The sequence below is a fragment of the Gossypium hirsutum genome, chromosome A02, assembly GCF_007990345.1.
Source record: "Gossypium hirsutum isolate 1008001.06 chromosome A02, Gossypium_hirsutum_v2.1, whole genome shotgun sequence".
Taxonomy (NCBI): domain Eukaryota; kingdom Viridiplantae; phylum Streptophyta; class Magnoliopsida; order Malvales; family Malvaceae; genus Gossypium; species Gossypium hirsutum.
Window position 1 is genome coordinate 100,483,938 of NC_053425.1, and position 72,089 is coordinate 100,556,026.

The 72,089-nt window shown below is 31.9% G+C and overlaps 3 protein-coding genes and 1 non-coding gene across 4 annotated transcripts; 1 reads left to right on the forward strand and 3 right to left on the reverse strand.

The window, feature by feature from the left end:
• The first annotated feature begins 422 nt into the window (after nt 1–422).
• LOC107925051 (RNA-binding protein 39) lies at nt 423–6,325 on the forward strand. Its single transcript, XM_041082332.1, has 13 exons — nt 423–1,216; nt 1,606–1,684; nt 1,815–1,871; nt 2,422–2,477; nt 3,343–3,574; nt 3,923–4,009; nt 4,088–4,165; nt 4,316–4,399; nt 4,626–4,690; nt 4,762–4,957; nt 5,057–5,145; nt 5,884–5,998; nt 6,083–6,325. The coding sequence occupies exons 1-13, from the start codon at nt 645–647 to the stop codon at nt 6,116–6,118; spliced, it is 1,746 nt and encodes a 581-aa protein (XP_040938266.1). The 5' UTR covers nt 423–644; the 3' UTR covers nt 6,119–6,325.
• Nucleotides 6,326–14,537: 8,212 nt separating this feature from the next.
• LOC121210570 (uncharacterized) lies at nt 14,538–15,480 on the reverse strand. The gene has a single exon (XM_041082333.1). The coding sequence runs from the start codon at nt 15,250–15,252 to the stop codon at nt 14,890–14,892; it is 363 nt and encodes a 120-aa protein (XP_040938267.1). The 5' UTR covers nt 15,253–15,480; the 3' UTR covers nt 14,538–14,889.
• A 24,657-nt stretch (nt 15,481–40,137) lies between these two features.
• Nucleotides 40,138–41,087, reverse strand: LOC107938802 (uncharacterized). The gene is made up of 2 exons (XM_041084299.1): nt 40,761–41,087; nt 40,138–40,173 (listed from the first exon to the last, which is right to left on the reverse strand). Exons 1-2 carry the CDS (start codon nt 41,085–41,087, stop codon nt 40,138–40,140), a joined length of 363 nt encoding a protein of 120 aa, XP_040940233.1.
• A 13,496-nt stretch (nt 41,088–54,583) lies between these two features.
• On the reverse strand, nt 54,584–54,690 carry LOC121216766 (small nucleolar RNA R71). The gene has a single exon (XR_005912950.1). It is a non-coding gene; the product is annotated as a small nucleolar RNA R71 (small nucleolar RNA).
• Between the last annotated feature and the right edge of the window lie 17,399 nt (nt 54,691–72,089).

Sequence of the window (72,089 nt, forward strand, 5' to 3'; positions counted from 1 at the left end):
ACTTTATTTTAAGTTTTAAAATATAAATTTGTTGGTGAATAAGACATACCTGGACCCTCCATTTATTCTTCTTTTATTTTTGTACCTGAATAAAAAATTTGGATGATAATAACTTTTTTAGTCAATTGAAAAAGAAAAGTAAAAAAAAAGGGAATATGAACAATTTTTTAACTGAGATTTAGAATTTCAAAATTTTAATTAATTAAATTTATTTAATAAAAAATATATTCTCATCTCAATAAGAAATTAAAGTTGACACTTAAAATTTAATTGGACTACTATGTAATATTACTGTTAAAAAAATGAATAAATTTAATAGAAAAATGATCATTTTGTAATAAAATAATAACATAAATTACTAAAACTTGAACTTTTAAATATGTATAACTAAAATATAATCTGAAATAAATAAAAATGACAAATTAATCTCTTAAAAACCCACGAGTCAATGCCAATTACATCCTAACCCCACGTCCCTCCCAGATTTCGACTTTCGAGGACCAAATTAAACCCTAACTTCCCCAAACCCCCTCAATTGAAAGTTGAAACCTCCAACAAAACCCTAACTCCCCCAAACCCTAGCCCTGCGATTCATAGACTTGAAGAGCAAGAGCTGAAATCTTCCAATTTTTCGAGAATAATTAATGGATTTCGACGAGTACGAGTATTTGGAGAAAACCGTGGAGGAGCAGGAAGATTCGAAGAAGAAGACCAAAGACGGAGGAGGAGTGGGGGATAAGAACGAGAGAAGCTATAGGAAGAGAGATAGCGAGAGAGATGAAGAGGATGATGAAGGCAAGAGTAGTAGCAAGAAATCGAGAAGCGGTCGCGAAGAGGATGACGAGGAGAGGCGAGATCGTGACAAAGATCGGCGTAGAAGCAGCCGTGATAGAGAAAGGGAAAGGGAAAGGCAGAGAGATAGGGATAGAGATTTAGAGAGGAGGAGCAGTAGAGGAAGGGAAAAGGAAAAAGATAGAGAAAGGGATAGGGAAAGAGAAAGGAGAGATAGGGATAAGGAGAAAGAGAAAGAGAAAGAGAGAGAGAAGGAGAGGAGAGAGAGGGAAAAGGAGAGAGAGAGGAGAGAAAAGGAGAAGGAGAAGGAAAGGGAGAGAGAGAGGAGAGAGAGAAGCAGCAGTAGGTCGAGGAGGCACGAGAGTGAGCGCGAGCGAGAGAAGGAGCGGGACAGAGAACGTGACATTGACATCAGAGACAGCAGGTGCCCTTTTATCGTCTCTTTCTCTAAGCAAACTGTGTTTTGAGGCAATTCCGTTGTGTTTTTTGCAATCCAATTGTGTTTCCTTTTTATGATCTAAGTGAGTTCAAGAACATGGTGGGGGTGTTCATTGTTGAGACAACTTCTCCTTGGGAGAGAATTTCATGCTCTATTTTGATGTTTAAGAATTTATCCACCTCAGTGATTGATGTGAAAGAAACATAGTGAGAGGGTTTTTTTTAGTAGTTTGCATCTGTAGAACTATTGTGCCATCTGGATGGGCATGTTTGATATATGTGGATGGTATGCTGTTCTAAATTTGGATAGACCAGTTTGCTAAGAGCAGGATTTTTGTGATATTCTAGATTATCTAATGAATATGTATGTTTCAGGAGATTTAAAGATAAGAAGGAAGCAACAGAGCCTGAAGCTGATCCTGAGAGGGACCAGAGAACCGTTTTTGCTTATCAGGTAGATGAATTCTGTTTTTTGCTTTCATCTTTGAAGGACTATTAGGCATAAATGTTATACCTATGTGTACAAACATGCATTTCCTTTTGCATTTATTGATTACTGTTGAATTTGAATTGGTTGATGGCAGATGCCTCTAAAAGCAACAGAGAGAGATGTCTATGAGTTCTTCTCAAAAGCAGGAAAGGTTAGTCAGGTTTAATTTGGTTTTTTTTTTCTTAATGTGAAGGTTGTATGCAATATTTTCACCATAGCTTTCAAGTATCCCAGGAGTCCATATTAATCAGTTTGGAAAAAGTTAATGTAAATGATTTTGAGAATACAAGTGTAAATTTAGAATTCTAGATTTGTTTCAATTAAATTCCTCATTTAGATTCGTGGTATGTGGCAATCTCATTTTGCATGGTCATCAATTTTGTTTCTTTTGTGCCTTCATAGATTGGTGATAATAACTATAAATTGATGCATATATGCGTAATATTGAGATACATCTACTTCCTCTTGCAGTATATGCTCCTCTGCCTTCAGTTACGAGTAGTATTATGAATTTGTTGTGTCTCAACATACTATACATGTGGGGTGAGTTAAAATCACATGTGTTAAAACAATATTTTCAGGAACCCTTTGATAGGTCTTTTATGATGAATGTTGAAAGTCTGGAATTTCCCGGTATATTTAATTTTTTGCAGCTACTGTTTTCTGTTTGATCTCATATTTATCTACATTATGATTTTCAGGTGAGGGATGTTCGGCTGATCATGGATAGGAACTCAAGACGATCAAAGGGAGTTGGGTATGTGCTTTTATGTTGAGCAAAGTTATACTTTCTTTTGCAGTCTTGTTAAATAAGTATTCGCGTCTATGCTTTCAAGAATCAAGTTTAACTGTATTCTTAAATTCACTAGCAATGCGATAATGATGATGGATGATGGGAATTGCACTCATGTTTAATCAATTCATGCTGCGTTCGCAAGGTAGATGACATATACCTAAATTTTTTTCTTCTCCCAGAATTCTACTGTTTTGAATTTTCTATGCGTTAAGGTAACAGATAAAGATGAGTACCTTCGACCAATTCTTAGCTTGTTAATGGTTCTGATAAGGATTTAATGATACTTCTTCGAACTTAATCTAAATGTGGTTTTTCTTATAGGACTTAAAACTCATTTGCAGGGCTTTTTCTTTTTTTATTCCCCTAATATGTTAATTTTCAATTTTTTTTTTGCTTGTTGAGGTTGAACGTGAGGGGTTGGGATGATTTCTTGGTTCTTATCTTCATCTTTGATTTTGGTAATTTTCAGAGTTAATTCTGACATCTTAGTTCTAGAGTATAACGTTAGAAGGTTGTTCCTTCTGGCTTTTTTTTTTCTTTTTATATTGTGAGGACAGGGCAACAATACAACCTCCTTTTTAAGTCCTGATGTGTTACTTGGTTATCTTGGTGTATGATATCTATTCAGCTTTTCTAATCTTGTTTTGCTGAGCTAACGTATTTTTATCACATGAGACATCAGATTCAACAAAGATACTCAGCATGAGCTTTCTGCACTACAGTTTTCTTTCCCTACATCTATTTGCTTTATTCTTTGTAAGTTTTGATCATATTTTTCCCCTCATAATTTGAGAGAAACTAATTACAGCCACTGATGAAATTGTAGGTACATTGAGTTTTATGATGTGATGTCTGTTCCAATGGCAATAGCGTTGTCTGGTCAACTGCTTCTTGGTCAACCTGTGATGGTTAAACCTTCTGAGGCTGAAAAGAATCTTGTTCAGTCCAATACTTCTGGTGCAGGCACAGGTGGTGTTGCTGGGCCATATGGAGCTGTTGATAGAAAATTGTATGTGGGTAACCTGCACTTCAATATGACAGAAATGCAGCTTAGACAGGTAATAGGACAATTAGCTTACCAGCATAATCAGAAGTTACTGATCTTTTATTTTGTTTATGAAAGACTTGTAATAATTTTCTTTTTATTCTTAAAATTTCTTTGCAATTGCTGACTGTAAGTTAAACTTGTTAAATGAAAATTTGTGGATGAAACACATTCCACAGAAGTTGCTTACGAAGTAGTTTGGAAAGAGTTTCATGACTGTTTGAGATGTATTTTATTCTCTGATCTGCTTCCTAATTGATACTATCCAGTTTTATATTTATCTTTGACTTGGTTATTATTATTTTAAAGGTACATGATTTTCATTCTAAACCCTTTTCTCATCATTATGTTAATGGCTCAGATATTTGAACCTTTTGGCCCAGTTGAGCTTGTACAACTACCACTTGACCTTGAGACTGGGCAGTGCAAAGGTTTTGGATTTGTTCAGGTAGTTAAAAGTTGAATTAAAATGTTTATTTTCATCACAATAATTATACATCTACTCATTTGTTGTTGTTCTTTACAGTTTGCTCAACTTGAACATGCAAAAGCAGCTCAAAGTGCATTGAATGGAAAGCTGGAGATTGCTGGTCGAACCATTAAGGTGGGCTTGTTAATTTCATGAGCTTTATAACAGTATTCTGAAGTACTATAATCGCTGTTCCATTTATGTGTGTTTGTTCCTCTGTAACTATTGCCGGCTTCTAATTGTAGTCTTCGAAATTAACATATTTGTGGTTATATTTGCAAATAGGTTTCATCTGTTACAGATCATGTTGTTACCCAAGATACTGCAGCAAAATCTGCTGACTTCGATGATGATGACGGTGGTGGCTTGGTAAGCTTGAATGCATATTATTGTATTGGTATTTTACAATTTCTAAACGATTTCAATGGCTGTTTTCAACATAAATTTTCAGCCAATTAAAGAATGATATCTAAATAATTCTATGGTTGAAACGATTTCTTCCGAGATTGCCTCATTCTAATAATTCTTAGGAAGTTTAAATTTTGTTTCTTGCTCTTTCTCTTTCTGCTTATTTTTCTCCTGTATTTTCATCCAGGCCTTGAATGCTCAATCAAGGGCATTGCTTATGCGGAAGCTGGACCGCTCTGGTATTGCGACAAGGTTGGTTTTTACTTTTAAATAGTCCTTTCCAATTTAAAATATAATATATCTAATGTAATAGTGATTGTCAGCATTACGGGCTCCCTTGGAGCACCCCTCCTTAATGGGTCAGCTCCGAATCCACAGGCTGTTACTTTACCTGTCAATGGCCAAGCTGCATATCCAACACCAATTCTACCTCCAATCATGTCTACTACAGCACTTGATTCTGTTGGCCAGCCCAGTGAATGTTTGCTGCTGAAGAATATGTTTGATCCTGCAACTGAGGTTTGAATTTTCTTTTGTTTAAACATGCTATTTCCTTGTTATCTTCTTCTTTTTTTATGGCTTGTACAAGGTAGTCATTTCCTGTAAGTTCTATTTCAGACGGAACCAGATTTTGATTTGGATATTAAAGAGGATGTCGAAGAAGAATGCAGCAAATATGGCAGGGTGAAGCATATATATGTAGACAAGTAAGCACTTTAGATAAGCTAATATTTTGCAGTTTTGTTTTGTAGTTGGCTTAATAATTGTGCTCCAGTAAAATCTATGCTTACTTTATTTTACTTGATGACTTCGTTAATGCATAAATCATATGGCTTTGCTTAGTAGAGGGGAAAGAAAATTGAAAAGATGAAAATTTGTAGTAGAAAAACAGAAGGAAAATATATATGTTTCTTTTGCATCAGAATTCCTTTTATTTCTTATATATATAATTACTTATGGGAAGAGATGCTTGGATTTTGGTACTGAAATCTGTATCCTTCATTCATGTGCTCTATAGACTGGAAATATAGGGCTATCAATCGAGGGGATCCTTGCGATTTTTAAATCTATTAATCTATTTGTATTGTTTGATGAAACTATTGAGACATACATGTACAATTTATGGTGAGTCGTGTTCATGGTGCATACCTGGTGGTATTTTCCTTTCCTGGTTAAACGGTTGGAATTCACATACTTCTGGTGGTATTTTCTCCATGCTTGACATCATTTGGTGCGGCCAATGCTTAATAATTTTGATCTGTCAGACTGCCCAATTCATTATCCTGAAGTACTTTTTGCCGAACATTTTCCCTTATTAAGTCAATTAAAAATGTTACTAAATTTGATCAGTAAAGATTTATTTGCTTTGCCTCTTACCGACTGCAGTTTTAGTGTTTTTTTATTCTTCTTTTTCTCCTTGTAATACTTCTTTGTCTTTTGTACAGGAACAGCGCTGGATGCGTCTATCTGCGATTTGACTCCGCAGAAGCAGCAGGTAAAGCTCAACGTGCAATGCACATGAGGTGGTTTGCAGGCCGATCAATATCAGCCTTATTTATGGTAAGTTGTTTACGACACATACATAGGTGGGTAGTTTTGTTATATTTTATCATGAAATAACATTTTTCATAAAAATCGTTGCAGCAACCCCAGGAGTACGAAGCGAGGTTTAAATGCTGAAGCAGATATTGGATTTGTTTGTTATGATATGATGTGTGTTGATGGGTGGTAGGGTGTTACTTTTGAAGACGCTTTTTATTGTGCTGAGTTTAGAATTTTATTATTATAAGCATAGTACACAACGACCTAATTGTAAGATAAATATTATTTGTTAACTCATTTTTTGTTCTGTAATAACGATGGAATTTCGGATGTCTTTATGATTCATTCAGAAAGCTTTATTTTTTTATATTGTGTTTAGGATAAGAATTGAAACGGGAAGGCTGATGGTGGGGAGCTTGGTAATTTGGATAAGGACTTGTGATAGATTTATTGAAAACAGTGGTGACAGTGATAGTGATCAATTCTTATTGTGGCGAGGTTGGTGCTGTTGTGGTGGTGAGGACTAAATCATGTATTTTGATTTAAAAGTTAGTAGTGGAAGCGATGAATAATTATGAGAAGCTCGACACCTCCTATCTTTAATTTTGTAACACCGGGAGTAATTACAATAATTTAATAATTAAATGTATACATTTCTTATTCAGACTAGAGTAAATTTATGTTTCATTTGTATATGCACCTAATAGCATGCAACAAATTCACTATATATATTATTATTAGAATATAAGATATAACGTTTGATTTTAATATTATTCAACAACCCCAAAATCTAACCTATTAGGTTTATGTCAAATTAAAATATGAATGAGGCCAGAATTATAGATTGAACGTTGTTGATGCACTGGAATTTTGAATTATATCTAATCTTAACATACAATTTGTATGTTGAGTAAAACATTCAGTGGTATTTTTATAATTTAAGTAGATAATATTATGGTTAACAATCCTACCTAAATAAACGTGTATATCTACATGTATATATCTACCATATACTAATAATTTGAAGTTATCAAGCTTACCATCCTCGATAATAAACTTGTTCTGTGAATAAAATCAACACTTCTTGTTTCAATATAATTCACAGAGATAATTCATTATACTTGTAATAATAATTTTAAGCTAATATGTAACTCCTCATAATCTAACCTATTTACCAATTTGCTTTCCTCTGACAAAAAAACATACATTATTAGTAAAACATATTTACAAGCATATAACATAGTTTATACCAAAATGACCCAACATTTAAGCCATGTCCTAAGATCACCAATTTGTTGTACAAATAATACATGTATCATCTAACAATTTAGATGTAATACCCTTAGCTCGTTTCTGTAGTTAGATCAGGGTTACGAAATGTTACTGTACAAAACAGAACCTTTAAATTCTATACAGAACAAGTAATTTAACTTAATTATAAATTCCAATATTTCATTCTAATCATAGCAAACATACACATTTGGGCATTAAGTCAAGCTATCGAAGTCCTAAAAACGATTTAAAAGAAATCGGGGATCGATCTGAATAAATCAAAAAAATTTTAGAAAAAAATGAAAATAATTGTGAAAACAAGGGTCACATAACTGTGAGGCTAGGTCGTGTGACATAGCCCAAACCGTGTGACTATCCATACCCTAGTGTGACTACTCTACACGCTCGTGTGCGCAAATCATGTAATTCTCTATGACTGTGTGGCTCAAGGTCACATGGTCGTGTCACCAGGCTGTGTAATTCTCTGTGCCCGTGTGAACTAATCTGCACCCAAAATTTTTAAGACACATGACCATGTGTCTACCCGTGTCCCAGGCTGTGTTCCATAATTAGCCCCTAAAACAAGCCATTTAAAGATCAAACCTTGCCTAACAAGCTACTCCATTTGCACACATACTCAACGACCCTAAACACACTTCAAACATTCATAACATACCAATTCAATCGACTTAGATCTTCTAATCAATATACCATTCAAAGGCATTTCATTTCATACCAAAACAAAATCCATTAAGAGCAGAACTATAATGCCATTACTCAATCACCAAACTTAGATAAAATAGCTACCTAATGTCAACCATTATCAATCCATTTCACCATTTAAAATAAGCATACCAAAATGACCATTTACATATAGCTTTTAATATATAAACAAACCAACTACACCATATATGCATCCAACCATTACAAAAGTAACCAAAGCACACAAAAACATAAATGAAATTAAACCCAATGCATACATTCCCACATCCTCACTCCAATCAACCATATAAACCATATATAAACATACCTCAAGCCATATATTACAAAGTACTTAAATGGACCAAAGGAAATAAACTTGCCAAAGCACTATAAGTCCAAACAAACAAAATATATTCACAAAAGGTATATTCATACCAAGTTGATCATTAGTATATTCAAAAACTTCCATTACAAAAAGTCCTATACATGCCATTTATAACCTTGGTTAAAATAACTAAAAACTACCAAAGTGATTGATGGATAGTGTGATAAGACTCCGATAAGATTCCAATCGATCGAGCTTCCGATGATCTACAAAATAGAGGAAAAACAAAGACGTAAACAACTAGTGCTTAGTAAGCTCGTATAAACTTAAACATAAACTTACCTTTTTAAACTAAATTTATAAAATATGCTTGACATCATTACCATGCTTATAAGCTTAATAAACTCTTATTTACCCACCAAACTCACAAATTAGTAAGTTCATACATAATTCATATAACTTCAACCATATCATGAGTGAATTTCCATATACAAACCATTCATCACATGTTTATTTAGTTCTCTTTCAATCCATTTGCATTCATTAAATTTACCTTTTCATAATATTATGAACAACCATCAATTTATATACATGCCTTTCTATTAACCTTTACTTACTTGTTGAACCATCTAGAATTTCATCAGATACTTAGGAATGCTCTCACACAGTGTGTCTTTTCAAGTAATCGTAACCTTTCCTTTTCAATAGTGCTCACAAAAGTTGTAAAATGGGCCTGCTCATACGAGTTGTAGGTCGGAATGTTAGCTACACGATGCTGCTCACATGAGTTGTGGAGAATCCGCAACAAATGTAAGATCTCAGACATCGGTAGGACATTCAAGACTAGCATTCGAAACCGTATAACCCTAATAACATGTCATTTGTATCCTAAGAATTCTTAAGGTTCTAATGGGATTACTTAATCATCAATTGTTTAAAACATCGTGATATTTCCGAGTCAAATTATATTCAACATATTATAACAAATAATCAAACCAACTATAATTAATATTATTATAATTCATACGAACTTACCTCGATGTCACAATCGTTTTAACAAAGTCGAAAACTAATCCAACACCTTAACTTTACCTCGATTTAAGTCCGATTGTTGTGTGTCTTGATCTAAATAATAATTTCATTCAATTAAGTACTTCAAATAACCTCAATTATTCAATTCAATCTATAAGTCATATTATCATGAAATTACAAAATTACCCCTCCTATTTTAACTTTTTCACAACTTAGTTCTTAAGCTCATAACTTGAAATTTCACCTTTTTTTTTTACCTAAAATATGTTAGTCGAGTATCCAATATACTCATATCAATCCACATTTTTTTTTCTTTTTACAAAATATAGATGAAATTCACCATTTAAATAATTTAATCACTAAACCTTAAATTCTCTAAACACTACTTAACAAAACATGTTAATTTAACAATCAAAATTAATAATCTATCAATTAATATCAAAACACACTCAAACTCAACCATGGCAAGTCCCTCAACCTTTAATATTTTTGCTAATTAATTTCTGAGCTAAGTAGATTAAGCTAAAACGAGCTCAAAAACAAAAATAATTAAAAATGGGGCTCAAACACATACCATGCAAGGAAACAAGTCTAGCTGAAACTTCAAACCCTTCTTTAATGGTATTTTAGGTTGAAACAAGCAAAAATGAAGAAGATGATATCATTTTAGTGATTTATTTTAGGTTTATTTAATTAATTACAATTTTACCACTAACTAATAAACTTATAAAATACCTAAATCATGTCTTTCATTGTCCACTATATTTATAAATGGCACAATTACCATCAAAACCCATTAATTTATTTTTCTAAGACCATTTAACCCATGTAATTAATAGAATTCAATTTTTACACCTTTTTCAATTTAGTCATTTTCACCTATTTAACTTTTTAAACTTTAAAATTTCTTAACGAAACTTTAATACGACTCTAATATAACCATATAGACTTTAAATAAACACTAAAATATTTACTCACTTGTTGGAATCATGGTCTCAAAACTACTATTTTTGATACCATTGAAGACGGCCTGTTACATCATCATCCAAAATAGCACATATATTAGCCCTATATACATACCATTCTCATTTCAATCCATCTATTAAATTCAACCTATCATCAATTCATACCATATTTACTCACCTTACACTTATTTAAGCTACATAACTAATTCATTTCAACCTATCACATAAAACATATACATTCTACCTATCAACTTTAACATTCAGCAATACTTTAACCAATTACTAAATGGTCCCAACTAAGTCACTTCTCATATTTACTAATTCGCCTATATAATTATTCCAAACATGTTAAAACATACCTATACCAACAAAGCACTAATCATTTATGCCACAATTCCATTCCAAACTTATATAATGCTAACATATCATCTACCAACATTAAAATATAAATCAAATTATACCAACTTTCATGTATTTATTTATATTTGTCATACCATTCATATTTTATGATTTAATCCATTATAAATCAATATTATCAAAGTTCTAATTAATCTAAACTAATAGATATTAAAAATAATCAAACATATTATAAAATTAAGATTAGAAACAATTGAAGTATTAAGGGCTAATTTGTAATTTTCTCTTCTCCTCAAAGTGGAGAACTTGGCCGAATTCCCTAGCTTCTTAACCAAGGTGGAAACGGGTAGAGAAGAGAGAATGAAGATGATAACATGTTTTTTTATTTTTTATTATATGTTTTAACATCTTTTGTTTTAAAAATAATATTATAATTTAACATATTTTTATTTTTTTTTCTACTTACTTCCACTAACCGTCCATGTCTTTTAGAATGTGCTAATTTCTACATAAACCCTTGAACATTAATTGATAAAGCCTTTTAATAGCGATATTTTTATGATTTAGTTTTTATATATTAATTAACTATCCAATTGACAAAAATTAAAGGATCAAAATTTAATTAAACTTTATACTAACCTTGTAAATATAAATAATAATATTTATGATCTCGAACATCAAAAATAGAGTTTCAAAACTACTTTTTTCAATACCACTGGCTTTAGAATCATTACACTTGTACCTTAATTAACTATCAATTAAATAAAAATTATTAGACCAAATTTTAATATATTTCTATACTAGCCTCATAAATATTAAATATTAATATTTATAAACTCAATTTACGAAAATGATAGTTCGAAACCATAATTTCTGACACCACCAAAAATCAAAATATTATAAATTTTAACAAAAATAAATTTTGAATCTATTTTTTTTTACTTAATTAAAGATAAAAGCTTAAATGCAAATTTAACTTGCAACATTCTTTTCATTTTTTTCTATCAAAAGTAATATTTAAATAATTAATTTTATCATTTTAAAAAATATTAATTTCATTTTATTTTATGCAAAATACGAGATATGTGTTGTTTAGATATTAAATTGAGAAAATCCTCATTATGTTGTTAAGCTTTAAATTTAGTAGTTATTACTAATTCTTTTTCCTTCTTGATTGAGAAACATGTTCTTTACATAGGAGTCTTGGTCATAAGTACATAAAGGATGGTACATTCCACAATTCGATGTACCATACAATACATGAATTTCATAAGTAATGAAAGATGAATAATGTCATGTACATAAATCACGTAAAGGATACTAATGGTCTTTCACATATATTTAGTCATCCAAGTGCATATATTATAATACTTCCTTCTGATTAATGATTATTTTTTATGATTATGTCTCGCTAAAATTTTGCCAATTAAATGGGATAAAAATTTATTAAAGGAAAAATAATATAATATTAAGTTTCAATGTTAGTCATGTGCTTCTTGAAAATTGAAAGTTGAAATATTGTAATTAAATTATTTCATGAATTATTTAAATATTTGCTTAGTAAGTATATCATTCTTAATTGTTTAATACATTTACTGAAAAAAATTTCTACTCCACTGATGGCTTAAATTATGAGCAGAGATATCGGGAATGTCTCCGAATTCAGTAACCCCTCATGCAATATTGTTGGCTTGCATTATCTATAAAAATCCATATACTTTTCTTATACGTTGAATCATAGTCTTAACCCCACATATTCACGACTTGCTTCATATATTAGTAATATTTTTGCATGATTTGATGAGATAGTAATGATTGTTTGCTTCAGAGACTGCCATGGGATAGTAATATCATGGCATGTGAAAACATAGTTGGTCTAAGACTGAACTTTATGATGACTAGAAAGATAACAGACGTCATTAATTTTGATTTTACTCCATTAGGGAAAGTAAATCCATATAAGATGTTCCATAGAGACAAACCATCTTATGCCTTTATGACTGTTGGTGCAGAATTAAACATGCAAGTAAATTGGCTACAAAGGCTATATCTAGTTTAGTGCAATTTGTGAGATACTTGAGGATCAATCATAACATAGCTTAATGGATAAAGCATAACTTTATAAAATCAAGATAAAATTTCAACCTATTGCAATTCTTGGCATCAAATTCCTTCTTTAAATAGATAGCAATTACTATCAACATTATTTTCATATCCATTTTCAATATAAAATTATACCGCATCTTTGTAATTTAATGGAGTATGCTTCAAACATTTTGATTTAGATACTATTTTATAACCACGAATACAAATAAATTATTATAACATCCGTTAAATATATATGTCACGTGCTTCACCAACTGTAAAAGATATGAAAATAATTGCATCCATAGCAAGAAAAGATGTTACAATAAGCGTGTCAGAGCTACTGATACAAATGCTTTTTGTTTGACTACTCAACCTATATTGCTTCTTCTCATTTCTTTTACAATTTGAGGCACAACCTCATTATCATTGTACATATTAGAAGCAATTATAGATGCAAACATATTATCAGCACCAATTTCTTTTCCTCCTCCTATACAAATCTCCAATAAATCGAAAATTCAGCTTTTAATAAAAGCACATTAACTAATTAACTTCGCAGGTTTTTGAATATAATGCTAACTCTTCCCACAAGGTGAAGGGAACAAAAATAACTCAACATGCAAAAATTGGTGTGGTTTGGTACTACTTCACCTTGTTTCCTACTATTCAATGGAGTATATTTTGTGGCTAGTTGTTTATTTTTTTTTTTTGAAAATTTTTACGGCGAAGAAATTAATTATTATTACCAAAGGTGAATATCTTGATTATGATAAAAAAAAAAGACAATAGTCATTTTTGTTATAGATTTGAGACAAGAAAGAGTAGTCGATTCAATTAATAACCAATCAACTTATATCTTAATTAATTTAATTAAACTAGTTTAACATAAGTCGGTTCAATTAATAAAGTCGATTAAAATGAATTTAGTTGCAAGAATAAAGTTAAAAATAACTTTTTTGGGAGAATTGAGATAAAATTATATATTTTTATAAGCTTCTAATTGATTTTGATGGCTTACTTTTTAATTCTTTTTAATAAATCTTTTATTAGGTGTTGGAGAAGTTATTGTGTAGGTTTTTCATGATGAACTTTTTCTGTACAAACACCATATTTTATATACCACCTCTGTATATTAGAAAACACACTGGTATATAAATCAAACATTTAAAGAGGTTAAATTTTATTATTAGTCCCTATATTTTGTAAAAGTTATAGAGTTAATTCATATATTTTAATTTAGTCATTTTTATTCTTTAAACTTTTCAATTTATAAAATTTCTTTTGTTACTAAATGGTACTTCTTAAATTTATTAAGTTATGCTATACTATTTCCACATATTACACACCACAAGTCCAGTTAATGGATTGTTAATTGTCATTAATCAAAATTGAAATTTCAAAATTTGAAAAAGTATAGGGACTTGAAATGATTCAGTAGGAGAATATGAACTAAATCTACAATTGTACATATAATATAAGATTGGAATTTGAATTTAAGCTAACAGAATTAACAGCTACTATTTGAGTTAGAACTAAAATTTTATAATCAATCAATTTAGAAAAATATATGGACTAAGAATGATTAAATTAAAGTAGATGGGCTAAATCTACAATTTTAGCAAATTATAAAGAATAATAGTACAATTGAACAACACGGAAACGCACGTATAGATAGCATTATGCAGGTCAAGCACATTTTAAGTTCATCATGTATTAAATTCTTCATCTTCGTTTAAATTTTCTAATCATGTATCGGATCAAGGAAAACACTTGCGTTTCATCACTTTTTGATCTCAATATAAAATAAGATTTTTTATTAGAGAAATAAGTACCACATAAAATTATATAATTAACCCAAAGACGAGAACAGCAGCTGAATTTGCATTGCAGATCAAAGGAATGGCAGCAGCCATGGTTAAACTGTGCTCAACCTTCTATCTAGAAAAACACCCTTTACCCTACAAGAAGTTTAAAATAAATAATTCTTCCCTAATCCCACTCTTAAAATTTCTAAATATTGAGCAAATTAAAAGTAAAAAGAAAAGTCAGTTGATCAAAGCTTCATGATCATGATTAATAATGACCAAAACCCAGAAGAAAACAAGTCTTCATTTTCAATTTTCCCTTCCAAAAACAAAATTACTAATCCCTCTTTACAGAAGTTAAGTCTAATTAATAATATTTCTAGAGGAACCGTAGCTAACCTTCATATACTTTGTCTCCTTGTAAATACTCTCTAGGAATCGATACCTCCGTTTCTTCGTTGGTCTCGAAATCTCCTCTTTCCCAAAAATTTCTTCAATCTTTGCTGAAGTTATCTCATTTTGACTTTGTTCCAAGCATCTCTCGTCTTTCATCATCTTCACTTTGATTTTCTGCTTCTTGTTGTTGTTGCCATTGCTGCTGCTGGTGCTACTGCTGTTATCTTCATCGCTGAGTAGCATCAGCTGTTGAGCGGCTGCTGCCATGTCCGAGTCCGACATTAACAACGTCCATTGCAACTCAACTGAAGAGTACTCAGATTCCAACATTGGGCCTCAAACGCAATCAATAGTTTAATGATTTCCTCTCTTCCTTCGATCTTCTTCTTTTTGTTGTTTATCAGATTGGTTTGGTTAATTGTTGAAGGGTATATTTGCATTTATGGGGGATTGGGAAGAGCGCGTTTCAAGGGCGTACGTGTTGTATAAGATTAAAAGATGTGTGAAGTTTTAATTCTGAAGGAAGAGAATGGAGAAGTGCAGTGCTGTTTCTAAGGAGGTGGGTAGAAAGATCATGGCTGCCGGATCTTATAATATAATTATATAATCTTTTGGTCGAACAAAAATATAATATTTAATCTTTTGATTTATCCCATGCTTCTAATTCTATTTTAACACACAACACCAAAAATATGAGCTTTGATTGTTTGACCGCTCTTTTCAACTCTATATCTCATCATTATGGGTGATACTACGCAATGTTGGGGGACCAAAATTTGTCACGATATGAAGAAATCGATTTTTTTTTTAATTTTGAGTTAATTAAATTGAATTATTTAATTTTTTTGAGTTAATTTAAATAAATAATTTGAATTTTGAGTTACACGACTTAAATTTTATAATTTAAATAATTTAAATAATTCAAATAATATGTTAATGTAAATACTTTTTTGGTCATTATCAATTTTGAAAATGAATAAATTGGTCTCTCTTACAACAAAAATTACAAAGAAATCCAAAATATAAAAAAAAGTAACATTTTTAAAAATTTTCTAAAATAATAATTTTGTGGACCTAAATAAATTAATTAACGATTTAAGTTTATCAAACTAAAATATTTTTTTTATTTAGCTTTGAAATTTTTTTTCAAATATATATGGTTTCAAATTTATGTGCTCTAACATGAAATTAGTTATATTGTAACAAGATTTTAATTTGACATGTTTATTTTTTTTAATTTAACTTGGATAATTTAACTCGATTTAAAATTTTTTTTGAATAAACTCGATTTAAATTTTATTTCACTTGACTTGGTTCGAACAAAAATTCAAATCGAGTTAGAATGATAAAATAGGACTCGCCAGCTCAAAATTTTTTCACTCAATTCGATTGATTCAATCAAACATCCATTTCTAATTACATATTCATTTAAGATGGATTTTGAAAAAAAAACAATTATTATATAAAATTTTGGTTTCAAACAATTGAACCTATAGTATAGAAAATAATTAAATATAACAAAATTTTATTGCTTAGATAAATTGGATTTATTATGTTTTTCTTTAGTAATAATTTTTTATACAGTATATAAAGTTATTTTCATTAATTTAAATATAAAATATTTATTTTCATATTATAAAAATAAAGCTAATGATAAATTAAATAAAAAAATTAAAATTCTATTAAGCTCAGCTCGATTAATTATAATTTTTAGTTTTAAATATAAAATTATATTTAATCGAATTCATTTAAGTATTAATCAAATTAAAGTAAAATCGGATTTAATAAAGCTAAACACTGCGATTTAAATCGATTTTGGGTATGTAAGAACAACACCTTAAAAACTTTAATCTTGGTCTTCCCGAAACGAGGAAATTATTTGGAAATGTTAAAAGATGGGTTCCCACAAAAGGAAAATAAAAAAAAATGACCCATGGAAATGTTATTCAAATATTTTGAAAACCCATCAAATAATTGTAGCTTTTTAATTGGGGAGTTTTGAACGATTGATCTTGAACTTGTCAAAGTTGTGTTTATGTTTCCATTATTGCTTTTGGTTTATAGGATTGAGAAAAAAAGAATGTATGTAATAGTCACTCTACGTCCTTTGTATATCTTTTTATTAGTTTTTTTTTGTCATATTGGTATTTTAATTTTGGAAAAAATTAAATTCAAATTAAAATTTTAAAACTCAAGATGAAATTACTGATATGACATAAACGTATTCATTTAATTATTTCTAAAAAGGTAGATGAATTTGTGACTAAAAAAGTGGAAAATATGGTTTAAAAGGTAAATTTAACTCGATATTCACTCAAGACATTTTTTTCTAAGTGAGTATATATTTGAAATTTCGTATTTAAATTTGAATTTTATTTGTTAGATAAATGGTAATAATAAAATACATATATTATGTATAAAATAGGTAGAAAAGTGAAAAAATATATGGAATTTTTAAATATTAAAATATTAAACTCTAAATAGAGATATAATAAATTCAAGAATTTAGAAATTACCATGAATGTTACATTTTTTAAATAATTTACTATTCAATTTACATAATTTTTGAAATTCAAATTCAAAAATTTAAAATCTCAAGTGTCTGTTTGAACAGCAAAGAGTAATTGAATGAAATTATAATTAATAGGGTAGTAAGTAATCACAAAGAATTACAATTTTCAAGACGTATTTAGTTGACACAGTGTAATTATATTGTAATTTCCTATGCCATGTTTGATAATACAAAATGTAATTATATAGTTACATAATATAGATTTTTAAAAATATTAGTTACTATAAAAAATTATTTGCACAATAAAAAAAATTCTAAACAAGTAATAAAAATTAAAATTAAATAATCATATGTATTATTTTAATCCAAAAAAGATAGTTGATAATACAATTACTAATAAAAATGACAAGAAAAAGAAACATCATATTTAATTTTATCTAATTGTTATAGTGTTCCATATTTTTTGGGTTATTCCCTCTTTAATATTTAACATAAGCCCTTTTTCATCAAATGTTGGTCATTAATTGAGTTCATCATTATCTAAATCTAAATTTGTATCATTAAGATTATTAAGATCTCTTTCTTCTATGTACTCCTCTAAGTATGAATAATCCCAAATCCACCTATGAATGAAGCTATACAGTATGCAACATGCTAGTACAATCCAATTTTTTTGTTGTTGTTGTTTTTCTTTTTTCTTTTTTTCTTTTTAATTTATACTAAGGTGATGTTGTTAATATGGGAAAATATTTTTTAGAATAACAAAGGTCCTGTAACGACTAAAAAGTTAGTGGAGTCAGAAACGGTGGTTTTGAAATGTTGTTTTCCTAATGATAGAATTTGTGAATATTATTTATTAACATTTACGAGTGTATTACAATATTACATTGAGGTTTGGTCTAATTATTTTAATTATTTGGAAAGTTAGACAAGGTACAAGTGTCATGGGTTGTGCATGGGAGCCTGCAACCATGACGAACTTGTACGATCCATTGAATTCGAGGGAGGTCATTAGGCCCAATCGGACTGGTCCATTGCTTGGAGAGATTGAAAGCCCATCTCCGGAGCTTGGTAAATATGGAAAGTGATATTCAAAGATATGCTTGGCAAATATGGAAGCTGATCTTCAAAGATATGTGATCCTAGACATTAAATGTAATCTTTAGAAGATACGATTCTGTAATCTTAGATATTTGATATCGAGATAGCTTTTAATCTTAGCCATTGATGTATTTTGATCTGTATCATCGATTTTGGGGAGGCTAAGTTATAAATAGAGGCCTCTTCCCCTCATTGTAATTCATTCAGTTATTAATAGAATTTTGAGAGCATTCACTTAAATTTTTCTCTCAAGTATTCTTGCTTTTCTGTGGCTTTTGTTCATCTTTCAAGTTCATTCTTACTTCGTTCTTCTGCTATTCTTCGTAAGTGCCTAAGAGGAGTTCCGTTGAATCCTCAATTGTTGTGAGTTAGGTTGAGTTAGGCGTTTTTGAGCGAAGAAACTACCTAAGGCTGCACTGGTTGCTTGTGAAAACTCTAAGTCCGTGACAGTTGATATCCGAGCTAGTGTTTATAGGCATCGTTGAAAGATGTCAAAAGAAGTTGCTGAGAATATTGAGGGAATGGAGACTTGTGGGAGGGCTAGGAAAACTAGTCGTTCAAGAGACATACTCTCAGCTTTGGAAGATCGAGTCATCACTCTCGAGGAATCCGTGAGGGATGTCAACGAGAGGATTGATGATGTCAATGATAGACTCATTGATGGGTTACAGTCCATGAAGGAGCAGTTCAAAGAGTATGTGTTAGACTATGTTGAAAAGTTGATTGGTAGAGATGATGCCATTGAGGCTATGATGACGGCCTTGAAAGAGGAGATTACGGAGCTCAACGGTGAACTCACAATCTACAAGGTTGCTTTGGGCAATAGAGGGTTTGCTGCTGTCGTACCCAAGCCCAATGTGGATGTTCCCAAGCCTAAGGAGTTCAAGGGAACAAGGTTCATAAGAGATGTAGATAATTTTCTGTGAGGAGTCGAGCAATGCTTCCTTGCCAAATGCATCATGGACAATGCCATTAAGGTAATTGCTGCTGCTATGTATCTTACTGATGTTGCTTTGTTGTGATGGAGTCGTAGGTCCATCGATATGAGATGTCTTGGGACCGAAATTGGGACTTGGAAGGAGTTCTAATACGAGTTCAAGACACAGTTTTATCCATAGTATACCGAGGATGAAGCCCGAGCAAAGTTGTATCGGCTTTCGCAACAAGGCATTGTGAGGGAGTATGTGCAGGAATTTAGCGAACTCATACTTCAAATCTCAGATATGAGAGAGAAAGAGGTGTTCTTTTCCTTCATGGATGGGTTGAAACCAAGGGCGAAGCAAGAGTTGCAATGCCGAGAAGTCTAAGAGCTTACCAAAGTCATGTTTGTAGCAGAATTGTTGGTCGAATTTGGTGGGAAGAAAGACATGCTTGTGTTTTCTAAGCCCAAATTCAATCCAAAAGGAAATAATGGGGGAGAAAAAGAAAGGCCCACTAGGAAAGGCAACGGTAGGAAGCCTTGGGACAAAAAGAAGAGTGGGCCTATAAGTTGCTTCTATTATGATGGCCCACATATGATCAAAGAATGTCTAAAAAAAGCTGCACTCTCTGTTATAGAAGCAAAAGTGGAGTCAGATGTGGAGGATAACAATCTTGGTTCGATATTAGGGGGTGTCAAAGACAAGACGACTTATGGGCTGATGTTTGTAGACATCATTGTGGCCAATAGAAAATTGGATGCGCTTGTTGACACAGGTGCGTGTCTAAAGTGGCTAATCGTAAACTTGTCCTCAAGATAGAGAATGAGTCAGGTCAAATCAAAATTGTGAACTCAGAAAGTATTCCAATCAAGGGGTTTACGAAGGGAATGGATCTTCAACTTGGCAATTGGACCGATAAAGCATCCATTAAGGTAATACCACTTGATGACTATGATTTTGTGGTTGGACTAAGTTTCTTTGACCGGATTAATGCTTTCATTGTTCCTTCGAGTAATTACATGGTGATTTCGGATTTGCACCATCAATACATGGTGAGAATGATAAGAAAAAGAAGCCTAGAGGGAAAAACACTGTCAGCAATTCAATTTACTAAAGGAGTACGTAGAGATGAAGTCTCTTATTTGGCCACCTTGAAGAACGAGGAGGCTATTAAGTTCGTTGGTGAGATTATGAAAGAAGTGGGAGAGTTATTGCGATCTTTTCGAGATGTGATGTCCGTTTAGTTGCCCAAAAGTTTACCACCAAAGATGGAAGTGGACCACAAGATCGAGTTAGTATCTAACATGGTGCCACCAACAAGGGCCTCATATCTTATGTCTCTACCGGAATTATAAGAGTTGCAGAAATAATTGAAGGAGATTTTAGATACAGGATTTATTTGGCCATCTAAATCTCCATATGGTGTGCCAATGTTGTTTTAAAAGAAACATGATTGGTCGTTGAGAATGTGCATTGATTATCGAGCTCTAAACAAGACCACTGTGAAGAACAGGTACCCTATTCCTCTTATTGCGGATTTGTTTGATCAACTTGGTAGTGCGAGATGGTTTACCAAGTTAGATTTGAGATTGGGGTACCATCAAGTTCGGATAGCCGAGGGGGACGAGCTAAAGACAGCTTGTATGATGCGGTATGGTTCGTATGAGTTCTTTATGATGCCTTTTAGACTCACGAATGCCCCAGTTACATTCTACACCCTAATGAATAACGTACTTTAACCTTTCCTTGATCATTTCGTGGTTGTTTACTTTGATGATATTGTGGTGTATAGTAAGTCTCTCGAGGATCATGTGAGACATTTGAGGGAGGTGTTCAAAACTTTGAGGGAAAATGAGCTGTCGTCAAAAAGGAGAAGTGCTTATTTGCCCAACAAAAAGTACCATTCCTAGGTCGCATTATGGGAGGTGGTAAGATCCGAATGGATGAGAGCAAGATTCGGGCTATTGTTGAGTGGGAGCCTCCAACCAGGGTGACGGGGTTGAAATTCTTCATTGGGTTGGCAAATTACTATTGACGCTTCATCAAAGGCTACTCTAGAATTACCACACCCTTGACGGACATGTTGAAAAATGGAAAGGTATGACATTGGAATCCGTAATATGAGAGGGCCTTTAATCAATTAAAGCAAGTAATGACGAGGGAGCCTGTACTTGCTTTGCTGGATTATTCAAAACCGTATAAGATATACACGGATGTATCGAATTATGCCATTAGGGAAGTACTGCTGCAAGATGGGCATTCAATTGCTTTTGAGAGTCGAAAGCTTAATGAGACGCAAAAGAGATACACGATCCAAGAAAATGAGATGACCGTTGTGGTGCATTGCTTGCACACATGGAGACATTATTTACTAGGTTCAAAGTTCGTGGTCTTTACTGATAATGTTGCCAATAGTTATTTTCTAATCTAGAAAAAGTTGTCTCCTAAATAGGCTTGCTGGCAGGTTTTCCTAGCTGAGTTTGATTTCATGATAGAGTATAAGTCAGGGAGTACAACATTGTGGCTAATGCACTTAGCCGAAAGATGGAATTTACGACAATCAGTTAACTCGATGGTTCCTTATTGGAGCGCATTCGAGAGAGATTGTCCCATGACCCCACAACCAAAAAGCTTGATTGAGCTTGCCAATGAGGGGAAAATGAAGAGATTACTCATGGGTACCGCCTTTATGTGCCTTACTATGGGAATTTGCGTAAGGAAGTCATGAAGGAATGTCATAACTCGAGATGAGCGGGCCATCCAGGAATGCATTGTACCTTGGCCCTTTTGGAGGATCGTTACTATTGGCCTCACATGGGTGAAGGTATAGAGACCTATGTGAAGACTTGTCTAGTATGCCAACAAGATAAGGTTGAGTTAGTTAGCTGGTTTGCTACAACCCTTGCCCATTCCGGAAAGACAATGGGAGAGTGTATTCGTGGATTTTATTGTTGGGTTGCCTAAGTTTGATGGGTTTGCAAGTATTCTTATTGTGGTGGATAGGTTTTCAAAGTATGCGACGTTTATTCCAGCTACCAAGGAGTGCCTTGCTAAGGAGGCAGCCCGTTTATTTCTTAGACACGTGGTGAAATATTGGAGAGTGCTACTATCTATTATCAGTGATCGAGACAGGTGATTTATGAGCCGGTTCTGGATGGAGTTGTTCAAGTCAATGGGCTCAGACTTGAACTTTTCCATAAGCATGCATTCGCAAACAGATGCGCAAACCGAACGAGCAAATGCATTGTTGGAAACATATCTTTGGCACTATGTGAGTGCGACACAAAAGGATTGGCCAAAGTTGTTGGATGTGGCCCAATTTTCATACAACTTTTAGCAAAGTGGGGCCACGAATCAAAGCCCGTTCGAGATAGTGACGGGCCAACAACCACTCACACCCAACGTTATTGTGATCCATTATACAGGACCAAATCTTGCCTCTTATCAATTTACGAATGATTGGGAAGAGAAGAATGACTTGGCTAGAGCTTGTTTACACAAGGCAAGTAAGCGCAACAAGAAGTGGGCCCATCACAATCGAAGAGATGTACAATTTCAGGTGGGTGACTTAGTCCTTGCCAAACTACACTTGACGTTACGATATACAGGTTTGCACAAAGCGCTTGTACGAAGGTATGATGGGCCGTTATATTTGCTGATCTAGGAATGTGCTTGAATAAAATATGATGGAAGAATCATTTCTGGCATGGAATACTCATTATCAAAGCCCCTATCACCAATCTGTCCGCTAGATCTGACTGACTTTTCTTTATTACTGAAACTGAATCCCATTCGATTACAACTGATGTAAATCCTTTTTGTTTCTCCAATAAAACTGCTTGGAGACACGCATGTGCCTTTGCCGTGAATAGAGAAGCAACTACCCTATATACCACCGTTTTAGAGGCGAGAATCTCTCCAGAAGCATTTCTCGCTACCACCCCTGAGACCGACGTAGCCTCTGTCCTTGTCAAAGGTCATATCGAAATTCATTTTAATATCAGACCCATTCGGGGGACACCATTCCATAGGCACGATTTTTTTGGTCAGGTTACTATTCTCACACCCGTCAATTTCCTTGGTATATCTTAAGGCCTATGTAACTATATCACAACCCCTACTTCTCTTTCCCTCAAATAACCTTTTATTTCTATCAGTCCAGATTGCCCACAAGGAGCAGCAGAATAAACGACATTGTGACCCAATACAGCTTTTAAATACCCAAGTAAGCCATTTCCAACGGTTCATATTTAATCCTGTTAATATCCAATCAAGATTTAAACTTACCCAAACCTTTCGTGTAACAAGATATTCTCGCAACAGGTGTTCAAACATTCTTAGCAACCTTTTCACATCTTGGGCACGTAATCTTCGTCACCAGTCTTTTTGTGAATAAATTAGCTAGATTAGGGATGGAATTACAGGAAATTTTTCAAATGTAAATTTTAATTTTGGTTGGGATATTACTGTTCTATAGTTTTTTGTAGAAGTTTTTCATCTTAGTCTGTAAATAATTAAGATCAATATTACCCTCATGTAATCATTTGTAGGCATCGAAAAATCCTCTGAAGTTTCCCCTTTCAAACCATCATATCATTGTGAGCTTCCATAGCCAAGGGGATTTTTAAAATTCTGTTTGCATCATCCCTTGAGAAGGTAGAATTAATAAGGTCAATTTTCAATTCTCGTAATTGTGCATTAATTAAGTCTGAAACCAAGCTAACCTCACTGTTACAAATATTTGTTGACATTTTATTGTTTGCAGTCCCCAAAAGCCAAACATAAACCATAATTGAAAATTTCACCCCAGTTCATACCCTCAAACACAAACCACTCTTCAGTAAGCTCTTAGCAGCCCACACACTCTTCCAAGTAAACGAAGGTAGATTCCTTAACTCAGCATTTAAAAAATTAGTATTCAAAAAATACTTAGCTTTTAGGACTCATGATAATAATGAATTTAGACGATTAATAATGAGCTACCCCTGCTTTGCTAATAACGCAACATTAAACTTGGTCAAGCTATAAAATCCCAATCCCCCATTCACCTTTAATTCACAAAGTCAATCCCAACCCACCAATGAATCCCTTGTCTTTCGTGACCTTTTTGCCATCAAAATCGAGCCATTATACTGTCTAAATCACCATAAAAAGGTTTTGGAAGCAAGAAACATGCCATAGAATAAGTCGGAATGGCTTGCAAAACTGCCTTTATAAAAACCTCATTTCCCCATTGCGGAAGAAATCTCACACTCCAATTCTCAATTCTTAGGCTTATTCGATCTTTTAAAATCTAAAAAGATGTTTTTTTCCCACTACGTTTGGCAACCTAAGATATCACTCCATATTATTCGAATGTTTAACCTCAAGAATATCATAAAAAGCACATCGGATCCCTGTAGAAGTATTTATGCTATAAAAGACAAATTTTTTGTAATTCACACATTGCTCAGAACAACTCTCATATTCCCGTAAAATTGACTTCAAAATTTCCGCACCCCCTTCACTTGCTTCGCCAAACAAAAGACAATTATTAGCAAATAATAAGTGTGAAATCGGAGGACTCCTTCTACTAACTTTAGCACCTTTAATCAAACCTTCCCTAGAAGCTAGTCTTATAAGCGATGAGAGATCCTCACTACAAATCAAAAACAAAAAAGAACTAAGATGATCACATTATCGAAGTCTCTCATCGGTTTAAAATTTGTCTTTACTTTCCCGTTCACGATAACAGAAGAAGAGACAATAAAGACGTATTTCATAATAATCTCTACCCATACATGGAACCCCATTTGTAGTATCATTACCTTAATAAAAGGCCATTCAACTCTATCATAAGCCTTACTCATGTCCAGCTTTAGTGCCAAAAACCTTTTCTTCCCTATTCTCTTTTGTCGAAACATATGCAAGATCTCATAAGCAAGAAGAACATTATTCGAGATAATTCTACATGGTACAAAGGCGCTTTGAGCGCTATCAATGCAATTCTCTAGAATGTGTTTAAATCAATTAACAATCATCTTCATTATTAGTTTATATAAAACATTCCATGACTAATTGGTCTAAAATTACCAAGGTTCATCGGATAGAATACTCTAGGAATTAACACAATATTCATGACATTAATAGAATCGACAGTTATACCTTGGTTCAAGACGCCCAAACAAAAGGTAATAACATCCATTCCAACAATATGCCAGAACAGTTGGAAAAATAGAGCTAGAAAACTATGGTCCTCTAAAGCCTTTGTAGGACCCATATCCTTCAGTGCAATCACAACTTCCTCCTTCGTGAATTTTGTAATTAACTTCGAATTTACCTCATATGAGACGCATCTATCTATTCCCAAAAGGATGTGATCAAAGTTTCCACACCCTTTTGATGCAAAATGGTTTTGAAAATAATTTCGAGCAATACTCTCCTTATCCCCCTCATCACTTGTCTCTATCCCATCTTCGTATTTTAAACTTCAAATAGTATTTCTTCTTTTCCTTTGCGAGGCGCAGTTATAAAAGAAAGCCGTGTTTTTGTCTCCTAATTTTAACCAATTAGCTCGGGCCATTTGCTCCCAATAAATTTCGTCCTTATCAATTTCGAGGTTTAGATGGATTTTTGCATCAATTAATTCTACTAAATTCTCATCAATTCTTTCTCTACCCATTAGAATCTCCAAATTTGCTGAAAATTCCTTCTTACGACTCGCTCTTTTCTGTCTAACCGAGGTTGCTCATATTACCAAAACCTATTGTAACTCATTCAATTTTTGCAAAATGTCGCCTCTAGTAGACCTCCATAAGCTTCTGACCTCTTCCTCGAAAGAATCTTCTTTAACTCACTATGACTCAGAACAGACTTTCTTTCTAAGAAAGTTGTTCATTCTTATGTCTGCTTGAATAAAAAGGGGACAATGATAAAAAAAAGAATACGGTAGTTGTCAAATCTCTGTAGAAGAAAACAAATTAAGCCACTCTATGTTCACTACTCTTCTATCCAACCTTTCACGAATGGTAGTCTCTGGTAGGTTTTCTTTTTCCCAAGTGAACCATGATCCTATATACCCTACATCCAATAGCTGACAATCTACTAAAGCATTCCTAAAAGCTGCCATTCTCCTTTTGTCTCTTGGAAGCCCTCCCACCTTCTCAAAAGAATATAAAATTTATTTAAAATTGCCACATACCATCCACAGTAAACCCTATGCGTGACTCAAATTCCTTAGTAAATTCTACGAAACCTCTCTATTATGCACATATGGTGAACCCTAAAATCCAGTAAACCTCTAAAATTTTTCATTATCACTCTCTTGAATTTCAACATCAATATGAGAGTCAGAATAGCTTTTAAGACTAACTGCAATATCTTCCTTTTATGCAAGACACAATCCACCCTTGAACCAACTGATGCAACATCAATCCCATTAAAAAATCCACATCTCCTTCTTACACCCTCTATTCACGTTTTATCGATCTTAGTCTCCATAAAGAATACCATTTGGGGATTATACAACTTTAACAAATTCCAAAGTTTTCTAACAGCTTGTGGACTCCCCAATCCATAGACATTCCAACTTATTATTTTCATTGCGACTGGTCGACTTGCCCTTTGGCAGCCACCGATAACAAAAGATTTTTTTCAATCCTCTACTGTTTCTAAGAATAAGAGAGCTTATCTCCCCTCCCACCAAAGATCTATCATCCTTCCTTTTAGGCCTGTTTTTACCATCTCCCCCTTCAATCGCACCATCATCGCTATCATGCTCCATATCTGTCTGTTTGTGTATTTTAGAAGATCCTACCTCTATATCCAAAACCCAATTCAAATTCCCCTCCAAATTAACCCCCAGAATGGGGTTTACAAAATTTCTACAACATCTTCTATCCGTAACCTCTCAATTGCATCTCTCCAATTCACGTTCTTCGATTAGACTCCTTCTTTAAATTTTATCACCATCATCACGTAGCCTGTAGCACCCCAAACCCGGCCTAGACGTTATGACCGGATCCGACATGCCACATCGAAGTGTTCAAAACATTTTATATTATTGGTCCAGAAAAACTTACTTAGTGTTTTAAAAGATAATTTCATTATAAGTTAAAGTGAATGGAAGCTGTGCACCAGGTAGGAAACCGGAAAAGAGGTGGTGAGTCCATCGGACTGCTTAAGTACCAAGCTCCCTTTGGATCCAATCCTAGACATGCATACCGCCATTGCCACACCTTAACGTCATGGATATTTCTAGGAAACCGATTTGATTAAGTCATTTTTAGGAAAAGTGATTAATTTTGGAAAATACTTTCATTGCGGAAGCTTTGTTTGTTGTCGTGTTATTTTGAAATCAATTGTTGTTTCTGAAAACGCGCCCTAAGGCTATCCAATTTCAACAGTTAAAATAAGTAATACCTATCTTAGTAATACATATTAAAACCATCAAAAATAATTAAGCGGCCTTATTACATTTAAAAACCCAAAACTTCAAACGTAAATAAAAGGATGTCCAGTTCACCAGAAGAAAATCAAACTTTCAGAACGGGTGGCCACTCCGAATTCCCTCACAGCTCCAAGCCCACTATGGTTGGGGATTTCCTGCGTGGATGAAAATAAAAGGGGTGAGTTTGGGAAAACTCAGTGTGTAAGGAAAACTCATTCAAAGCCCAAGTCAACTCAAGCCTATTGGGCCTAAGCCCATTCAGGTAACAGTGGTACTGGGCCAGAGCCTTTTTCAGATTACAATAAACTGGGCATTAGCCCCTTATTCAGATAACAGTATGGCCCATAGGCCCATTTCAAAATACATGCAACATCAGTAAACATATGCAAGCCCATTTGGGGAGACTACTCAACCCACCAACCACTACACTCCACCCGTACTAGCCATACACTCCATGTGGGGAATAGCTCAACCCACCCAGCCCAACACTCCACAATTGCGGCATTGCTGCTCAATTAACAGTAAATTGAGGCAAAGCCTCCAGTACGTGGACAAGCCACTTTCAGTACTTCCTCTGTCAATATCTCAGTCCCGTGCATCAGATAATAACAACATGGCATGCAGTAAATAACAACAGTCAAACATGCATTTAGGTCAATTTAACCCTAGGGGTATTTTGGTAATTTATCTCCTAGGGGTAAAATTGTAAATTTTCCACTTTTAAAGGTATTTCAGTAATTTATCTATTTTAGGGTTTTTCATGCATATTTCTACTTTTCACGTACTAACAGAATCACGTACCGAGTGTTCTTACCGAATTGGGCCCGTTGGCCCATCATTCCAATTTTGGCCCATTAAGCCCAAAAATATCGAGGGCATAGAAATCATGCACTTTGCAGTCCAAATTTTTGCAGTTTACCAAAAACATTAATCGATTTACCTCACGAGCATTCGCACACTCGCAAATCTACAAAATACCAGTTTTTGGCATTTCGACTTTTGCCGATCCAGATTAAGAAAGAGGGTGTTAGTTACACACCTGTTTGCGACGATATGCTGACGAAATCCACACACGAACCGCCTACAATTGGATTACTAACACGTTAATCTAACTATTCAAATACAAACTACGTATTAACCCCTTACAATATTCGGCCAACCACACCTACAGATCATAGTAAGCGTATAAGAAAACAATAAGCAACTTATTAACAAATTTTTGTCAATGTTTACCACATAATCATAATTTCACTGCAAGCTGTCTTCCTGAGCAACAGTCACTAAATCATTTATAACTGGAGCTACGAAACTCCAAATCAAGTTCCGTTAATTTTCCTTGAAAATAGACTCATATATCTTCTATCCATAAAATTTTCAGAATTTTTGGTTTAGCCAATCAATACCAGATTTTTCTCAAAGTTTCCCATGTTTCACTGTTTGACTAATCTGACCACTCTTCATTACGAATCAAATTTATCATTGTACAGAATTCAAAATATGTTCTCGTTTATTCCATTTGAAACTAGACTCATTAAGCTTTAATTACATAATTTATGCAGCTTTTAACTCATCTCCCACAATTTATGGTGATTTTCCAAAGTCACGTTACTGCTGCTGTCCCAAGCAGATTTATTACCAAATCACTCTTTCACACCTAACTTGCATGCTTGTTATTTAAACATTTATATCACCAATCAATCATCACATATCTATGATTTTACTTAAGTATAATCTCCATTTCATCATTTTAAAGCACAACATGTTAGCTGATTTTTCCCTTTTAACATCTAAGGCACATGCATGCTCATTTGTTTGGCTCAACTTCACCTATCTTCCATTTTTCATCAAAAGAACATGAAACAACAACCATTTCCTTCATTTTAATTCATGACTAAATGCTCACAACACAACTAAAAACCAAAATATGCTTCAAGAGTTAAGGTAGAATCAAGAAGAACTCATGAACATCAAGATAGAAGCAAACTACCATGAACTTACCTTCAATTTTCTTCCCCAAGTGACCGAACATTCAAGAGCTTTCTCCTCTCCTTTCTATTCTCTAACTTTAGGCTATGATGAACAAAGATGGACAAAACTTTGTTCTTTTCACCCCTTTTTTTTTAAATAAAATTTCATATTTCATCCATTTAATTCTTTAATACAAAAGACATGAAATTCCCATCATGGAACATTTACCTAACCCATTATCATGGAACATTTACCTAACCCATTATCATGAAACATTTACCTAACCCATTATCATGGAACATTTACCTAACCTATTATCAATTTGTATCAATTTGTACCATAAATTATGGATATCAAGTGCACATTTTGTCTACAAGAACATGATGGTTGGCCACTTCATGTAAAATGTGAGGTTTGTCATGCAAATCCTCCTATTTTGCACACCTATTTATTTGGCCACTTCAATTTAGCCTATAGCATTTTCAAACATTTTCACATAGGTCCTATTTCATAACTTCACTCACAAATGACAAAATTAAAGCATGAAATTTTGCCAACATTCACAGAATTCCCGAAAATTGGGGCGTTACATTGCCACACACTATTCGTTGCGAGAGCTCTTCTGGATTGAGCTCGTAATGACAAATTCCATCCCATCTTAGCAACTTCAAATCCTAACTCCATCTTAGAATGGCAAAAAGAATCACTATGCCCTAGGCGTTCGCAAAAGGAAAAAGAACAGGGTTAATCGTTCATATTTAAAACTGACATAAGAGTAAATTCCTGATGAAAATAGAACCTTCTTCTTTCTCCTCAAAGGTCGTTTCACATCCAACTAAACCTTTATTCTTAGATAATGTCGTACTCCCTTCCCCAGATTAGAACCATCATACTCTAAAATTTTTCCAATAAAATCCTTAATTTGCCTTGTCAATGCTTCAGAGAAAAACCCTGGGGGTACTTAATGAATTTGTACCCAAAAATTTGCAAAGATTAGTGGCACATTCAACGGGTCCTCTCTATCCTTCAAATGATGCAATATTAACAGATGATTATTAAAAGTCCATGGAGATCCCTTAAGTACCCTCCCCAGATCCATTCTGTGGAAAAATCTAAACAAAAAACTTTTCTCCCCTAGATTCAAGATCTAAACTCCTTTTACTGGATGCCAAAGATTTGCCATTGTACTCCTCATCACTGGAAAGTGAATAACGCTTGCTGTTAAAAAACACCTCGCTAAACACAAATATTCTTCCACCATACCCAAATCAGATTTCTTTTGAATATGCATAATTTCCTCTTTCTCGTCATTCAAAGACAATACAGCCAGATCTCTTTCCATTGAACCAGATCAATCTCTAAGTTGGCCAATTGGCGAAGATAGAACAGAACCTCTGATATAAACAACGCCGTTAGGATCCTTCAATAAAACCATAAAAACTAATAATTAACCTAAAAGAATAATAACTTGCCAGTGGTGGCATACAGAAACGTGCTAAGAAAGCAGACCAAGTGTAAAAAGAATTAGAGGCTCTTAAATTACTATACGAGTTTAAAGGACCCTTGTTGTTTAATTAAGTGGATGGTCATATCATATTTATATGTATGTAATATATATTATGTTAACTATAATATATGTGTTATATTAAACTATTATAAATAAAACAAAATAAAATAAAATAAAGATGAGAAATAGATAGTGGAGAAGTTAATAAAAGAATGAAGAATAAAACAAAACAATTTTCTTCTTTATGGTCTTGCATGTTGAAATGGCGAGGGAAGAAAAGAGACATTCGGCCATTGTTGTTTAAGTTTTGAAGCTCAATTTGGTTGGTATGTTTTGGTCCTTTTTAATTAAATTTATATTTTTGAAATTTTAAAATCATGTAGTAGCTTACCCATATTGAAAATCTGAGAATTAATGATATTTGTGGAAATTGCCATTGTTGAGAAATTCAATTCTTGGTGTTATTTTTGTTGGGTTTTAAATTTGGGAGTTTAATAGACATATTTATTGAATGATTCTTGATTATTTTAAAGTTTAGGTGCTTATTTATGAAAATGGTAGCTTAAGGAGTATTTTTTGAATTAATGGAAAAATATGAATTGTGTTGAACTTTTGGGAAAAATGGTTAGGATGATATTTTGTTGATAGTGGTTGAATTTCATGATTTTTAATTGAGGATTAATTTGTATTAAAAGTTTATGTTAAGAGCAAATAAGGAAAATGTAATTAAAAGTTTAGCGGCTTGTGTATAAATATTTTGGATGGTTGAATTAAGTCAATTAATTAGGCTATTGATTTTTGATCGAGAAGCAAGATGATTAGTTGATAACCGTGGAAAGAAAAAGATAGTCGAGTAACCATCTTCGATCTTAGTAGCTATCATAATCAGGCAAGTTCGTAGTCCTTGACTCGAACTCTTTATTTAATTTAATTAATTTAGTCGTATTTGATATAAAATTATATCCATTAATATAATTGGTTAAATCATTTGGATGGAATACTATGGAATAAGATTCGAATGTATATGAATTAGATCAAAAATATTTTCATTATTATTGTTGTGGTTGGTTAAATTATAGAATATGGTTTTAAGGATTTAATTCTTGGTGGGCACAACTATAGTCGATTATCTGACTAGCGCTAGGCACAATAATTTGTTGACTTGTTTGACTAGTACTAGGCACACAAATGATCTTGTCGAGTTAAACGACGAGCGCTGGGCTCAAAACCTTATGTACGGTCTATCGTTAGGCACCGGATGCCATTTAGTGGATTATACATTTCGGTACGGTATAATGATTCATGAGAGGATATTTGTATATAAATGATGTTATAGATATGTTTCAGTGGGAATTATGGTAACTTTATAAAGATGACTTATATGTTATGAATTGTAAACTTTTGTCTAATAGTTGTAAAGGGGAACCTTTAAGAACATAGGTTACTTACTGTTTGAATTTTTACTTGACTGCTGGTTAGGTATTTACCCTTGTTCTACGACTTAGCATCCACGACAAATCTTGCACTCAATGTTGGTGATGTATTTTATTTTTTTTTGAGTTTTGGCATGTACCTAGGATGTCAATTTTGAAATAATGATCTTTTGTTTTTAGTGAATTCTAATGAATGTAGTCCTATAAGTTATGAATGATGTGTAACTTAGAACATAGTTGTATATAAATGCTTGAAGTTGTTTATGTAAATGCTTTCACTTGGTGATTGTTCTAGTGAATTGCTCACTTTGGTATTATATTAATGATGTGTTTGAGTTAGTATTAGAAGATAGTATATATATTTTTTCATTAGGTTGATATTGAATATGAGTAATTGGTTTGAGTGATGGATTTACTTATTTTACTTATTTGAATGATTGAATTTTGTTCGAGGTACCTATGAATGGCATATTAGTAACATGATGGACGAATGAATTGTTGGTTTGTGTTGGATGTTTAAAATGTGATGTCAATGAGGGCACATTGGTTAAGCATTTAATATGGTTGTTTTTGTCATGTTTTGAGCATGTTTAAATGTGTTTCGAATAGGTTAAATGGTTGATGAATTGGTTGCTTAGTGCCCAAGAAATCACAAATTGATAAACTTGAGTTTTAAGGTACATTTAGGTTCATATAGCCTGGGGCATGGGCTGCCACACGGTCGTTTGTCTTAAAACAGTGAGTTACACGGGCGGATACACGGCCTGGGACACGGCCTTGTGTTTGGACTTCGAATATCCACACGGTTTGGGTTGTGACACACGGCCGTGTGTTCCCCTGTTTCCAAAAATTAAATTTTTTCCCAACCTCTTTCATTTTGTTTCGAATTGACCCCAGAGTGTTTCCAATTTATTTTTAGGGCCTTGTAAACTCTTTTTAAGACCTGTTTGAGTACATTTAGTTACGATTGGTATGCAGTTTGATTTATTATCATTATGTTTGGATTTTTTTTGATAAAAAGCAAATGTTAAATTTTTGAAATGTTATCGTAATACTCCAAGACTCCAATCCGGTGACGGAGAGGGTTTAAGGGTGTTACAGGTTCTCTCAACCATATTTCAAAGTTTTGAATGTCTCAAGTTAAAGAGTTCGCGAGCCGTCCCTAATGCTTGTGTCTAGCTCCATTCTCTCAAATGGTATCATACCCTATGAAATGATGTAAAAAAATCTTTTGTATTTGCATAATTAACATCCACCATATAATATTTGGGTTCACAGTACAAATAGTTTGTAGTTTTAATCATAAAAACTTATATAAACTTAATTTGGATAAAGAATTATGCTAAGTTATAAGCCTATTTATAATATGTAAATTAAGTGAAAAAATAATTTAAAATTTATAATATAAAACCTTTATAAAATTTTTTTATAAAGTGTATAATAACTTTCTTAATACTTAATAATATAATTTTAACCATAATTTTAGAATTTTTTTTTACAAATACGTTATGAAAAAAAAACTATAATATTTTTTTGTTTACGAATAATCATATTATTTTATAATATATAGTGTGAACACATAAATAAATTATTTCCATACCTCTTGACAATATCTTTTTTATAAATAAATATATTATAACACTTTTATGACATGTAAATTATTTTTTATAATAAGCTTTTTGAGTATAACTTAAAAAAAATTAGAATTTAAATAATATTTTTTTGTTATAAATTTAAAAAAATACATATATATTATTTTTATAATATTATTTTTAAGATAATATAATAAAATTTTGGCCATAATCATCTCAAATAGTCATACGAGTTCATGCTTAGAATATAAAAATTTATAATTTAAAATTGTATAAAAAAATAAAATTTAAAATTGAATTTGGGTGTAATTACTTACGTAATTATTCTAATTCTCACCCTCTCCCTAAGAATTGAAAAGTGTAATTAGGGTACTCTAATTAAACCCAATTTAGTGAGACCCACCAATTATAATGGTTACTCAAATAAGTCATATTGTATAATTACAAGTAATTACATCTAAATTCAAAGATAAGTTTAATTGTTGAAAATTTAAGCATTGAAAAATTAAGTAGAGGATTTAAGTTATACAATTTATTTGATATATTTTTAAAATTAAATACAAATATAATTAGTCTATTTTATAAATTTAATTTTTAAAATTTGAAAAGTAAAATATTTAAAGGATAATATTAAAATAAATAAAATAAAAATAATTAAAGAAATCTACATTTAGTGATAAGTAACCCCTTATCTATTTACTTTTTCTACTTTTTTCATTTAAAATTCTTTCATTTATTTCTATTATAGACTATCAAATGTGCTTAAAAAAATTAAATGGTTGAAAATATTAATTTTTAATTAAAAAAAATGTTGAATGATTTATTCTTTTAAATTGATTATCAAACAAACTCTCGGTTGATTTAATTTTTAGAATGAATTATGAAGTAAGGCCTAATTAAACATATAATTACACGATAAATCTTGAGCTTTATACTTAAGATCTAGAACTTCCATTTTTATCAATTATGTTAAAACCTCATTTTCTCGAATTCTATATCAATAAATTAAAATATTTAAATTAATCAATTAAGGTAAACTAATGATTAATTATTATTATTATTATTTTGTACTAGGACTACGACTAGCACAATTGTGACGTGGGGAAAAAACAAAGGTTGAACAAAAAGACAAAAACTGAGGTATAATGACACAAATTTTAAATCATTCCTGCAAGTATTTGGAAATTTAGGGGTAAATTCATACGAGAGGAAGGGGAATAAGTACTGTAGCAGCGTAAATTTTAGACCAAAACATCTCTTTTTGTTGCCATATTTTGAATTCTAACTATCGCAATTCATATCTAAATAATTTTTTTTTATGAAGGAAGGACTTTTTGGGTTATTTTAAAAAATTTAACCATTTACTAAATATGTTTTTATTAAAGATATTTTTTTAGAATAATTTTTTAGTGTTAATTTAATACTTATGAGTATCGAATTTAATGAACTGTTAAATTAATACAAAATTTATATACTTTTTTAAAGGAGGAAAGTACAGTAAAATATAGGTTTCAAGATTTCGACACTCATGAGTCTTAGACTTCATTATATTAAATGAGCTGATTGAGCCAATAAGAAAATAAATTCCTTAGCCAAAGTAAAACTTTACTTGTGTGGGATGAGAAAATTTTTGACGAGTCCATAAAGGGGTATGTTAATAAGTATTAATGTATCTAGTGTATATATTTGTTGTTTTTGTGGATGCTGTACCTAAACCATGCGGTATTTCCTGTTATTCCCAAAACAATGTATGAGCAATATGTGTTATTTAGGATGCAAGTACCAATTATTTGTTTCCACATTGTGGAGTAACATCAGCTTAATTGAGTGAAACAACAATTTGAGTTTAGGTGGCTAGGTAAGTGTTGAATGATAGAGAATGCATTGTGGATTGCGCTTGGGACCAACGAGCTTAGTGAATATATGGGGCAATAGTTTAGGATGGTAATTCCCTACCCTTTTGAGGCATACATGGGTTGAGCGAGTTCTATGTGGAAGAGGAGTATTCGTTAGTTAAGGAATGATGCATTCCATCCAAATATCAATGAGCACATCGAGGATGTGCTCGAGTAGGGCTCAACCTGTCTAGCCGGACTTGAAGTCACCTATGTAGTAGTTCGACCCTCTTGCCTTTTCGATGTACTAGCTTAGGTGGGCCTTTATATCATGTTGGTGAGATATCTGATCATGGTAATACCTCTTTTTCTTCATTTATGACACTGGCGATGGAAATAACACTCACAAATCTAGAGTTTAAGTAGCTCTTTGATTAAATGAGCTCGATCATATCTTATCTACTTCATCCATCACATCAATTTTTCTGATGGGCCAATTGAGTTCACAATTTGATTTTTTCAACTTGAAACTATCAACTTATGGAACTCATTCGCCATATTGATAATCATTGACAAAAACATTGTGTAAAATTAGACAACACAAAAAGAAAAAAAAACTATCGAGTTACTAATTGAATTGTAAAATTGTTGAGTTATGATTTTTGTAAGTTATTTACAAAGCTTACTTATAAATTCGACCTAACAAATTCCACTGTTTCATTTACATATTCCACTTTCATTTACTTTACATTTATATATCTAATTTTAAATACAAGAAAATTCCAAAGCATAATGCTTCAATGGTTGATTCTTCGTCCTTTTCTATCCTATAGACGAAGGTAAACCATATTATTAATGGGAAATCTAACTCGAAATATGAAGGGTCATATTTATAGAATTCTAAAACCAAAAATCGACATCCTTGGGCCAAGGTCACTCTACAATATTGTCAGAAAAAAAAAAGGTTCTTGAAACCCTAACCTTAGTTTATGACACTAAATATAATACCAGAAAACCACCCACTCCTTTCGACAGGACCAAATATTGACCAACTCCTTAGTCCTTTGAGACTTGCTAATCCTCGCGGGTGGTTGAAGGTTCGCACGAGATTAAAAACGTTTTTAAACATCTCCCTCTCTTTCTTTATTTTCAACTTCACGTTGTCTTTCACAACTTTTTTACTATGTAGAAAGCTCTTGAATTGTTTGGTGCTTGCATTCCATATCCTCTATCTCAATGATGATCTCACGCTCACCAATTGTGGTTGGATTTGTGAAAAGTTTATGTTGAGTATGACTCCTATTTTAGTTAAATTTAAGAAATAATATTTCAGTTAAACTTTATTTATTTGTTTCAATTAAATCCTGAATAGTCTAGATTGTTTTCGTATTTTTGGGTTTAGTTTTTAACTCCATCTTTTGTACTCTTCGTTCTTTTGCCATTATAGTAAAATTATTTTTGGATATGATTTTTTTATTTCTTTGGAGGGGTTTTTTCACGTTAAATTTGTGTGTTTAATTTCTCAATTTCTTTTACTATTTTTACTTGTTCTTTACTTAATCGAGTCGATCCCAACAGTTCACTAATAAAACTTTCTGGTAGGCTTCAAACTCCTGGATGAATTTCTCCAATATATTGTTTTAGATTACATAAGGCCTTGGCATTGACAAAGTCTTTCATTTGAAATTTAACCCTAAGCCACTTCCTTAAATTACCCCTAGATCCAATCCTCACCTCATCATAACAGCCGTATGGTGTTTCGATATCTATGCCACTAACCTCTCCCATCATTTTCTTTTTTCTTTTTGGCTTGAGCCATAACTCTTTGATAGGGGGTTATACACCCTTTTCATAGCTTTTCAGGCTCATGACTTTGAACCAACAAAGCTGCTTATCACTGTCAGTGGCTTTGAAGCCCACCAAAATGATTTTAACGAAGGTTTCACCAACTCGCAATAAATTCTCTTTGGTTTTTTGATTAATCGGAACATTGTGAATTTGGAGCCAAAATTTGGTAGTGTTAAAGTCAATATCTTCATCAATACCTCTTTTTCTCGGTCGTTCCTTCAACATCAAGTGGCAGTTAAGAACTAACAAAGGAATAGCACTGAGCACTTCAGCTTTATCTCTGTCATTCTTGAAGACAAACAAACACATGTTCCTTCCCAGAACATGAAACTCAAAGTAGAATTCTTTTGGCCAAGCATTCCTAAGAATATGAATCATTAAACCAACTTTAATCTCTTTATTAGAGATTACCTTGTCCAATGGAGAGATGGTTCTCATTCATTCTCCCACCTGATGATCCGAGTCTAACTCCTGGGTCTAAAGTTCATTATACATGTCATTCATGTCAATGGCTTGACCCTCTCCTTGTTATAAACTTGCGGTGCAAGAAAGGAAAACTGTGGGAAATAAGATAAACTTGAGATATGATTTACTATCCTTTAAAGTTTTAATTTTGCATTTAGAATATAACAAGTCTTGAAACAACAAAAACAAAATAGTAGAAATAACATTATTGAGTTTTGTATATAAGCACATTGTGTTTTTTTCATAAAAAAAAAGCTTTATACATAACTTATTGCACAAGTTACATTTTTCTGTAACATAGCAACTTTCCAAAAAAAAGAAAACTAAGTTTTTTCAATACAAGTAATTAATGAAAAGTTGTTTATTTGAGTAAATTTGTTAAAATACAAATAAAAATAAAAATTATTATAATTATTTCAAAAAAAATATGTGCCCATTTTTTGACCTTATGTATATATAAAAATCCTAATAGGTAAGTCCACTTATCAAGTAGACTAGACACCTAACTCAATTACCCAAGTTATATAGAATTGTTTATTTAAATTCTTTATTTATACTATATATTTATTAGCAATGTAGGATTATTAACGTCGGGCAAAGTCAAAAGGCTGATAAGGGCTTCGCTCCCTAGAAAATGAAAATTTTCACTTTGGCCCTTTAAGTTTTACAAGATTTTAATTTAGTAAAATATAAAATTATACTTTAATCTCTCTTAAAATGATAAAATTTTAATTTAATGTTTTAAAAATTATAAAGGGAATTGCAAATTACTAAGAACTCTTCATTTTTATAGAAAATTCCATGCAAAACACAAACAAGAGGGTATAAAGTGGGAGGAAAGGAAATTGAATGATCCTAAAACTGGACAAAACAACAGAATAAATAAGCCTCACTCTTCATATGACAGCCCAAGTGGCGGGTCATTAAGATTTAAGAGGGATCATTAAGGACCAAATAAATCGAGCCCATATTCGTCTGCTATGACAAACAAGTTTTTCTTTAAAGCGAAGAGAAGCTTGCTTGCTATCGTCTACATTTTCATGATGATGCAATTTAACTAATATATATTTCAATAGCATAGCTTGCGAGTTTTTAAAATTGTAAAGTGCTGATGAACGTTTTGAGTACAAACACCATACTTTATACATCATCTTTTTATTACTAAAAATTACACAGTGCTCTATTAAATTAAGAAATTAATCAAACATTCAAAATTTCACTCACTGCTTATTCATCTTTACTCCGTAAAGGTTATTAAGGTGAATGATAACCTTTCTGTGGCTAAAATCAAACATTTATATACTATGTTATCTGAATCAAAAGGTAAGTTTATATTTGAAAGTTCATATCCCTCCGCTTATACTTATACTCAAATATGTGTTTAAGAAAAACTAAGTGTCCAAATAACATAGAATGATAGAGAGATAATCATGTCTTTTTTTGTTGTTTGCTTATACATTTTATAGCAGACAGACTTTTGTCTACGATGTCTTGCTGGAGCTTGAATTTTAAGTTCATATATCAGGGGTGTTTTATTACAATAACTAAGATCAGAGAGAGAAATTAATCAGTGGAAATAAGCTATATAGCTGAACCTGTAAACACATTAAGCATAAGGCACAAAAAGCTTTGACGTCTCCTCCTGAAAGTAAGCATAAGGCAAAAATTTAAGCTTATGATCAAACATATTCCAGATCAAGGAAAAACTTGTGTTTCATCACTTATGATCTCAAACTTTACTGGTAATAAGATAATTTAATTTGACGTTGGACTAGAGAAATAAGTACCACATAAAATGATAATTAATCCAAAGACAAGAATAACAGGCGAACTTGCTTTGAAGATGAAAGGGATGGCAGCAGCCATGGCCAAATTGTGCTCAACTTTCTATCTGAAAGAAACCTTTTTACCCAGAAACAAGTTAAAACTATAGAGCATTTCCCAATCCCAGTCTTAATAATTCTTAAGGTCCATCAAATTAAATCTATCCAAAATTTTATTAAAAAGTAAGAAGTCAGTTGATCAAAGCTTCATGATAATGATTAATGACCCAAACCCAGAAGAAAACAATGATCAACAAGCTTAGTTCTATCACCAAACGAGCAACGTCCCAAAATAAACCAAGTCTTCATTAGACAAATAGTAACCCATCTTTACAAAAAAATTTCCCATTAGGGTTTATTTCAATAGCATATATAAACTATTCCCATTCCCTTTCCCATAGCTAACCTTCATAGGTTTTGTCTCCTTGTAAATACTCTCAAGGAACCGATATCTCCGCTTCTTAGTTGGTCTTGAAATCTCTTCTTTCCCAAAAATTTCTTCAATCTTTGCTGAAGTTATCTCATTTTGACTTTGTTCCAAGTAACTCTCGTCTTTCATCATCTTCGCTTTGATTTTCTTGTTATTGTTGTTGCCATTGCTGCTGCTGCTGCTGCTGCTGCTGTTATCTTCATCGCTGAGTTGCATCAGTTGTTGAGCGGCTGCTGCCATGTCGGAGTCCGGCATTAACAACGTCCATTGCAACTCAACTGAAGAGTACTCAGATTCCGACATTAGGCCTCAAACGAAATCAATAGTTTAATGATTTCCTCTCTTCCTTGGATCTTCTTCTTCTTGTTGTGGTTGATCAGTTTGGGTCTGTTAAATGTTGAGAAGGGTAGTTTTGCTTTTATGGGGGATAGCGAAGAGCGCGTTTTAAGGGTATACGTATTGTATAAGATTAAAAGATGTATGAAGAAGAAGAAAATGGAAAAGTGCAGTGCTGTTTCTAAGAAGTTGGCTAGAAGTATCATGGCTGGCGCAAATAAAATAATCATTATTTACTTCTTCTAATCCACTGCTTTTAATTCCATTTTAACACACACCACCTAAAAAGACTGTTCGTCTGATTAATTTACTTTTTCTTCTAACATTGACTCTCTTTTCAACTCCATTTCCCATTCCATCCATCTTTTTAAAAATAAAAAACTTTTATATGTTTTTACCAATTTAAATAAAGAATATTATTTGTACATTATATTATAAAAAAAATAATTATTCCAACCTAAGTTATTTTAAAAATAAGTGAACTGTTACGACAACTTAGAATTCAATTTACATATAATATTAATTATTATAAAATATATTTTAATTGTCAAAAAAAATATTACTATATCTTTTGGAACAAATATATTTATATTGTGTTTGTTTCATTAATAAGAATATTTAAAAAATGATTTCAGAAAAAAATTGTATATTTTACACATCCAAACATTAAAAATTATTTAAAAAAAAAAATTTTTCGATTTTCAATTTTGGAATTAAGTTAGATTATTGATGTGAGCCATCAAATATTGTTGATTGTTGAAGATTGATAAAAGGTTTTGGATGGGGGGATTTTGAACCATTGATGTTGAACATGTCAAAAGTTGTGGTATGGATGATTCAAATGGGTGTAAATTAAGGTGCCGCTTATGTTGCTATTATTGCTTTGGTTTACAGGATGGTAGGTAGTGACTTTGAAAGTGACAAATATGGTTTATAAATGCCCGTTCAAGGAAATATTCACTCCCTATTCTTTTTTTCTAAAGGTTGCTTAGGATACCCTCTTCTTTATCAAGTATTTGCTATTTCCTTCTTCTTTTCCTTTTTTTTTTCTTAAAAAAATATAAAAATTGCATTTTGCTACAAATAAAGTATTAACTGCAACTTGTTTAACTACTATAATAATAAATTTAGTTTAGTTTTTATTTTCTTAGTTAAATTTAATTTTTAATTTTTTAAAAAGAGTTGAATTTATCCATTAATATTTTAAAAATAGTTTAATTGCTATTTTTTTAAATAAAAATACAGTCTAAAATATTAAATATTTAAATATGACAACCTACATAGAAATTCACATATACTTCATAATATTTTTTTTAATTTTATTGACTTTTAATAGTATTCTTGAATTTTGAATATTTTTATAAATTTTAAATTATTTGTAAACGTGGTATAAAAGATAAATAATGTTATGTTAGTATGAAATACACATGAACTGTCAAGTCAACCCAACATCGTTAAAAATTTAATGTTTAAGTTAAATTTTTTGTTAAAAAATGATTTAACTTTTTTTTTAAAAAGTTAAACAATTAAATTTTAACTTAAAAAAAAGAGATAAAACACAAATTAATATTGATGTATAAACTTTGCTTTTACCTTTGCATTAGTGACTTGATGGACAAACTTTGCTCAATTCAATCAATATTGTTAGAGAGATTTGATTATATATCTTTTCAATATGTAAAGTATGGTTGCAACCTCAAAATAAGGGAAAAAAAAACAAGATTTAAATTCTAAATTTATTAAATTAAAATGGATTAAATTAATTAATTAATGATTTCTTTTTGTTGTGTGTGTCATAGGACTAACACGAGAATGCATTTTTCCAAATATTTTTCATCCAAGTATTTGGAAATTCAGGTGCAGATTCATAAAAAGTAAGGAAAAAAAATGTAGTTTAAAATTTAGACTAATGTATTGGTCTTTTTTTTTTAACTATATTTAAATGGTAAGACCATCACAATTCACGTGTAAATAATTTTTCTTATGAATCAAGTGGTTTTAGATCAAACATCCATTTAAGGGAAATAGGAACCTTGGCTGTTAGAATTAAACTTTTAATATTTTATCAACATTCAATATTCCTTGTAAACGGGATTGCTAAGCCAATTTACTGTTCCTGTATTTTATTGTTTGGTGAATGGAGATTTGTGAGAGATTATTGAGTTTAAATTTCCAAAATAATAATAATAATAAATGTTAAGATGGACAATTTTGTTCAACATCTGATTGGAAATGAGATATGTGAAATGACATATTTGACCATGCTTACTAAAAATTTACTCCATTTTGACAATATCAGTAGCTTCCATTGTCACATTTTCACTTTTACCTCCAAAGTCTAAAGTAAATCTAAAAAAAAAAAAAAAAACTCCATCATGAATCTACAAAAATCAACATTGCTGCGAGAAATTTTCAATCAAGCCCATTCATCTTTGAATATTTATGTACTCTTAATTTATTTTCAATTTACTTGTGTAAAATGATTTCTTATGCAGCTTCATATTAATGGGAATACGCTATTTGAAAAATTTATTCATAGTGTGACATAATTATCACTAATTTACATACTAAGAACATGACATAATTATCACTAAGAATATAGTTTACAATTATATTGATACATAATTAATATTTATCAATTCCCACAAGGTTAACATTTGCAAATAAAGAACTTAAGAAATTTGTTTATTTATAATTTCAAAAATATTTACTAATTAATTTCCATAATGAATGTTTTAATTCCTTGGTAATAGTGTTTTATTTTAATAATTTCACCCAATAAAGACTACAGTATTATAAACAAGTAAATATGTAACAATTAAATGTGTCATGCCCTTATTTGTCATTTTACACTTATAATTAAGCTTTTAGCTAATAGCTAAGTTTTACCAAATACTTTTAAATAAATAGTTAATAGAATCAGTTGCTATAATTAGCAATAAACTATCAGCCAATTATCAAACAGGGTCAATGCACAACGGATGAAAAACTAGACAAACTCAGACTAATCCAGACAAAAATCAAACAAAACCTACATAAGGCATATGCAAATTTTAGGAGAGAGACTCAAACATTAAAATTATAAAAAGTAAAACTTGAACCCAAACTTTTAAAGCCCGTTACCTTAGCCATAGATAACTGTGTGAAAGCCGTGTTGATAACCTCAAACTTTTATTAATCATAAAAAAAAGAAAAAGAAATTATGAATATAAATTTGAGCGAATGTAGATAATAAAATTGTCGAGATTAATTAATAAAACCAACATATATAAATTATTAAAAATTTAAAATAGCTATTTCATTTAGGGGTGCATGAGAATGTTAAATTTGAAACTTAGGGATTCAACAAATCCATATATTTGAGTATAATGGTCATGGTCTAAATTTTGGCAGCTTCAAAGAAGGAAGTCGTTTTCGCAAGTTTAGCTGGAGAATATATATCTTGCTTTCGTTATTTAAAAGAATGTTAATTAACCATTTTAATGTTTCAATTTTCAAACTCTTAAATTTATATAAAGAAAATTAAATGGGGATGCAGTGAAGATGACTAAATGGAAAAGCATTAGCAGTCCTTAGGATCAAACTTTTGAATCACATATGAAATTGATTTAATAGATTCTGTATGAATTATGTTTTGATTAAAGAAATGGGCTTTTTCGAAGGAAGAATGTAGTTGTAGGTCTATTTTTGTTTTACAATTTTGAATAAATCCAAATCAAATTTATTATTATGCTTATATTTCTATAATTTCCACATTTCAAACTATTAGGTAGATAAATGGTAGTGTTGGAACTTGACCGGTCAACAACTATTATCAGACCGTTTCTGGTTTTTATTTTATTTTATTTATAAACCAATATTCAAAATCGAAGGAATTGACCTAAAAGAAGTCAAGGTAGCTTAGTCAAGTTGGTTGATTGACAAATGATTGTGCTAAGAAATTATCCTCACAATTAATTCACTGACTGAATTATTCCACTTGATAAAAAATATTTTTAAAAGCTTGAGAGTAAAATTTTGAATCTGGTCGTAAAAGATGGTTTTAAAAAGATTGGTGTTTCAAGGAAGATGAGGATCATATGCCAGTCGCATTGGTTTTCTCTTTGTTTTGGATAAAGGTAGATGATTTTTCTTCGGGATATTTTTATGAAAATATTGCTAAACAGTTCAACAATTTCATTAGCAAAATTTTAGAGTATGATACAAAATAATTAAATCGGGTTCAAGATTTTTCTATACATCCGTGTCTAGTTAGATATTCAAAAATCGTTAAAAAGAAAGAAAAATATTATGATTTCTCAATCAAAATTTGTTTATGCAAACTTTTGATATGAAAGATTAACTCTCTTTTGTTTTTTGTGTGGCTGCCTCGGCCACGGGGATAATTTGTGTCCTATCAGATTTAATTATGACATGAAGGAGATGAAGTTTGGGTCATATTTGTCATTGAGGGTGCAATTGAGAAGAGCCACCACCATGACGATCGTTTGGCTCTGAGATGAGGGCAGTGTAGATTTTTTGCGTGCCAATTCAAGAAAACAAGACTTGAGGCGAAATTTTAGGGAGGGCTAAAGGTAAGAATTGTGGCAGAATGTTAATCCCATTTTAGGGTTTAATTTAGAAGGCTTTTCTAATTAGAATGAGTTAATAGAGGCTGGATCCTCTAGTGGGACAATTCGGGTTGATATGAAACATGACTTGGAAGATAATTCGATAGAAAATGTAGATAGAAAAAACAAGCCTCTTTTTGAAAAAATGAACTCAAATGTTTCTATTTTTGTAGATTTTTTTGGGGACCATTGATGAAAGTGTACAAGCTTAGCTTCAACATATATTGGTAGCTGCCAATAGGCAAGCCAACCAATCGCAATGAAATTATTATGTTGGAACGTCCATGGGTGTCTGTGGCTTGGAGAACCCACAGGATGTTTGAAGACTTCAACCTATGCTAAAAATCTATCATCCCTAAATTGTTTTCTTTATGGAGACTAAACTAAGTGCAAAGAAAATGACACCAACTCTCTTACTGAAAATATTCACTGAAAACAAACTAAACGAAACAACCATAAGGAAAGGAAAAGGAACCTGATAATTGTTCTGAGTTGTGAGAAACTTAAAATAGTTCTTGATGCTAAGTGCCCTTCTACCACTCAAGCTGAGGCTAGAAAATATTGGGAAGAGTCTAATGAGATAGCTTGTTGCTATATGCTAACAGGCATGACTAGCACTCTATATAAGCAACTGAAGAGCTGTAAGACTGCTAAAGAAATTCTAGATAAGCTAGATAACTAGCTTAATGAATCCCCAGCAAAAGCTTGACACTCTAGTCAAAGAACATATGATCACTCTTATGGGCTACTTTGCTGAGGTTATGGACAATAAGGCTAATTTAGAGCCAAAAATTATTTTGTTAGGGGTAAAATCATCAAAATTTTACTAAGGGTAAAATAGGGATGAGAAAATTATTTTATATATAAATATTAAAGTTTATTTTGGGAAAATTACAAAGTAGTAATTTAAAAAAGTCCCAAAAAGTACTCGTAATTGGACCCGATGCAAAAGAGGCCCCAAAATTCCTCATGAACATGAAGGGGGCGGCAACCCTAGTAGAAATACTAGGGTGTGCTATCCACCTTAGTCCTATTCTAAGTAAGATGTTGTTTTTCTATTTGAAGTAAGCCACTAAAACTTAACAAGGGTTCTACATTCTCTTCATATAAATAGATGACACCAGTAGAGCTATTAACACAACTTTGAGAGATTGTTATTCTGCCAAAAAATAGAGAGAATTTATTCTCAACTATTATATATATTTCTGGAATAACAATTCTACTGGTTTCTATTAAGAAGAGAGAATTTTTGTTTTCACCACAAAATGAGAGAAAACTTTTTTAGTTCTGTGTTTCAATTCAATTGGTTCAAGTCCACACTCGAAGAAGTTTGTGGTATGAGAATAGCAGAGAAGAGCGCTTGATTAAAATCTAGGAACAACGAACGTCCGCTAAGCCAAAAATACACGTATGAATTCGGTTAAGGTTTATCGCTATAAATATCACAATTAGGTTGATTTTCAAAATTTTAATTTTTCGCTGAGCAATTAAACCGTTTTCAAGCTAAATTTTTTCCAGCACGAAGCTCTTCGGATCGAAAAAAGTATCTTGGGTTACCTAATAAGGTTGGACAGGGTAAGAGATTGGTGTTTCAACTACTAAAAGATCGAATGAAGAGTAAGATAAACAACTGGTGTATCAAACACCTTTTTACAAGGGGTAAGGAAGTTTTTATAAAAGTTGTTTTGTAGGTCAAACCAACACATTCGATGTCATGTTTTTGCTTCCGAATTGTCTTTGTTTGGACATAGAACGTACTATTGGGAATTTTTTATGGCAAAAGTGTCAAGGGAAATACGGGATTCATTGGTGTGAATGGCATCGATTATGTGAGCTTAAAGAAAATGCTGACATAGGCTTTAGGTGTTTATCCAAGTTCAATTGGGCTTTATTTGCAAAGCAAGGGTGGCATTTAATTTGTTATTCAAATTCTTTTCCATCTCGCACTCTAGAAGCTAAGTATTTCTTGAATTCGGATTTTTTAAATTCAAGTTTAGGAAATCTACCTTCTTATACTTAGAAAAGCATGTGGGTTGCTAAGGGACTTCTTCAAGCTAGGGTGTGTTAGTTTGTTGGTACAGGGACAAAGATTTCAGTTTTGGAGGATGTTTGGGTGTTTGGGGCTATAGATTTCAGGATTTAAAATTATGTTAATAACCCTGATGTTAGTATGGTAGCTGATGTAATTGATTCCACTACAAAGCTTTGGATAGAAGATTTTATTAACAATACCTTTAGTGTGTCTGATGTAGAAAGAATCCTTTGTATTCCCCTTCCACGTATCTCACATGATGAAAACCTTGTATAACGAGGCGAGGCTAGGATTTTGGTGAATATTCGATGCGTAGTGGGTACAAATTACTTTTAAAAGGTATTCATGCTCCTACTCCTAACTACATTCATGATGTTTATATATATTTTTACAAAAAGCTTTAGCTTCTGGATTTACCTCCTAAATTGAAAAGTACAAATTGAAGAATTTCTCAAAACTTTATTCGTACTTTTAATTATCTAAACTATATAAGAGTGATTGGATTCGCAAGATGCCCCAAGTGTTTTGGTGAAACATAAACTATAGAATGTTTTTTGAGACTACCCCACTACAAAGGAAATTTGGAAAAAATTAAACTTTGCTTGGCCTCAAACAATATCAAACTCGAGATATAAGGACTAGATGTAATTTATTTTTGAAAATAACTCATTTTATCAGTGCAGAATGGTTGCTTGTACCATATGGGTGATATGGACTGTTAGAAACAAAACAATACATGAAGGAGATCAACCCATAGCTTCAGCTACAATAGGTTTTATTCTAAATTATCTATAGGAGTTGCATGGGTTGAACAAGAAATTACCTGTCTGGAGGGTGGAGTTTGAATGGTAGAGGGCGCCAGAGAATTCATATGTGAAAATCAATTTTAACGCTGCTTTTCATCTGCAAAGGAAAAGATCATATCGAGGATTGTCATTAGAGACTGAAATGGGATGGTTTTGGGATCTAGAATTATCTGGAATGACCACATACCTACAATCGTCACTGCAGAAGCACTTGCCTGTTTTCATGCAATTCAAATGGGTGTAAATATGGGTTTCTAAGAAGTGGAAATAAAGAGAGATGCGCCCTTGGTAGTTAAAAATCTACAAAAGGACAAAGATAGATCTGAAATTAATGGTCATATAAAAAATTTGAAAACACTTTTTATAGGTTATAAATCCTATTTTTCAGGCATCATGAGAAAGGAGAATGAAGTAGCGCATTCTTTAGCTACTGATAAACCATAAAAGTAACGTTTTTAATCCCATTCTTGATGTGTTTTTTGATGATTTATTATGTAAATTATTGAATTTGATGCTCCTAATCCTTTAAATTCATGTTTCTATACTTAGGTGAGCATAGGAAGCGAAAGGAGCAAAAAAAATGGGCCACAATCAGACAAAAAGAGCTATTTTTAGGATCTACACAGCCTGGGTATTTCCACACGAGTAGGGCACACACCCGTGTGAACTACACGGGCTGGCCACATGCCCATGTGCCGGCCCCTGTCGATATCCCTCCCTATTTTCCAAACATGTGAAAAATCCCAATTTTTAGGCTTTCTAAACATTCTAAAGTCTATAAATACATATTAGAAGAGGACTTAAAAGGGCACGTAGAGAAGAACGAAGAAAAGACTCGAAGAACACCACCAAATTCATTTTAGAAGCGGATCTCTTTAAAGATTGAAGATCTCCATTCAATTTATTTAGAAGTTTTATTGGGTTTCTTTATGTCTTGTTGTTTTTCTAACTTTGAGATTATGTTATTCCAAATTATGAATTAAATTCCCTAGATACCTAAGGAAGATGAAACCTATGATGAATCTTATTATTTGATTTCTAATTTACATGATAAATACTTGATTTCTTGTTCTCAATTATGTATGCTTATTTCATATTTTGATATTTTCAGGATATTGGTTTATGTTTAATGTGCTTATTTCAGTGGAGCAAAAATTCCTGTTTAAGAGAAGATCTAGCATAATTGAGTGGAGTTGCATGCAATCCTAAAAATAGGATGACATAAATCTACCGGATTAGAGTCAAATCTAATAGGGGAATCCATAGATCGAGTTAATGCGGCAATAGAGGTTTTAATTAGAAAGAAATTTCAATTAATCAACCTAGAGTCAGTTGTTTTTACTCTCGAAAGAGATATTTACATAATTTAGGGATTTCTACGGATCAAGGCACAAATGAATAAATCGTTTAATTCAGATTCAGAATAATAAGTGGAGTCTAAGTGGATTCTTTCCTGGGTATTGTCTATCTCATTGGTTTAATTCGATTATTTTCCTAATTCATTCTCTGTCGCGTTCTTAGTAATTAGTTTAGTTAATTTTAGATTTAAAACAATTCCTTCAATTCATCGGCTAGATTATAGAAAAATAGTAAGTGCTAGTACTTTTGGTCTTCATGGATACGTTATTTCCTACTCACCATAGCTATACTATTGTTCGATAGGTGCACTTGCCTTTGTCGTAATTATATTTAGTTTAGTGACAATCAAGTTTTTGGCGCCGTTGCTGGGGACTAAAATATTAAGAACACTCGATTTTTATTAAATTAGCCACTTTTATTTTTATTGCATTTTATTTTGTTTTTAGTTTAAATTTTTGTTTTCTAATTTTTGTTTTGTTTGTTTCTGACAGGTTCCTTTAGTTTATGACTAGAAGAAACCCGTCAGGACCTTTAGTATTTGATAGTGAGATTGAAAGTACAGCTCGCAGAAATCATAGAGAAGTAAGGTAGAATCGGCAGAATTGTAACGACCCGAATTTTACGGTTATCAAAAAAGTGTATTTTTGGGTCTCCGTTTCTAAAAAATGAATTCATAAATATTTATTAGAAATATTTACAAAGTTAATTGTTAGGTTAATTAGATTATGGATAGGTGAATAAAGGTTAATTAAGTATAAGGATTAAATTGAATAAAGGGTAAAAGTCCAATAATAGATTAAAAGAAAGTAAAAAGGAATAAAATGGCGATTAGGCCATTTAGCATAAATGAGGTGGCAAAGTAATGTAAAAAATCTAAAGATTTTTTTATGATTTAATTTAGATTATTATTATTATTATTATATTATGAAATAAGTTAAATAAAGACAAATGTATGGTAGTGATTTAATACAAGTATATTAATAGAAATATATATATTTGTGATATTTTATTTAATTAGTAAAAGATATTTATTAGATAAAATAATTAAATTGTGAGATTTTTTGTGTAGTGAACAAATTAGATTGTGACACTTGTAATAATGTGAATATATACATTTGTATTATATTTATTTATTTACTTAAAAATTAAGTAAAAGATAATTACTAATTAAATAATCATATTAGGAGTTTTTTGTTAGTAAATAAATTGAAAGTATGACAATTGTATAGTATTGATATTGAACAAAGTATGGTATTGATATTGTACAAATGTATAAAAATATATGTGTACAATTGTAATATTTATACTTGTTATTAAAATAAATTATAATTTATATTAATTATATTATAATATTTTTGTATGATAAATAAATGAAAGAAAGACAAATGGATGGTCATGATAACATGCAAATGTAAAAATATTTATAAATGTACATTTGTAATATATGTATTTGTGTATTAAATAAATATTTATTAAATTATTGTTATTATTATTATTAATATTATTAAATAAATTGAATTATGACAAATGTAGGGTGGAGATAAAATACATGTGTAATAATATGTATAATATAATTGTAATGCATGTATTGTTTATTAAAATAGATATTTATTAATAATTATTATATAAGATTTTTATATGACAAACTAATTAAAATGTGACAAATGTAATATAAGTATTTGTTAATAAAAAGATATTTATTATAAATATTATTATTATTAATTAGTGTATATATATATATAAAAGATATGAAACAAAACAAAACAAAAAGAAACAGAGAATAGAAACGAAAAACAGGGGAGAAAGAAAGAAAGGAAAAAGGGAAAGAAAGAAAAGGGAGAAATAGGGATTTTACAGCTTGGAATTTAAATAGGTAAGTCAATTAAGTCCTTTTTTTAAATTTTGATGTTTCAGAAGCTTTAGAACAAAGTTTTGTTGAAATTATGTTGAGATTTTGGAAGTTCATAGGTTTATAAGTATGGTTCATGTTGAATAAAATGATGAATTAAGGGTTTAATTGAATGAATTTTAAGTTAGAATTGATTAATGGATTAAATTGTAAAAGAAGCTATAAGTTTTATGTTAGAGGGAATAAATTGAAAGAAACTCGAGATTATGGTTTTATGATGAAATTTAGATAGTTATGTCTAAGTTTGGTTGAAAATTGAGTAGAAACAAAGTATGAATTGAGATAGAAAAAAAAAGTAAGTAAATTTAGTTAAGATTAAAATTGAAATTAAAGTAGAAACTGAATAGAAATTGAGTAACAAATTTAAATATTAAATGTAAATTAGTATTGTATTAATGATTATGGAAATTATCTTAATTTTTCGTAGCTAACATCGCACCCGAGGCATCTACGAAGAAAGGAAAAGAAAAGGTGGACGAAGAATAATTCGAGAAATTACGGTTTGTATTTCTATAATCTGAACCTAGTTATTAATTGTTATATTTTTTATTCAATGCATTTAGTAAATGTTGAAGTGAGAATTATTGAGTGTATAATGGAAATGGATTATTTTGGTATGTGATGAATTTATATTGATTGAATTAAATTGAATTATATTATATATATCTGTGTGTGTGTGTGTGTGTGCGCGCGCGAATATGATTTTGTGTAATTATAATAACTGAATTTTGGGTAAATGTTATGATAAATAATAAAGATGAGAATTATTTGTATTGTGTCTTTATAATTGAAATGAATTGATTTAGTATGTGATAAATTTATTAAATTTATATGAATATATGTGATTGATTTGGAAATTGAATAATTGAATGTACGTTATGTTGGAAAATATATTGGTTAGAAATGTGATGAAATTAGTATGAATAAGTGACTATTGTGAAATCGAATATTTTTTATTGAAAAGTAAATTGAATTATATTGAATTGAGTTGTAATTAAATTGAGAATGAAATTGAAAAAAAAAAGAAATTGAAATCCCTATTAACAGTATCGGGCTAGTCAGATATAATTGGCATGCCATAGAATTGGAAGTGTTCAGGGATATTTGACTTTGTGTCGATAAGGCACCTTGCGTGTCATACTGTTACTGTTTCAGATTTGTTCCGATGAGGTACTTTGTGTACCGTACTGTTACTGATACTATTACTGTTACTGTTATTTTTTGGCTTCGGCCGATGAAGCACTATGTGCTTTACTGGTGTGTGGGTTGGATCCATGCATCCGTCCAGGTCCGAGTCATGTTAATAGGGATAAATAAAGGTACTGAATAACTAACTGCTACTGAATAATTAACTGTTACTAAATAAATGACTGTTACTGAATAACTGATTATTACTGAATAAATGACTGTTACTGAATAAATGACTGTTATTGAATAACTGATTATTACTGAATAATTGACTGTTACTGAATAAATGACTATTACTGAATAACCGACTGTTACTGAACAATTGGTCGTTACTGAATGAAATTGATAAAGTGATTAATATTGAAAATACTAACTATTATTGGAATGAATGAGTACAGAATATTGATTGACAAGTGAATTGTTGAATAATATTTATTGAAATTAAACAGTGAACTAAAGTATGAATAAGGCACATGAATTAAGTATCTCTGAATTGGATGTGAATGAAGAATATTATTGCTCTAATGATTTGTGAATTTATTGAGAAAAGCTATTGGTTTAATAGATGACAAGAATTGAATTAGTATAAGGAATTTGTCTACGAATTGAACAATTAAATAATTGTGATTGTTATATGATTTTTTAAGTAAATGCTATATTTTCATATTATTAAGTGTTCAAATTATAGAAATACCACTGAGTTCATACTCAGCGTACGGTTTGTTTCTGTGCGCAGGCTAAGTTAAAGCTAGAACGTGGAATCAGCATCCCAGGCCGATCCTGAATTCAATGAGGTAAAACGTGTTAATAGTTGGTAATGGCATGTACCTAGGATATTTTATGTGTGTGTATTTTGAATTGTCAATGTATCGCTGAAATATTCAGAATTAGGTTTGGTAATGGTATATAATAGGATTTGGCTTAATAGGTGTAAATTTTGAATTATTTAATAATTTGTTAAATTTGTGATAAGTGTAAATAATTATTTTAATTAATAACTGTAAATGAACTGTACTGATTGGTATTGCCCCGTAATCCTGTTTCGGGGACGGATAAGTGTTAGGGGGTGTTACAAGAATATAGTGGAAGAGCAAGAGGACGTTATAATTATTACTAAGGAGATGACTAATAATCAAAATAATCAGCTACCTCCTGTGTTTTTTGCGAATCCTGTAAATCCAAATCTTGCTCCTCGTACTATGTACGATTATACCAAGCCCACTCTAACTGGGGTTGAATCGAGTATCATGAGACCTGCTATTGCTGTGAATAATTTCGAATTAAAGATGAACACTATTAAGATGATTCAACAGTTTGTTCAGTTTGATGGTTTGTAAGATGAAGATCCAAATACTTATTTGACTAACTTTCTGGAATTCTGTGATACTTTCAAGATAAACGGCATTTCTGACGATGCCATTCACTTACGATTGTTTCCATTCTCGTTGAGGAACAAAGCTAAACAGTGGTTAAACTTCTTACCACAAGGTTCTGTCACTACATGGGATCAAATGACCTACAAACTTTTACTAAAGGACTTTCCACTGACTAATACAACCAAGCTGAGGAATGATATCTCTTCATTCGTTTAGATGGACTTAGAGACCGTTTATGATGCATGGGAGAGGTATAAGGATCTATTGAGAAGGTGTCCTCACCATGGGTTACCTTTATGGTTACAGTTTTAAACCTTTTACAATGGCTTGAATTCCTCAACTAGGCAGTTAATCAACACAGCAGCCGGAGGTACTCTGAACAATAAAACACCTGAAACGGCTTATGAGTTTATAGAGGAAATGTCACTGAATAATTATTAGTGGCAAGTTATGAGGACGAAGCCGATGAAAGCAGCCAGTGTTTTTAACGTAGATGTAGTCACCATGTTATCGAATCAGGTAGAACTTTTAAGTAAGAAAATTGATGGTTTATATGGTTCTACGCAGGTACATCCGGTGATGCAATGCAATACGAATGGAAGAGGAATGAACAATCTAGAATATTTACCTCATGGTCTTACCACAGAGAACGAACAAGTCAACTATATGGGTAATAATTCTGGATCTCAGAATAATCCCTATAGTAACACTTCTAATGCAGGTTGGAGGAACCATCCCAATTTCTCTTGAGGTGATCAAGGAAACCAGAGACCACAACCTTCTCTAGGCTTTCAACCACCTTACCAACAAGAGAAAAAGCCGAACCTTGAGGAGATGCTGATGAAGTTTATTTCGGTGTCAAAAACCCATTTTCAAAACACCAAGAAAACACTTACAAATTAACAAGCGTCGATTCAAGGGATTGAGAACCAAATAGGTCAACTTACCAAGCTAATTTCAGAAAGGCCATAAGGTAGCTTGCCTAGTAATACCGAAACTAACCCAATAGAGCTACTTCATGCAATCACTGTGATAGATGAAAAAGGGTTAGTTGAATTTGAACCAGAACCGATGAAAGAAAGTATGGTAAGTAAAGGTAAGGTTGAGGTAAGCCAGAATGAGCAAAAATAGGTCGGTAAAGAATATAAACCTCGTGTGTCATATACCAACGCAACAAAGAAAGACCACACAAATGAACACTTTGGTAAATTTCTTAAACTTCTAAAAAAGTTACATATCAACTTACCATTTAGTGAAGCTCTTACACAGATGCCCAATTCAGTTAAATTTTTAAAGGAGATTTTGGCAAACAAACAAAAGTTAGATGATTTGTCCCATGTGGAGTTAAATGCAGTGCGCTCATCCATTCTGCAAAATAAACTACCCAATAAATTGAAAGATCCAAGGAGTTTTACAATTCCTTGTTTAATTGGTAGTTTAAATGTTAATAATGCTTTAGCTGATTTAGGGGCGAGTATTAATGTCATGCCTTATAAAATGTTTAAGCAACTAGGTCTTGAGAAACCCAAACAAACTAGGATGAGTATTCAATTAGTAGATAGAACCATTAGATTTCCTAGGGGTATTATTGAAGACATACTTGTAAAAATTGATAAATTCATATTCCCAGTATATTTTGTTGTTTTAGACATAGATGATGATAGTGACGTACCTTTAATTTTAGGACGACCCTTTTTAGCAACTACTAGAACCATTATTGATGTTGGTACAGGTGAATTAATACTTTGTGTAGGTGATGACACAATTAAACTCTAAGCTCGTGATTCTATTAAGACATCTAGTGATTAAGATGATTATATGAGTTATGTTAGTATTAGTAATCTTGTGGCTCAAACTTCTTTGCAGAAAACCTTACGAAAAACGTGATGGAGCCACGTTCTAGTCCATGCGACAAAAACATAACGACTCATATAGAACGAATGTTACAGATCAATGAACTAGATGAATGACGAACACATGTCAAGGAGAAACCAATAATACATGATGCAGAAAAAAAATGACACCATAACGAGCATAAGGATGGAACAAACTAATTTAAGGTTGGGGACAAGGTACTACTAGATAAAACAGATCCTAGAATTGTCACTTCAGAGCTTAATGCAAACGGAGTAACTCCTTTTACGGTATTGAATGTCTTCCCACACGGTACAGTCGAGGCAACTCATTCTGAATTCGAAACTTTTAAGATAAATATTACTCAACTCAAAACTTATTTTCATAATAGAATTGACAGCAAGAAAGAGGATTTTTGACTCTTCGAACCACTGTGATCGTACGAATACGAGGCAAGTCGAGCTTAGACTTTAAATAAGCGTTTCTCGGGAGGAAAACAGGGCGTTAACATAGATAATTTCTTAATTTTATCTCATGATATTTTTAAAAATTAATAAATGAATTAAAAAAAGTGTGTTTTTAAACTACACAACCTGGACACACAGGCGTGTCCTTGGCCATGTGGATCCTAAGACTTAGTTTTAAAAGTTGAAAAAAATCAATAGTGAGTTACATGGCCTAAGCGACATGGTCGTGTAACCCACACGGCCTGGACACACGGGCGTGTCCTCGACCGCGTAGAGCCTGAGACTTAAAGTTTTCAAACTAAAATAGTCCACACGGCCTAAACACACGGGTATGTCCTAGGCCGTGTGAAACTTGGACCTAATTTTTTCAATTTTAAAACAAGTCAAAGAGTTACACGGGCAAGGCACACGGTCGTGTGGGAGGTCACACGGACGTGGGAGAAGCGAAGGATGTTGCACACAGCCATGTGACACAGCCGTATGTGCCAGACGGCCTGGACATACGGGCGTGTCTAAGGCCGTGTGAAGACTAGGTTAAAATGTTTATCGCACACGGGCTAGATAGAGCCATACGGGTGTGTGACACGGCCGTGTGGCCCAACACGGGCCTCACACGACCATGTCTCATTTTTAACCCCCAAACCCTAACTTTTTATTTTTCTTTTATCTTCCCCAAATTACCAGCCCTAGCCGCCGCTCCTATTTCCAGCAACACCTTTCCAACCACCGTTCCTTACCCGACTTCTTACCTCCGATCGCCTCTTCACCCTCACCCATCCCACCAAACCTCCGTCGCTCCAAACTCTTACCTCGTCGCCCTCCCCACTACCTATGATCTCCCCCTCTCCTTTCTCACGTTCGTCACACACGACCCGACCACCACACATCCCTCCCTATCTTCTTCCCCCTTCCTAAGGTCGACCCCAACAAACGCTACCCCTTGCCATACAACCGTCGACCTACACTCCGACCACCACCCATCGTCGTTATTCTTTTTCCTCTTTTACCCTTCTCTTCTCTTTATTTAATTATTTAATTATTTGTTATCTATTATAATTATAATTATTTATTATTTTATTTCTTTATTATTATTATTATTTTTATACGTTATTTATTCCTTTTCTATTATTGCTATTTTTGTTATTTTTTTCTTATTTATCATCATCATTATTATTATTAAAATTTTCTTTTCTAGTTCTACTTGTTATTGTTTTAGATTATTATAAGAGTTATTGCTATTCTTTAGTTCAATTGATTTTGCACTGCTTCTATTATTATTTGTCCTTTGTTCTTAACATCAAAATTGTTTATTTATTTATGTATTGCTGTTTTTTATTCTTCTTGCTTTCAGAATATTAAAATTTTTCTTTTAGTTAGGAATTCGTTATTTGATTTATTATTCCTTATTTTCACCACTTTGATTCATGATGGTTCACTTTATGGTTTTTGCATGCTTGGATCTTCGTACGTATTATTTTAGGAATAATTTGCTATTTCGGACTACTTGAATTTTACCTTTTTGGCCTGTGGTGGTGCTCTATTTATTGATAAATTCTTTTATTTTTTATGCACACCATGACGAACACACGCGGCAAGTCTAAGGTCGTCGTCCCCGCTTCGAAAAAGCTGAGGACACCGCACGACCTCCTCCTTGAGTGCCTCCGCTAAGACCCACCATCTTTATCTCTGATTTTCGGCTGGCCCCTAAAAAGATCTATTTTAGTTACTTAGACAATGCCCACTCGACCTAGGCCGATGTATTAACTGGGCCACGCTGGAGCAGGTCTGACTAGTTGATGATGTTCACGCCTTTATTACCATAACTTTGTGGGACAGATTCTTCATCATGACGAGCCGGGCACCATCAATTTCTAACTTGGTGGTTTGGTATGCCAGATGAGTGTCCCCGAATTCAGTGCTGCTATTGGACTCTACATTGAGGAGTTCATGAGTGCCGAAAACTTCCTCCGTCTACATCAGTACATCTATTACACACAATCATGTTGTTGGACAAAGCTTATAGCAAGCCAGACACTTTATGATACGAGTTGCTCGAAGGCGACTTATCTCTCTCCAGCTTTATGGTACCTTCATTCACTTTTAGCTCACACTTTGACCGGTAGGAGAGAGAGTACCAGAGTCGTCAGTACTACTGATGCTTATTTTCTATTGAGCATGGCCACCGGGCATATATTTGATTTGACATACTTCATCGCCTTAGCCTTCCGCCATCAGACTGACCGCCACAGGAAGGGCCCCATCTGTTTAGGCCCTTATGTGATTCGCCTTGCTCGACACTTCGATCTTCTCGACACATCGGAGCAGTCCTCTACACTTACCCTAGTCGGCTAGATGTTCCCACAGAGAATCTCGAGCATGATTCATATGAGGATGATCGAGCAGCATCGTGGAGTGGATCCTCCTCAGTATCCATTGTTTCATTCTGACGCTCAGAATGAAGTCGAGGACTTCACTGATGATGTTCCTCTCTATCACGAGGACCCACCACAGCCTTCATGTAACACCCCCTACCCGTATCCGTCATCGGAGCAAGGTACGAGGCATTACCGAAGCTTATTGAATCATTATTAATTAGGGGAAAAAGTAAAACAAAGTAAACATGTAATATTTAATAAATTCGTATAACATGGTAATTAACTTACCACTTCTCTAAATTCAACATAATTATGCAAAGCATAATTATTCGAATTGATCATGAGCCCTAATACCTATTCTTATCACATTGCTAGTCATATAATTCATATAAATATCAAGAAACATGTATGGGCTCAATTTTTATTAAATTTCTCATATGCATATACTTTTACACATCATTTATTCACATAACTTATAACAATCATATCTATGTATTTTAAATACGCTTTCATAACAATTTGTCTTGATTTCAGACTATCTCACATTGGAGCTTTACTCATCAAATCATTTGAAATACTATCTTTATACAAATAGTACACTTGAGTTGCACAATTCTTTAATTATGAACAAACACATTTATAAAATATATTCCATGTTCATATATCATAGTCTCATGTCTCCATATATCAAATATAACCATCATTTTCTTGTGTTTCAGATAAATACATATAACCATACATAAGCATGCCATTCACTATTTCTTCCTATCTATCACAATTTCAAATGACAGATTCATGTGAATGAACTCAAAAATAACCATGAAAATACTTACCACATTCTTTCACACATATTCCACTTATAACATATATATATATTATATTTGGCTTGACATTTACTAAGCAATATCAGATATTCATTTATTAGGAAATATGAAATATTCAAATTATTCTTTAACATATATAACATTTAATTCAAACATGAATTTATAACATTTTTCATTTTAACAAAGTTTAACATTTACTAAATATAATCCAGCATGTGATCAATTTATGCATAAGTCATTCACATATTTTCCTCCTCCTCCTTTCTATTCCACATCCTTAATGTATATAACACACTTGTAAGTAACATTATCTATAATTTTTACTATTTACTTATATGAATATTCAAGCTGTCCATCTATGTCATAGCCACTAAATTATTTTTATCTTGAGCTACAGAACTCCAAATTAAAATCCGCTATTTTTTCCCGAAACTAGACTCACGTATCTTCTTACCATAAAATTTTCATAATTTTTGGTTTAACCAATAAGTACAGTTTATACTTGAAAGTCACATCTGTTCTGCTGTCTGACAGTTCTGACTCTTCTTCACTAAAAATTAATTATCTCCTCGTATGGGATTCTAATAATGTTTCAGTTTGTTTCCCTTGAAAATAGACTCATTCAGGATTATAGACATATAAATTTAAGCCCCTAATTAGTTTTATTCAATTTTTGATGATTTTCCAAAGTCAGAACAGGGGAACCCGAAATCTTTCTGACCTTGTCTCATAAAATTTATTATATCTCATGATTTACAATTCTATTGCTTACATCGTTTCTTCTATAAGAAACTAGACTCAATAAGCTTTAATTTTAATTCAATTTCTACAATTTTTGGTGATTTTTCAAAGTTAGACTACTGATGCTATCCAAAACAGTTTTAATGCAAAATCTTGATTTCCATTTTACCCCAAATTTCACAGTTCATACAATTCCGTCCTTGGTCAATTAACCCTTCGATTGAGCTAATTTTTCTAAATTAATACTTTATTCTATAATTTTAAACTACTTCATAACCTCTGAAAATCAGAACTTTAGCACTAGACCTTAATTCCAAACTCTTTCATAATTAGGTCCTAAAATCAATTTCCATCAATTTTACTTGATAAAATCATCATACATCAAAATTAAAGCTTCAATTCTATATTTATTCATCATACGCTTCCAGAAATCATCCATAAAAATTAGCCATGAAATAAAAAACTAATGACATAATAAGTTGGACCCAATTGTAAAAGTCCAAAATCTTAGAAATTTCAAGGAGAAAGCAAGAATTAAACTTACATGAAACTAGAGTATGAAAACTAGCTTGAACCCTCTTCCATGGTTATTTTTTAGCTGATGAAAATGAAGAGAAATGAAGAGAATTCTAGATATTTCAATTTGGTCCCATTTTTATTTAGCTAATTTTGGCAATTTTCCAATTTTGCTCTCATTTCACCCATTTCCTGATTTTTTCTCAGCTATTGCTGCCCAAAACATCTCCTTTGGGCTTATTTTCACTGTAAGTCCTTCCTCATTTGACAATTGAGCTATTAATCCTTCTAGCAACTTTTACACCTTTTTCAATTTAGTCATTTTTATTTAATTAATCACCCAAACGTCAAAATTTTCTAACGAAATTTTAATACTACTTTATTTTGCACTTCGTAAATATTTATAAAAATATTTATGGCTCGATTTATAACACCGAGATCTCGATACTTTTTTTAATTTCTTGACCAAATAAATCTTTATAAAACACAATTTACTATTTCAAAAATCTTTTAAAAGTTACATTTGGCTCATAAATATTAAATAACATAATCTACAAGTTCATTTTTTGGATTTGGTGGTCTCGAACCACTATTTTCGACATTGCTGAAATTTGGGCTATTACACTCCACCTTCGAGTCACCGTCCTATTCCTTCTGCTGTTACTTTAGCCGACCTCCCCGATCGATTCACTCGCTTCGAGCAATATTGCATTTAGAGGTTCAACAGTATTGATGCGACATTGCAGCAGATATGTCAACATCTCCATATCTCCTCTTCAACGCCGCGACTCACGACACCAACGTGTCTGATGATGAGAACCATTGAGTCCATTTGTTTTCTTTTATTTTTATTTTTATTTTTATGTTTATGTTTATTTTTATTTTCGTAGACTTATTTGGTTTTTATCTTTTGAACTATATTTATTTTTATGGTTGTTTCTAATTGAGTATAATCCCTTAATTTTCTTCTCTACTTATGTTTATTTTCTTAGTAGTTTGCTTGGAATCATACACTACATCTAGATTTGTCAGTTCCGCTTTTCACTATTCCAGGGATTTCATCCACTATTCAAGGCAGTTCTGTTTTCTCCCTCTCTTATGATATTCTGGTTATACTATGATTATATATGTTTGTACATTGAGGACAATGCATATCTTAAGTGTGGGGAGGTTATTTATAGAATTATAAGAAAATTCTTGAATTATATCTTGTGTTTAAGTAATTTTCTCATACTTCTATTAGAATGAATTTTTATCGACTTGTGATTTTTATTGATGTATTTTGGATTAAATTCATAGGTATTTGTACATTGATTGTTTAAACTTTAAGATATGAGAGAATCAAGCATGATAAGTTGATTTTTAGAATTAAAAATTTTAGGTTGTTTCCCTGAATTGAGGTATTATCTTGAAGTTTTAAATTTACAAGTTTAACATCAAAACCATAATTTTTTGTGAGATTTTGAGTCTTTAGAGCATATACTCTTCTTGCTCATTTTTTATTGGTTATGATTGTGTCAATATTGATTTGTTATTCTAGAACTTGCTTTGATTATGCATGTCGAAACCACACCATTGATTTGATATACTGAGATGATAAAGGCACCTAGGTTTTAACCCACTTATAGCATAAAAAGCCTACCTTCATAGTTAACCCTTAGTGAACCCCGTTGAGCCTAACACATCGTTTCTTGATTTACCATTCATGTTAACCCATAACTCACTTTTTTGATTCGTTGAGAATTTTTCCCGTTTTATTAACTTCCTTTTTTTATTGAAATTTGATTTGGTTAGTTGCCTACCTATGCTATTTTTGTTTCATTTGCTAAGTTATTTCTTATTGAATTAAAAAAATGATGAAAAAAATATATATCGATTATTATTTAATTCTATGTTAATTGAGCTTGAACAGTTAAATTTATATTTTAAGAAGAAGCTCGTGTTACTCTTGAATAGTTTTCGATTGATGTAATTGTTTTTAATTTAGCATTTGTTTATTTTTCTAGTTTGGTAATTTATCAATTCGATCTTGATTTTAACCATATTTTTCAGCCTTTCTCCACCATTTTAACCTAAGCCCGATTACAATCTTTTAAAGACCTTTTGATTTGGGTATCATCTCATTTTATAGTGGTGGAGATTTGATTTTCATGCAAGCCTATGGTAATGACTTTTCATGTTTGACTATTGAGCGCTTATTTTTTTGAACCTTAAACACTTTGAGTGATTTAAGTGAATCTTTAGTGAGAATGTCAACTCTTGTCGGTTTTGAATTAAAGGTAATTACTTAGATAAAGGAAAATACCTACGTTTTCGTGCTTTAAAAATGTTCGACTTGGATTGTTTGAATCTTTAGTGCTCTTTTACTTAAATTATCAATGTATGATTATTTGTGAATTATGACAAAACATTATTGATAAAAATTATAAGTTGAGAAAGATTAATTTTAATTGTGAGTTGAAGATTTTTCTTGAGGACAAGCAAAGGCTTAAGTGTGGGGATATTTGATAAACCATAAAAGTAACATGTTTTTAATCCCATTCTTGACGCATTTTTGGATGATTTGTTATGTAAATTAGTGAATTTGATGCTCCTAATCCTTTAAATTCATATTCCTATACTTAGGTGAGCATAAGTGAAATGAGTGAAAAAAGGGCCAAAATCAAACAAAAAGAGCTGTTTTCAAGATCTATATGGCCTGGGTATTTCCACCCAGTTAGGGCACACGTCCGTGTGAGCTACACGGGCTGGCCACACTCCCATGTGCCAGGCCGTGTCAATACCGCTCCCTATTTCCCAAACACGCAGAAAAACCCAATTTTTAGGCTTTCTGAGAATTCTAAAGTCTATAAATATACACTAGAAGAGGACCTAAAAGGGCACGCAAAGAAGAACGAAGAAAGGACTCGAAGAACGCCACCGGATTCATTTCAGAAGTGGATCTCTTTTAAAATTGAAGATCTCCATTCAATTTGTTTAGAATTTTTATTGGGTTTCTTTCTTATTGTTTTCCTAACTTCGAGATGATGTTATTCCAGATTATGAACTAAATTCCCTAGATACCTAGGGAAGATGAAACCTATGATAAATCTTATTATTTGATTTCTGATTTACATGATAAATACTTGATTTATTGTTCTCAATTATGTATGCTTATTTCATATTTTGATATTTTCATGATATTGGTTTATGTTTATTGTGCTTCTTTTAGTGGAGCAAAAGTCCCTGTTTAAGAGAATATCTAGCATAATTGAGTGGAGTTGCATGCAATCTTAGAAATAGGACGACATAAATCTACCAGATTAGAGTCAAATCTAATGGGGGAATCCGTAGATCGATTTAATGCGACAATAGGGGTTTTAATTAGAAAGAAATTTCAATTAATCAACCTAGAGTTAGTTGTTTTTACTCTCGAAAAAGATATTTACATAATTTATGGATTTTTACGGATCAAGGCGCAAGTGAATAAATCGTTTAATTCAGATTCAGAATAATAAGTGGAGTCTAGGTGAATTCTTTCCTAGGTATTGTCTATCTCATTAGTTTAATTCGATTATTTTCCTAATCCATTCTCTGTCACGTTCTTAGTAATTAGTTTAGTTAATTTTAGATCAAAAACAATTCCTTCAATTCATCGGCTAGATAATAGAAAAATAGTAAGTACTAGTACTTTTGGTCCTCGTGGATACGATATTCCTTACTCACCATAGCTATACTATTGTTCGATAGGTGCGCTTGCCTTTGTCGTAATTATAGTTAGTTTAGTGACCATCAGCTACAGATTGTATTAAAATGGATGATTCAACTTAGTTGTTAAATAGTTTTTCTCCTTTTGTGGCTAGGGTGGTGGAAAACGATCGACGGTGGGTGGATCCGCTAGATTAAGTTGTGACGCTTGCCGGATTTGGAAGACAGCTTCTGAAATCGTTTCATCTTTAAGAGACAAAGAACATTTTGTTGGAGCTAGGTTTTTGTTTTTTTCCAGATGCTTCGAGAAAGTTATTTGGCCCGATTTTAGCTAGATTTTTTTAATAAGTTAATTTTTTATTTTTCCTATGTAATTTACAGCCACCATTTATTGTGTGTTTTGAGAGTTGTTTCACTTAATAAAAATCCAGGTTTTTTCACTAAAAAAAAAGAAAATAGTTTTATTTTTTTATTTTTTAAAGTCATTTTTTATTTTTCTAAAAATTAGAAAACATGGTAATTATTTTTCTTTAGTAGATATATAAGAAATAGAGTTAACGGTACCAAATATCCTTAAGCTATGATCCTTATTCTAAATTGGTTAACATACTTCAAAATGTTCTAATTACATCTTAAATCATCGATGTTATATAAATTAAGTTGTTTCGTTATTAAAACTGCTAATTTATTCGTTAAATGACACATCATAGCTAAATTTAAAATGAAAAATTTAAAGAAATAATGTAATAACCCAAAATTCACGGGCACCGGAAAAGTGAGTTATAGGGCCTTCATCTTAGTGAAATAAGTTCAAAAATAATTATTAAAAATATTTTTGATCCTAGTGGTGTGTCTAATTAGGTTTTAATTAGGTGAATTTAGCTTAATTTAGAGTAATTAGTAAAAAATACTAAATTGATTAAGGGGTAAAAATTTAATTCTAAAGTAATAGAAAATAAAAAGGATTAAAATGGTAATTAAATCATTTACAAAATTTGAGGCGGCATATATGTATTAAAATCTAAGATTTTATTTAGGTTGTATTTAAATATTATATATAATTATTTTAATAATTAATTAACATTATGGTTTTATATTAGATTATTATTATTAGTATTATTATTAAATAAATTAAATAGTAAATAATTGTATGGTAATAAAAATATACATGTGTAAAAATTATATTGGTATATTTGTAATTTAAATACTCAAATTACTTATAATTTAAGTATAAAGATATTTTATAATAATTAATTGTATTAATTATATTATGAGATTTTTATATAATAAAAAATTAAAGTTATGGCAAATGTATGAGGATGATAGGGTACAAATGTAATAATATGTATGTGTACAAATGTAATATATGTAATAGATATTAAAATAGATATTTATTAATTATTATTATTATGTTAAAGATATTTATTAGATAAATAATTAAAACAAGATTTTTGGTATGAAAAACAAATTAGATAATAACATTTGTAATAATATAAATATGTACACTTGTTATATAATTATTAATTTACTTAATATTAAAGTAAAAGATATTTTAATATATGATATTAATATTATATTATGTTAATAAAATAATAAAGCATAAAAGAAATAAAGAAACAAAGAAACAAACAAAGAAGAAAAAGAACAGAAGCTATTTCGAAACAGGGGAAAGGAAGGAAAGAAAGAAAGGAAAAAGGAAAAATTTGGGTTTTAAGGTTTGAAGCTTTAAAAGGCAAGTTAATTAAGTCCTTTTTTCTTAATTTTGATGTCTTAAAAGCTTTAGAACAAAGTTTTGTTGAAATTAAGTTGAAGTTTTGAAAGTTCATAGGTTTTTGAACATAGTTCATGTTGAACAAAATAATAAATTAGGGATTTAATTGAATGAATTTTAAGTTAGAATTGATTAGAGGATTAAATTGTAAATTAAGCTATAAGTTTTATGTTGTAGGGAATAAATTGAAAGAAGTTTTAAATTTGGGTTTTATTATGAACATTAGATAGTTAAGTAGAATATGGAAGGAAATTGAATAGAAATAAAGTATGAATTGAGTTAGAAAAGTAGATGAGTTAATTAGGATTAAATTGGAATTAGGGTATAAATTGGATAGAAATTCAGTTATTATTATTAATTAATGCTATGATTAATAGTGTAAATTATTATTATTTTCGTAGCTAACAAAGAACCCGAGGCATTGGCACGAAAATGAAAGGAGAAAGTTATCGAGGAGTAATTGCGAAATCCGAGTTTGTATTACTATAATTCAAGTTATTTATTATTAAGTATTAATTTTAAATTTATTTATTTTATAGTAATTAAATATTGAGGTAAGTAAATTTATTGAATTGAATTGAATGAGAAATACGTGTTAGTATTATTATAATTTGAATTTAATTATTATTGATTGTTGAATTTTAAGTTAATGTGCATGGTAAGTATTAGTATTGAACTGTATGAAATTAAATTGAATTGTGATTATATGTGAATAATTGAAATGCATATTTAATTGAGAAAGTGATATTGAATTGAGAAAAAGAATTGAATACCCTATTAACTCGTCGGGCTAAGTCGGATATAGTTGGCATGCCATAGGATTGGAAGTGTTCAGGGATACTTCGACCTCGAGTAAATGAGACCCTAGGTGTCATACTGTTACTTCGGATAGATTCGGTGAGGTACTGGGTACCACTTTACTTCGGCTAGGCCGATGAGACACTGTGTGTCAACTTTGCTTCGAACTATCCGATGAGGCACTGGGTGCCAAATTCGTGTGTTTGGTTGGATCCGTGTATCCGCCAAATTCCGAGTCTGTTAATAAGGGTAATTAAAAGAATAGTTAAGTTGAATAAAATGAATTGGTTGAGCCACTGAAAGAAATGTAAAAATGGAACATGAATTAAAAATGTGATTTGAATGTGAGTATGAGAATAGAAAGTATGAACTAATGGTTCATGAATTAGATAATGGTCCAACTTGAATGTTTATGATTTCAATTGATGAATAGCTAAATTAAATTGTATGAATATATTGAGAATGGCAAATTTATGTTTGAATTGATTTAGTAAATATTAAAGTTAGATGATTTAATTTACATAATTATTATGTTTATAATTTGAATTATGGTAATACCACTGAGTATAAAATACTCAGCATACGGTTGTTTCCGTGCGCAGGTTAATAGGTATTTAGAGTCTCGGTTCAACATCCAGATGATCCCGACTCTAGCGCAAACTCGGTGATGTATTCTTCGTTTAGTAAAAGTGGCATGTACATAGGTGTTAATTTAGTCACTTTAAAATGTTATATAATTTTTATAGTAAAGAATGGTATTTGGTATTTTGGTGTTTAAACTAATGAAATAGTATGAAAATTTACATGATATGCATGGTATAATTGGTGCTAAATTTAAAATGGATGAATGAAATTCTAATTAAATTTTTAATGGTAACACAAATGTTCATTGAGTAATTATCAAATTATTGTTATAGGTATGATTTTAATACGAATAACATGAAATTGCATTGGTTGAAATATTTATTTTGGATTGGTTCCGGTTTGAAATTGCAGGGAAGGTTAGATATTTATAAAAGGGGTTATATTGAATTTTTTTAATAAAAAAGAAAAAATAGAGACAATTAGTAAAAGTTTATATGAATTTATAATCATATTATAATATGTTCGGTAATTATTTGAATATTATTCGTAAATTGTTTGATTGTCCGGTAATACTTCTTAACCCTGTTTCGACGACGGTTTAGGGTTAGGGGCTGTTACAAATAGAATGTTGTCGCATAATTTTTAAAATTAAAAACTAAAAAAAAAGGAGTGAACGATAAAGCTTCTGTAAAAACTTCGAAAACCTTAAAACTAAGGCTTTTATAACTTCCATTTTTATAATATCCATATTTTCTTAAAATTTTCATTTTAAATCATGTCGCATTAGATCTGACATGTCATTTAATAGTTAAATTAACAATTTTTGTAACAGAAGAACTTAATTAATATAATCTCGATAGTTTGGGGATGTAACTAAATTCAAATAAAATTTAGGGACCAATTTAGAATGGGGTCATAGTTTGCAGATGTTCAATGCAATTAACTGTAGAAAAATAATAATAAAAATTACATTTATAAGGATTTGAACCAAGATACTAGATTTAATATTTGAAAAAATGTTGAAAAAAAGGGAAATTTTTCATTTAAACGGGTTTGAACTAGGGCCAGTTCATTTAAAGTTAAAAAACTCTCATTTTCATCATTTTCACTTTTATCGGGTGTTTTTAGTGAGAACAATGAAAATAGCTTTTTATTGTTTTCTATTTTTAGATATTTTCATTTTCTACAAATTTTTAAATTTTTTAACCATAAACGTTTTCTTCAATGTTTTCCATTTTCCAAGAATATGAAAATGATCTTTATTTCCCGAAACCAAATGGAGGCTTAGACTCGCATAACCCCCCTAAAAAACCTGCTTAAGATTCATTGGTGTCCAAAAAGGTATTGTGGTGCCTAATGGCCCAACAAACATACAAAGGAAAAATAAACAACGGGTAAAAGAATGGCCTACTCTAAGTTAATGTAGACAATTTGAAGATAATCCTAACCGCCTACCACTATGAAAAGGACGAGGGATGGTCTCGAAACCATCAAGTGGCTAGAGAAACCATAACACCAATAGTTAAAATGTCACAATAATATGAGACAAAACCGAGGCAAGATCCAGAGAGAAGCACCAACATCACTATGAACTCAAATAGAGATCGAAGTTGGGTTAGAGTAGCGCATGTCCTCCATCCTGGAGAGCAAGGAGATATACATTGACGCAAGGAGTGTTTAACGGAGACACAACGGTGGAGTCCACCCAAGAGACATAAGAGGGTAGAGGATTGTGCCAAAAGAAAACTTAGAATCGAGAGTAAAAAAGAGGCAGGCTCCAAAAACAACTTTGGGAAACCTATGAGACCAACAACTCAAGGAGAGGTTTATCAACAAAAGGAGCAATGGTCAAACCACCCAAAGGATGCTTAGGTAGACATCCTTAGGAGTATAGGCAAATACAAAGGGGAAAATAGGGGATCCAATGGAACAAAATGTCATTTAGTCTTTTCATAAATAATAGATTTATATAATATATGGTAAATTTGCACTTTGACTTCCAAAAATGAAAAAAAAATCTATTTAATCCCTTAAAAATGATAAAATTATAAATTAATATATGATTAAATTATATTTTAACTTCTCAAAAATTTATATTTGAATTTTGGCCCTTTAAAAAAAATATTGGATTCGCCCCTACCAAAGAAGAACGACCATTCAGGCCAACAACAACAAACCCTTCCCAAGGTCAGGACAATCTATTAAATAAAAAGAAAAAAAGAAAAAGAAAGAAAAATGTGAGAGAGGAAAATGTGAGGAGACAAATGAGAAGGAAATGGTTGTCGCTTGGGAAGAACAACTGGTAAGAAAGTTTGAGGGCTAGGTTTCAGAGAAAAGAAGTGAGAAAGGGTTTGTAGCACCCCAAACCCGGCCCAAACGTTAAGGCCGAATCCGACGTGCCACTTTGAAGTCAAAAACCCGTGTTCCCTTTTTAGTGTTTTAAAAAGCTGACTTTTGTCAAACTAACCAAGTGAATGGAAGCTGGGCACCAGGTAGGTATCCATAACAGAGGAGGTGAGCCATGAAGGCTGCTTAAGTACCAAGCTCTCCGATTGGATCCAATCCTAGACATGCCCACATCCATTGCCACACTTGGTTATAACAAGTTGAAATTTCTTTGAGTGATTATCTTTGGTAAATCGAATATTCGTGACGTCGTGTTATTTTAAAAAAAACAAGTATCGTTTTGAAATCACGCCCTAAGTCTAGCCCATTTGAATTAGTATCCATCAATTTAAAGTTGTTTAAAATAATATAATCCCAGAAAATCAAAGAAAAAAATAAAGTTAAAATGGCCTTATTACAACGCAAAAATTAAATAGTAATTAAAAATAACTTAAGAAAACCAGTCTCTTTTTCAAACCCAAAAGTATTCACCATGGCCACTCTGAATCCCCTCCGGCTCCAAGTCACCCACATCAAGGCTCACCTGCAAGGTTAAAGAAGGGTGAGTTTGGGGAAACTCAGTGTGTAAGGAAAACCCATTCAAAGCCCAAGTCAGCTCAAGCCCATTGGGCCTAAGCCCATTCAGGTAACAGTGGTACTGGGCCAGAGCCCTTTTCAGATTACAATAAACTGGGTCTTAGCCCCTTATTCAGATAACAATATGGCCCATAGGCCCATTTCAAAATACATGCAACATCAGTAAACATATGCAAGCCCATTTGGGGAGACTACTCAACCCACCAACCACTACACTCCACCCGTACCAGTCCAACACTCCACAGTTGCAGCCTTGCTGCTCAGTTAACAGTAAATTGAGGCAAAGCCTCCAGTACGTGGACAAGCCACTTTCAGTACTTCCTCTGTCAATATCCCAGTCCCATGCATCAGATAATAACAGCATGGCATGCAGTAAATAACAACAGTCAAACATGCATTTAGGTCAATTTAACCCTAGAGGTATTTCGGTAATTTATCTCCTAGGGGTAAAACTGTAAATTTTCCACTTTTAAAGGTATTTCAATAATTTATCTATTTTAGGGTTTTTCATGCATATTCCTACCTTTCACGTACTAACAGAATCACTACCGAGGGTTCTTACCGAATTGGGTCCGTTAGCCTATCATTCCAATTTTGGCCCATTAAGCCCAAAAATATTGAGGGCACAGAAATCATGCACTTTGCAGTCCAAACATTGCAGCTTACCAAAAACATTAATCGATTTACCTCACGAGCATTCGCACACTCACAAATCTACAAAATACCGATTTTCGGCATTTCGGCTTTTGCCGATCTAGACTAAGAAAGAGGGTGTTATTTACACACCTATTTGCGACGATATGCTGACGAGATCCACACACGAACCGCCTACAATTGGATTCCTAACACGTTAATCTAACTATTCAAATACAAACTACGTATTAACCCCTTACAATATTCGGCCAACCACACCTACAGATCATAGTAAGGTTATAAGAAATCAATAAGCAACTCATTAACAAATTTTTGTCAATGTTTACCACATAATCATAATCTCACTGCAAGCTGTCTTCCTGAACAACAGTCACTAAATCATTTATAAATGGAGCTACGAAACTCCAAATCAAGTTTCGTTAATTTTCCCTGAAA

Excerpts from the sequence above, each read along its gene's own strand:
- LOC107925051 (XM_041082332.1), top strand. The coding sequence starts at position 645 with ATGGATTTCGACGAGTACGAGTATTTGGAGAAAACCGTGGAGGAGCAG. Across the intron at positions 1,685-1,814 it reads GAACCGTTTTTGCTTATCAG|ATGCCTCTAAAAGCAACAGA; the intron begins GTAGATGAATTC and ends GGTTGATGGCAG. Across the intron at positions 2,478-3,342 it reads AGACGATCAAAGGGAGTTGG|GTACATTGAGTTTTATGATG; the intron begins GTATGTGCTTTT and ends ATGAAATTGTAG.
- LOC121210570 (XM_041082333.1), bottom strand. The coding sequence starts at position 15,252 with ATGTTGGAATCTGAGTACTCTTCAGTTGAGTTGCAATGGACGTTGTTA.
- LOC107938802 (XM_041084299.1), bottom strand. The coding sequence starts at position 41,087 with ATGTCGGAATCTGAGTACTCTTCAGTTGAGTTGCAATGGACGTTGTTA. Across the intron at positions 40,174-40,760 it reads AGGAGACAAAACCTATGAAG|GAGGAGACGTCAAAGCTTTT; the intron begins GTTAGCTATGGG and ends GCTTACTTTCAG.